Source organism: Setaria viridis, chromosome 6, assembly GCF_005286985.2.
Source record: "Setaria viridis chromosome 6, Setaria_viridis_v4.0, whole genome shotgun sequence".
NCBI classification, from domain to species: Eukaryota; Viridiplantae; Streptophyta; class Magnoliopsida; order Poales; family Poaceae; genus Setaria; species Setaria viridis.
Genome location: NC_048268.2, coordinates 1950821 through 2021130, shown reverse-complemented (window position 1 = coordinate 2021130; position 70310 = coordinate 1950821). Strand labels below are relative to the sequence as shown.

Genomic DNA, 70310 nt, shown 5'->3' with positions numbered 1-70310 from the left:
CTCTACATGTAAATTTTGGCGTGCGTCACCGTACTAACTTCATCTTCCATTTCATGTAGGATGCTAATTCAGACATGCCGCCGAGAGGCGTACCTACATGTAGGCTTCATGGATCCATCTGTAGTTAACCAACAACAGATACAATTAGCGCCGGAAAAAACCTTTGCGGAAATATACAATTTCCTACACAAACAAACATTCAAGGATTTCATACTACTTCCATACAACTTCAAGTAAGTGTGTGTATACCGTCTACTTTCGATGTCTTTTTCCTTATCTCTACATGTTAGTTAGCTCTAATATGCATGAACATTTTACGCACGCAGCTTCCACTGGATCCTTATTATAATTGAGCCTGAAAGAAGCCACGTCACTGTCTTTGATTCGTTAAGGAAAGATCCGGTGGACTACCAAGAATTGCAAGACATGCTAGGCTTGTAATAATTCTGGACCTTTATCTCTATGCAAAAATTTATTTCCTAAATTTTATCCCTGTTACACTATGTCATTCATTATTCTAATCCGCAGCGCATGGAAACAATTCATAAGGACACACAAAGGTCCATTCAAAGAAAATCTTACATGGAACACAGACTTCCCGGTACGTATGCAGTCTGCACATTTATTACATTGTATAACACGAATATTTCATAACTTATTTTTTTCCGCACTGAAGTGCTTAAGACAGGAACCCGGGAGTAATCTATGTGGCTACTACATCTGTGAGCACATGCACAGTTTTTTGGGACCCAAGGGACCGAAGATGACGCCGCACAACTTTAAAGTACGTAAAATAAATATATTACTAGTTAATTATTTTCTAGCTCCTTATATGTATTTGTTCATGTAACATTCACAAATTTCCAAATTATAGATGTTAAATATTCAACAAGGACTCTTGAAGGAAGAAAGAGTAGCGGCAATATGTAAAGGTCTCATTGGATTCATAATGGACGAGGTGGTAAATCCAAGAGGAGAATTTTATTACGATGGACGACAATTAGACACTCCGATCAGCAACACCACGACGGGAAGATCGTAGGAAGATACTTTGATTTATTTGTATATATAATACGCGCTAATTATGATCGATTTGTACTAAGCTAGTTGAATTGTGTATATGAATTGTATATAAGGATTGTGTATATATATAGTAATTGTATAATTACAAATCCCATTCGTTTAAATACTAGTTGATTTCGTTCTAAAAAAATCTCAACTACAAGGTTAACAAATTAAAAGGGCCGCGGTACTACTATACGTATACGTGATGCATGCATGAAAAATTCAGGCGTCACGGCAGTGCCATGCAAGCGCCATTTAGTCCCGGTTGGAATCGAGCCGGGACTAAAGGGGACCCCTTTAGTCCCGGTTGGGAAATCCAACCGGGACTAAAGCCGGGACTAAAGGGGACCCCTTTAGTCCCGGTTGGGAAATCCAACCGGGACTAAAGGGGGTCCTTTACTCCCGGTTAAAGGACCCGGGACTAAAGACCGCCCCCTTTTGTCCCGGTTGGTTTATCCCGGATGGATATCCGAGAGATATGCACCCTACCAACCGGGACTAAAGGCCAATTCTCTACTATTGTATTTTGCCGAGTGTTTTTCGTGAAGCACTCGGCAAAAAGTTCTTTGCCGAGTGCCCGAGGGCCGAGGGAATACACTCAGCGGAAAAAAAAACACTCTAATTGTTTCCGGTAGTGGTTCTATCAGACCTTGCGGACGTTACACCACCCCGGTCACCTCCAGTACCTGCCCTAACATATCTCCACCGCGCTACCACTGTTTTATTTTTTCACGTTTTGTGACCTGACCACTGTTTTATTTTTTCATAGTCCCTTAGCTCACCACACATCACTGACGGAACGACGTGAAGTGCACTACGCCATTACCACCTCCACAACAGGGACATGCTCCATCCACAACACCCACCATCGACCACCATCGGTGGTCTAGTCTCTTATAAAGGTAGATGATGACTCCGACCCAAAAGCTGCTAGGAGAATTGCCAAAGGGATTGCAGTGCTGGATAGGTGCATGTGCATCCTTTGATTGCCCGGTTTGCCTGTAGTGCATTGGTTATCCTTTTTTAAAGATCATGCAAGCTCAAATGACATTTCAAGTTATTATCTTGTCTTCCATTCTACTAGCTCCGTCAAATACAAATGATATTTCTAGCTAACAGCTAGTTTTGTTCTTTTGCTGGAGGAAATATCATCCTAAAATGAGACGATGTTGTAATTAAGAAAAATATATATCCATTGAAGTAGCACACGCATGTAATCAAGATGCAATTGATCTTTTACATGTAGTTTTGGTGCACAGTCCAAGACATAAAATTCAGCTTTTATTACAAAATCAATCAAATGACAGCACTTCAGGAACAGGCAATATGTTTATACTAGGGAATCAAAAAATAAGGAGCAATAATGAAATGCAGTCAAGACATGCCCGAAACGACAAGTCACCGCAGTTTACGCATGACTCCTGTCTGCCGTACGTTCCTGCACTAGATCGATCGTAGCCCTTAGCTGCAGGATGGGCTCACGGCAAAGGTGCTGGTTGGAAATGTTTGCGTGAACTGCTGCACCTGGAGCGTCAGCTGGTCACCAGCACGATCGACTTGTCTTAACCCAAGCCACCCAAACTTGATCTGCACCCTCACGCCATACACCTCATGGATGGATCCAGCTTGGATGACGCCGCCGACTGTGCTTGCAAAACGAAACTTGAAATCTTGGCCACCGAAGGTGACGGGGAAGTCGCACTCGCCAGGAAGGGTTACCTCAAATTTACCATCTGGGCTGAGATTGTATGACTGCACGCCCTTTGGGAGAAGGCCACGCGGTAAGTTGTTCTTCTCTAGAATGTCGTACGCCGTCGCGGCCGCATCTGCTGTCAAGTTCGCCGAAGTTGTTGCTGCTGTAGCATATGCCACATGAAGGATGGAAGCCACGAGGACAATAAGGAGAAAGTGACTGGACATTGTTACTGCCTGTGAATGGGTTTGTTTCTTGCACAAGTATATGATCAAGCTCAGCCTGATGGGATAATCGAGTGTTAATCTGGTTCCTGTGGCTTTGTGTGCGTCAGTGTTATATAGACCAATTACCAGGCATCCATGCAAGTCACAATTAATCAGAATTCAATTGCATTTATTTTTGTGGCAATGGCATTCCATCAAAACGTCCACGATGTAAAGGAATTATGCTACATTTTAATTCCTTCTATTTGTTGTCAATAAAGTTCCTATTGCAACGTCCATAATGCTGCCTGATTTTCCGTTTGTTTTGCAATGCTACTCTATTTTAACTTGAATTATTGAGTCCCGATTTTGTGGATATGACATAATGGATTTTTCATGTACAAGTCTATTTGACATTTTCAACATTAGTAACCATGAAATTCTCAAGATATGGTTCTGGAATTTGCGATTTCAAATTAAATATTAATTTTCAAGTTACAGCTACACGTTCTTGGCTTCTTGGAAATAATATTATGTTTAATTAGTTACATTTTGTATTATACAAGCTTGGATTCCATTGCATGAAAGTAAGCATATACTTGCAAAAATACGTTTTTTATAAAGAAAAATTTGCGGCACAAGTTTCTGATGCCCCCTTGGTGTGCTGCAAAAGTTGGAATATCTGTGCTCGATTTTTGTGGCAAGGCGATAAACAAAGAAAAATTGGAGAATTCAGGAAATAGTGCTTGATTCTGGCAGTGTTCGGAAACAGCATCAGTAACTTGCGTATTCTTGAAACATCTAAAGCACCCATACATATGTCCTTATTATTCCCCCATTTTAATATATCTTTCCACTAGGGATGAAAGTAGTATGGATATTATCCATTCGTTCGTTCGATTGAAGATTTCAGACACTCGAATGGATAGTTTGTATTTTAATTCAGATGTTCAATATCCGAACCATTGTTGACAATGGATTTTGACAAATAAAATTTCATGAGATTTGGAGTAACCGGTTGGCTGCTAGTGTGCATCTGCAGGAGTCACATGCAACGATGATAAGCTGTTTCCATCAGTTACGAAAATTTTATCTTAGCACCGTGACGTGAACAAGTTACAAGAACTTATATATGCTCAGACTTGAAGAGAAAGAAAGAATTATTTCGCCGGGTATGCATGCAATTATTTTAATTGATTAGTGCGGCTGAGTGTTCTCGATATATATTGTGTTATTATGTTGTCTTCCATTCTACTAGCTCCGTCAAATTCAAATGATATTTCTAGCTAACAGCTAGTTTTGTTCTTTTGCTGGAGGAATGTCATACTAAAATGAGACGATGTCGTAATTAAGAAAAATATATGTCCATTGAAGTAGCACACGCATGTAATCAAGAGGCAATTGATCTTTTACATGTAGTTTTGGTACACAGTCCAAGACATAAAATTCAGCTTTTATTACAAAATCAATCAAATTACAACACTTCAGGAACAGGCAATATGTTTATACTAGGGCATCAAAAATTAAGGAGCAATAATGAAATGCAGTCAAGACATGCCCGAAACGACAAGTCACCGCAGTTTACGCATGACTCCTGTCTGCCGTACGTTCCTGCACTAGATCGATCGTAGCCCTTAGCTGCAGGATGGGCTCACGGCAAAGGTGCTGGTTGGAAATGTTTGCGTGAACTGCTGCACCTGGAGCGTCAGCTGGTCACCAGCACGATCGACTTGTCTTAACCCAAGCCACCCAAACTTGATCTGCACCCTCACGCCATACACCTCATGGATGGATCCAGCTTGGATAACGCCGCCGACTGTGCTTGCAAAACGAAACTTGAAATCTTGGCCACCGAAGGTGACGGGGAAGTCGCACTCGCCAGGAAGGGTTACCTCAAATTTACCGTCTGGGCTGAGATTGTATGACTGCACGCCCTTTGGGAGAAGGCCACGCGGTAAGTTGTTCTTCTCTAGAATGTCGTACGCCGTCGCGGCCGCATCTGCTGTCAAGTTCGCCGAAGTTGTTGCTGCTGTAGCATATGCCACATGAAGGATGGAAGCCACGAGGACAATAAGGAGAAAGTGACTGGACATTGTTACTGCCTGTGAATGGGTTTGTTTCTTGCACAAGTATATGATCAAGCTCAGCCTGATGGGATAATCGAGTGTTAATCTGGTTCCTGTGGCTTTGTGTGCGTCAGTGTTATATAGACCAATTACCAGGCATCCATGCAAGTCACAATTAATCAGAATTCAATTGCATTTATTTTTGTGGCAATGGCATTCCATCAAAACGTCCAGAATGTAAAGGAATTATGCTACATTTTAATTCCTTCTATTTGTAGTCAATAAAGTTCCTATTGCAACGTCCATAATGCTGCCTGATTTTCCGTTTGTTTTGCAATGCTACTCTATTTTAACTTGAATTATTGAGTCCCGATTTTGTGGATATGACATAATGGAGAAAGAGAAAGAAAGAATTATTTGGCCGGGTGTGCATGCATTTATTTTAATTGATTATTAGTGCGGCTGATTGTTCTCGATACATGCGCATGTGTGGGGAGTAATTGTGCCATATGAGGACTGTGTATGGTTTTTGGAAGATGGAGTCGATGGTGTTGCAGTGCGTATCGGATAAGGAAGTTGGCATCAGCCGGGAATTTTCATGGAACGTGACTCGTTAAGAAAAGAATTTAAGAGAGGAAATTAGAGTCTATGTATCCGTATAATTTGTTTAGATATTTATTATTAAGTAAGTTTCTGTACGGTTCAACTAGAAGCCATTAGTCCATGATGTAAATATGTACCGTGGCAATTGTACAAATCTATCTCTCTCGATCATATCAATACAATTTATCTTTTCAGCTTCACGACAACCTCAGGAGTAGGAGTAATGCAATTTTTTGATGAAGTTTCTTCTAAGGCACAGTGCTACATCTGCTTCAATTTCAAGCGAGGTTGTAAGTACCGTCACCCAGTCGTTACGTCGTTTGTATTAGAACTTTCTAGACTTTGTCCAATATTCTAATATTTTAGCATAAGGCTAGTCATCGAGTTGCTTAGATCCAAATAGAATTTTTTTTAGCTTTATCCAGTATTCTGTTTGTCTTGGAGGTGTTCAAAGTTATCAAGTTGCTTAGATTCGATTAGATTGTTTTTTCAGTTTCCTAGTCCATTTTAAGTGTTCACCAGTTATCTGATCGTATCGGCTAGTTCGACCTTGCATGCGTTTATCGCTTTATTAATACTAGGTCTGATAGATCTTTACCTTTGCCCCTCGTATTGCTAGCCCTCCGATCTTTAATGTCAAAAGGCTACTGCTGAGAGCCGATGCCTCAATTGGATTTTATCCATATCTCTCAGGAATATGATGACGTCATCGAGCCGATGGCAGTGTATTCGAGGCCTTGCTGCCGGATACTAGTTCTGTAAGTTACTAGGTCGAAGTTAATACCCTCTCAGTTGTACTGTCTTGGTCAAGTACAATCTACGTCTCATGACATTAATCTGATCCGTTCGGTTTGTAGGTGGTAGGTAAGTTGTCTTTGCTGCCATGTTCTAAGCTTCTAGATTAATAGATTAAAGTTAATGCCCTCTACCCCTGTCAGCCGTAATCTACATCTCATGACATTAATTAGATCTGTTAGTTAATCTGACATATACATGGTGAGTAAGGAATCCTTTTAATGGCTGCTATTTTATCTTGCATCTATCCTAGCCCACCGGCTTGTGTTTGCGCTAAAAGTCAGCCAATGACCTTCAGCGTCGGACACACGACCCGGAAGAATCTGCTTAACTCTTGTTCGGGTGATCGCCCTAGTGCAGTTCGTGCGGCGTGCCAGTCAATCTGACCTGTTGATTGACAAGGAAAGAAACGTATTAAATTCCAGGGGTTTCGATCGGCTAAAATTCCGATCTGTCTCAAAAGGCGTATCAGCGAACCAACCGATTTGCTATAGAGATGGCCGGCTATGGAACAGCTGATAATCACATAGCGATTATGAAGAAACTACCAAAGTAGGCTAAACAACGCTACAAATGCAACACATGAAATAGATCTAATCGGCTGTATAATGATAAATAAGAATAACAGTAATAAAGCTGACAGTTCAAATCTCAAGCTGGATAACTGGTGATAAAACTAGAACAATAGATAAAGCCTATAATTCTAGTAGATATCGATAACTTGTGAATAAATTTAAACGAAACGACAGCGACGCGCCTAAAGTTAAATCTTAGATATTACTCGATAAACGGAACTTACAGAATCGGCCGGAGATCGTGTCGATGCAGCCCCGCCAACCCGTACAAACTCGTGAAAGAAAAGATGTATTGGCGAAGTCGCCGACTTGAAAGTAAAGTACGATGCAAAAGTAAGTTGTTTGTATTGATTGATGTGTTGTTTTACAAATCTCCAAAGATGGCTATTTATAGCCTGTTACAACTGATTTCCTAACCGACTAGGATCTATCTCTAATTTTAAACGAAAATGAATATTTACAAACACAACTCGTATTGGAGTTGGTTATCATACTCCCACGGACCAATCTTTCTCTATCTGCTTTTTCTGGCCCACCTTAAGCCCATATTGGCCCAAATGCTCCAGCCTTCCAATCGGCCGACCTCCACCAACTCCGTCTGCCAATCGCTCGAAACACTGTAGCGTCAATCGGCTGATTCCCAACTGTAGCACCAATCGGCCGATTCCCAATCGTAACCTTTTAACCCGCCGCATCGGCCAATCCTTTCCTCTCTTGACGCCGATCCAAAATGTGTCAAAATCTAGCGTCAACACATGCCCCCAGTTTCGGAGTAAAACATGACTTTTACTTTGAAATTCTTTTTTAACCTCTTCTCCAAAACAAACGCAGCAAAAATCTCCTTCTATTTCGCAGTCTTCTACCTGATGATTGCAATGTTTTCGAACTGGGTGCCTGAGACAACCGCTCCCCCGAAATTTGTGTATACGGCGCGATAAAAATCTCGCCTTTACCCCTTCTCTCGGACCGTCTTTCAATACTGGCGTTCCCTGCCACTTCTTCTCTACGAGCTCAGTAACTTCCTCCCCAGCGAATCACTTTCCATCTTCTCCCAGCGCCCTTTTGGCTTCCAATCGCATTCTCCGGTGATCCTTCTTTCGTCTGCATCCCGCTTCATCCCCTCAATGGCGACACCATCAGCAACTCCACCAGCAACGGAGGCTCCGCCGGCAGCTCCATCAGCAACGGCAGCTCCATCGGCGACCCCATCAGCAACGATGAGCTTCATTCCAGAGGTAAACATCCAAAACTTTTCCCTTTTACTTTTTACCACCCATGCATCTTTTAGATCTATTCTTAGTTCTTCCCTTCTTACCTTCTTTAGGCGGTCAAACAACAAATCACCATCTGCCTTTCCGAAGCTCCTGGTCTCATCCGCCTAGGCCCTATGGGGAACCCAGACCCAACTGATCTGATTAATTTAGAAACCCATAAAATCCCTTTTAAGCAATCACCTATGGATCTGAGCCAGTGGTCAGGCACTTTTAGATCTTGGCCGAATGAAACTCCCGGCTGGAAAGAGTGGTACCAAAGAATGGCCAACTCCAAGAGAGTTCAATGGGATGAATTAAAAATTGGCCAGTGCATCAATCTATCTTTGTCCCAGATGGAGAAGAATGAACCCTTGGTCATAGCAGCCTCCTACTTCTGGTCTGACGCGCTTAATGCGTTTCTCTTTGGGCACGGACCCATGACCCCAACTCTAGCCGATGTTCTGATGCTGACCGGCATCGATATTTCCTCCCCCGATACACCCTTTAATTATCTGATCAAGCCGATCCATTGGCTGGAAACGAAAGGAATCGGCGGGTGGAAAGGTTATATCAACAAATACATGAGGACCGGGACGATTTTAGAAAGAGAATACGCAGCCTTCTTGATGATGTGGCTAGAGAAGCACCTTTTCTGCGGTAGACCAGTCGGCCCTTCTTCCAACACATAAGCTCTGGCTGAAGCCTTGTCAAGAGGAGCCGCCATCCCTCTCAGGAAGCATCTGCTAGGATCGGCCTACCACATGATGCACCAGATTGGTGTCAAACTGTCAAAGGGAGAGCCGATTGGTAATCCTAGTGGTTCATCACCCTCTAGCTCAACTTGTACATGAGCAAGGTCTTCTAGCAGAAGATAGAGACCAAGACATTCCGCAACATTGAGTCAGAGGAAAACCCCACAGTACGATGACGGTGCACCTCTTTTGGCGAAGCGGCATCAGCTTTCCCTGGTTGCCAGTTCACCGCCACCCAGACAGCCGAGTATTTCAGATGCTTCTATAACGGCTTTAGTGAAGAGACCACAAGTTGGTATCCATACCAGAGAACAGAGCCACTCTTTGAGCTTCCCTTCTGTTATGACTCGACGTCCAACTCTTTTGACAACGATCTTACGGACGCCTTGATCAAACCAGGGATCTTAATAGCAAACTACTTCTCTGGGAAGGATTCCCCAACTTATGAGTTTTACAACCCATCAGTTGCAGCACGGCAGTTCGGCCTTGGTCAGTTGCCGATTCAGGTTTACTTTGCCGGCCGTGCAAAATTCCGGGATGAGCTCACCAAGGGCCTTGATTACAATCGGCTGTGCAATCTAGTGCCAGACTCTAGTACCATTGACCTGAACAATTGGGTGGTAGCTCCTTTTGCTGTCCAGCAATTTAAATTATGCCGGGGAGAATGAAAGCATCATCTCTTCTGTGTATCTCCCGCGGCATACTGTAATGACCTGGACCCTAACAACATCGACCCGACCCCAGTGGTACTACTCTCTTCTCAGCCGATTTCAATGTCATTCCTATTATCTTATGAACTTATTGCTAACTTTTATTTCCCTTTACAGTCCAGAAGTCAACTTCCTCCAACACGCAGCCGAAGTGGCAGGCCGATAGAAAATCGCTACCCATATACATCATTTCCGCTTATCGTCTATCATGCCCCAACGTCGAAGACATCACCACCGGCCGATCGAAGCAGAAGCCAAATACAACCTCTTTGAAGAAGACAAACCGTCGGGTGCACGCCCATGTAGAATCAGCCGATCCACCGGCGGCGGCCTCAGTTGAATCCTTGGCTGCACCGACCCTGCCGATTATCGAGGAAGTCAATCTTCAGGCTGCTACAGAAGCTGGAGCAGCTGCTGCATCATTGTTGGTAGAAGCTATTCAGGTAACTTCATATACCCCACATCCTTCTAAATAGCCTGTAGATATTAATTTCTCCCTCCTGTTAGGCCGCGCAAATCGCTCCAGCACAATCTCCGTAGCAATCGGCCACATTCCAAGAAGAGACCGAGGCGCCAACGATTCCTTCCTCTGAGGTAGAGAATATCTGTTTAACCCCAATTTCTTAATGCTTAACTAAAATCTAACCGATTTTTGATGCAGACACCTCTGGACACATCAATTGTACCCTCCTATCGGGCATCGGCCGGACGATCCACGGAGGTATAGCAGTCATTACTTGTCATCAGGCTTAATTACTTGCCTCATACTCATAGAGATCTTTCTCTTAATCCTTTCCAGGAAGCTGGCCCAAGCACAACGCCAATAATCGTCGAATCCTCTTCCTCTGATGAACCAGTCGTGCCAGTTTTCGAGATGAGGGTAGCACTCCCACCGGCGCAAGCAGAAGAAATCCGCTTTAAGGAGGTAAGATACTTGACACCCAAATCGGCCAATTTCCAATTACCGTCGGCTAATCCGTATTTACTTATTTATTCTTTCTGAGGAGCAAGATACCCCCAACAACAGCCTTTTCTCTTTCGCGGTTGTACTTTCTGATGATGAAGAGGTTGCTTCACGTCAAATCGCACTGAGCTCAATCCCTGATGATGTTCGTGCCAAGCTTGAGAGAATACGGACCCTCCTCCAAGATGATATCGGCCGACTAGTGGAAGACAACTCACCGATTCGGCAGCTTTTCAGCGACATCATAGGCCAAGTTCCCAAAGAGGCAGAAGAGGCTCTGGCACCCGCCGCATACATCGAGTCAATGCGGGTCCTGGTGTTCAGGGCTCTACGCCACATGGCCGATCGTGCCAAGTTAGCAAAAGCTTGCGAAGAGGAGGACTCCTATAAGCATCGAGCTCAAGAAGTGCACCAAAGAATCAGCTTCCTTGAAAGCTCTCGCCCAGATATCGTCAGTGACATAGACCGCCTTAAACGGCGAAGGGCAGAGCTCGCCAAAGAGATGGAGCAGGTGACCAAGGCCATAGCCGCCGAACAAAAGAAACTTCAAGACCTCCCATCCGTCATCGCTGATTTGAAGCAAGAGAGGCAGAACTTGGCCCACGAAGCAATCAAACTTCATCGTCACATGCCAGAAGTCCCGGGATCAGCTGACGATGACCAGAAGACTTTAGATTCGGCCGATCAAGTTAGGCAGTGTGCGATTGCAGCTATTAATGCCCTCCTTGGGTGAATTGTAAAAGCACTGAATGCTCTGTAAAAAAATTAATGTCCTTTTCCCGTTGATGTGCAGATTCAAACTTAGACCGTCCTCTATGGCAGCCTTTTCATTTAATGACCCCTTATTCCGATGGGACGCGTCTTACCAACCCCTCGTCCTTGAGGTGTGGCGGTCGGTTGGGGCCAGTACTGAAGGTTCCTTCTGTTGTTGATCCTGTACTTGGTGCTTCTCATCCTGCTATTGAGGAAGCGATGATGAAGGAGTACCTGGTGTTCTTGTCAGGGTGAGGGGCTGGGGTACAACTACCTATTGTACAGCTTTCTTGCGTGCGAGTCCCTCCTTTTGACCCTACTTCCACCGTGGTAGTAAAGTAGTCACCAGGCTCATGTGTATCCCTTGTGATGGACTTGAAGCCTGGCACTTCTGTTGTAACTGCCATTAGGTGGCTGCTTACAGTCGTTGTTGAGTTTTATTGTACTTTGTATGCCCCAATTGTGTTGGGTGAGTAAATGTAATCCTGTAAACTTTTGTCAATGTAAAAGATTGTATGGACTTGAGTTTGAACATGAGTACTCTCATATTGAATGAAGTCTTGTGGCTGTTTGAAGCCATTGTCAAATTGCGGATAAGCTTGTAGCATCCTTGGTGACTTGTTAGGAGAGTAGAGCTCTAGGGCTCGGTGTTCAAATACGCGTGGGCTTTCAAATTATGATAACTCATTGGAGAAAACGGAGCGCTAGGGCTCAAAACTCAATAACGCAAGTGGCCGTGGGCTGGCTAGTTGCGATAACTCATTGGAGAACTGAGCGCTAGGGCTCAGAGCTTAAGAGCACAAGTGGCCATGGGCCGGCGAGTTGCGAGAACTCGTTGGAGAAACGGAGCGCTAGGGCTCAGAGCTGAAGAGCTCAAGTGGCCGTGGGCCGGCGAGTTACGAGAACTAGTTGGAGAAACGGAGCGCTAAGGCTCAGAGCTGAAGAGCTCAAGTGGCCGTGGGCCGGCGAGTTGTGATAACTCGTTGGAGAAAACAGAGCGCTAGGGCTCGGAGCTGAAGAGCTCAAGTGGCCGTGGGCTAGCGAGTTGCGATAACTCATTGGAGAACAGAGCGCTAGGGCTTAGAGATGAAGAGCTTAAGTGGCTGTGGGCCAGTGAGTTGGGAGAACTCGTTGGAGAAATGGAGCGCTAGGGCTCAGAGCTGAAGAGCTCAAGTGGCCGTGGGCCGACAAGTTGCGATAACTCGTTGGAGAAACGAAGTGCTAGGGCTCAGAGCTGAAGAGCTCAAGTGGTCGTGGGCCGGCGAGTTGCGATAACTCGTTGGAGAAATGGAGCGCTAGGGCTCACAGCTGAAGAGCTCAAGTGGCTGTGGGCCGACGAGTTGCGATAACTCGTTGGAGAAATGGAGTGCTAGGGCTCAGAGCTGAAGAGCTCAAGTGGAGGCGAAGATCTTCTTATTGCTTTGATCTGGGCAAAAATTTGGGTACATGTCTTGTTTGCTTCGGGTAGTAACGACATAAATGCTCTATATTCCAAGAGTTTGATATTTCTTTGTCTGAGGGTTTTTGTAGTCTGTAAGATCCTGGCCCTGTGACCTTGGATATTATGTAAGGGCCTTCCCATGGCGAGTTGAGTTTGTGCAGTCCTGATGTATCCTGGATGCGCTTAAGGACCAAGTCACCTATGTTGAAGGAGCGTTCCTTAATATTGCGATCGGGGTAACGTCGTGGTCCATCTAGATATCTGGCTAATTGGACTAATGCTGCACATCTTGTTTCTTCAAGACTGTCTAGGTCTTATTGTCTTGTTTCTTCTGCTATTCCTTCTTCATATTGCTCAACTGCGGGGGATTGCCACATGACATCTGGAGGGAGGATGGCTTCTGATCTGTACACAAGGAAATAGGGAGTTTGTCCTGTGGATTTGCATGGTTGAGTGCGTAGTCTCCAGAGGACATTTGGTAGTTCTTTGAACCATTTGCCTCCTTTGGTATTACCAATGTCATGTAGTCTTTTCTTTAGTGCGTCAAGTATCATGCCGTTGGCGCGTTCGACTTGGCCGTTGGCCCTTAGGTGAGCAACAGAGACGTATCGTACGTCGATTCCGCTGTTCTCACAGTACTCCCAAAAGTTGTGGTTATTGAAGTTGGATCCCAAATCAGTGATGATTCTATTGGGGAAACCGAAGCAATGCACAATCTCATCCAGAAAGTCGAGGACTCGATCAGCCTTAGGACAAGTGATGGGTTTAACTTCAATCCATTTTGTGAACTTGTTGATGGTGATGAGTACTCGGTTGAACCCTCCTGGCGCCGTTGGGAGTGGACCAATTATATCAAGCCCCCAGCATGCAAAAGGCAATGTTGGAGGTATTGTGATGAGTTTGCAGGCAGGAACATGTTGTTGTTTGGTGAAGTATTGGCAGCCTTGGCATCTTTTGACTAGTTGTTTTGCATCTGCCAATGCCATGGGCCAGTAAAAACCTGCTCTGAAAACTTTACCAACAACTGTTCACGAAGAGGCATGATTCCCGCAGATTCATTTGTGTACTTCTTCTAGGATATCTTGTCCTTCTTCATGAGTAACACATTTCATGAGTACTCTTGAGAATGCGCTTCGTCTGTATAGTTTGTCTCCGACTAGAACGTAGCTTTTGCCTCGTCTGGAGATTTATTCAGCCTGGTTTTTGTCAGAGGATAACTTTTGTTCTTTGATGTAGTCAATGAATGGTGCCCTTTAGTCGACTTCGATCATTATGATCTCCCGACTTGGTTCTGGAGCTTGAGTATTTGCTGGTGTAGATGTAGCTTGTTCTAGTATTGAGGGTTTGCGTAACTCGTGTACGAAAATTCCTGCTGGAATCTCTGCATGAGTTAGTCCCATTTTCGATAGCACATCAACTGCCACATTGTTGTCGCGGACAACATGGTGAAATTCAAGTCCGGAGAATTTGTTTTCCAACTTGCGAACTTCTTTGCAGTATGCGTCCATGTTTTCTTTGTTGCGGTCCCACTCGTCATTGACTTGATTGATAACGACTAAGGAGTCACCATATACTAATAATCATTTGATGAAGAGTGAGATCGTGAGGCGGAGGCCGTGTAGAAGTGCTTTATACTCGGCTTCATTGTTTGAGACTTCCCAAAAGATTTGGAGAACGTACTTGAGTTGCTCGCCTTTTAGGGAAATTAAAATTACTCCTGCGCCGGCACCTTCGAGTTTGAGAGAGCCATCGAAGTACATGACCCTGTGTTCAGGTCGTTCAACTGGTGTTGGAACTTGATTTTCTCGCCACTCTGCCATAAAGTCGACTAGAGCTTAAGATTTGATGGTTGTTCGGGGCTTGAAGTCGAGAGATAAGGCTCCAAGTTCAACTGCCCATTTGGAGATTCGTCCTGTGGCATCCTTGTTGTGAAGGATGTCGCCAAGCGGGAAGTCGGTGATGACCAAAATGTTGTGGTCTTGAAAGTAATGTCGTAACTTTCGTGAAGTGAGTAATATTGCATCAAGCAATTTTTGAATTGGCGGGTATCGAGCTTTGGAGTTTGAGAGTACTTCGCTGACGAAGTATATGGGTCTCTGAACTTTGTAGACATGTCCTGGTCAAGATCTCTCGACTACTATTGCTGTGATGACTACATGAGTAGTGGCAGCAATGTATAAGAGTAGGTCTTCATTTGGTGATGGTGCTGTTAGGATTGGTGGTTTGGATAGAAAATCCTTGAGTTGAGCTAGAGCTTTGTCTACTTCTTCTATCCATTAAAATTTGTCTTGTCGTTTGAGAAGTTTGAAGAAAGGTAATCCTCGTTCTCCTAGCCTGAAGATGAATCTGTTCAGGGCTGCCATGTAGCCTGTAAGCTTTTGAACGTCTTTTATACCAGATGGAGCTTGCACATTAATGATTGCCGAGATTTTTTCTGGGTTAGCCTCGATGCCACAATGGCTAATGATGAAGCCGAGTAGTTTTCCTGAAGGTACGCCAAAAACACATTTGGTTGGGTTTAGTTTCCATCTGAAGGCTCGCAGGCTTGTGAAGGTTTCTTCCAAGTCTGTGATTGGATTTTTGGTTTTGACGACTACGTTGTCGACGTAGGCTTTGACGTTACGCTGTAACTGTTTTTCAAAACACATTTGGATGGCACGTTGGTAAGTGGCACCTGCATTTTTGAGACCAAAAGACATTGTCTTGAAGCAGAATGCACCGAAAGGAGTGATGAATGTTGTCTTAGCTTGATCTTCTTTTTTGAGGGCTATTTGGTGGTAGCCTGAGTAGCAATCGAGGAAACAGAGTAGTGCGCAGCCAGCAGTGGAGTCTACGACTTGATCTATCCTTGGTAGTCCGAAAGGGTCTTTTGGACAATGTTTGTTGAGATCGGTGTAATCAATGCACATTTTCCATTCATTGTTGTTTTTCTTGCGGACAAGCACCAGGTTAGCTAGCCAGTCAGGGTGAAAAACTTCTTTGATAAATCCTGTTGCGAGTAGCTTGGCTAATTCTTTTTTGATTGCTTCTCATCTGTCTTGAGCAAACCTTCATAGTCGTTGTCTTTTTGGGGTAGCTTTTGGATCAACATTAAGTGAATGCTCAATCAGTTCCTTAGGCACACCTGGCATGTCTACTGGTTTCCAAGCGAAGATATCATGGTTGGCCCGAAGGAAACTGACGAGCGCGTTTTCCTATTTGGAGTCTAACCCAGTTCCGATTAGGGCTGTCTTGGATGAGTCACCAGTATGGAGATCAATAGTCTTGAAGTCTTGTTTGCTTGTTGGCTTGACTTTGTTCGTGCCTGTTTTATTTTCTGGGATCTCGAGTTTTGTAGGTTTAGTTTCTTGGATGCTGTGAAGACTTGTTTCATTGGACTTGGTTCATGAGATGTTGCTGCAATCTGGACAGCTTCTGTGTCACATTCATATGATCTTCTTAAGTCTCCTCGCAAAGATAGCTCGCCTTTTGGACCTAGCATCTTGAGTACCAAATAAACATAATGTGGAATGACCATGAATTTAGCCAGGGCTGGTCATCCGAGTATAGCATGATAGGAAGTTTCGAAGTCGGCGATCTAAAATCTAATATACTCGGTTCGGTAATGTTCCTTGGTACCAAAAGTGACAGGTAGAACGACTTGTCCTAGTGGGATGGCGGCGTTGCCTGGGACAATTTCATAGAAGGGCAAGTCTGTTGGAGTGAGCATGTATGTGACATCAAGACACATTTTCCTTAATGTTTGGGCAAAGATGACATTGAGTCCGCTTCCACCATCAATGAGTACTTTAGTGAGCCTTGAGCCTGCTACGACGGGGTCGAGTACTAGAGGAAATCAGCCGGGTTCTGAGAAACTTGTCCATTGATCTTTTCTGCTGAAAGTTATGGGTATCTCGGACCATTTGAGTGGTGCGGGAGCTGCTGGCTCAATGGCCATGATTTCTCTGAGTACTAGTGTGTTGGAACGCTAGGATATGGTACCCGGGATTCCACCGAAAATTACGTTGACTGTTTTGGAGGCCATTTGAAATTTTTCTTCATTTTTATTGCTTTCATCAACTTTGGCTTTGCCTTTGTCTTTTCTTTGATTGATTTCTTCAGGTGGTGGAGGTGCGGGTAATTCTTGCATTACTCGACGCATGCTGTAACAATCGATAGCCGTGTGTCTGTTGAATGGATGCTATGGGCATTGTTTCTTGAGTAACTCGGTGAAGGAGGGCCCATCAGTGCGCTTGTTGAGTCCTTTTTGCTCGAGTTGGTCATAGTTGCAACAGTATTGTCAGGTTTGCATTTGCGATTTTGGTTACCTTGGTAGTTATTTTGAGTATTGATGTTGCGAGGTCTGTCTTGGTCGTGGTGGTTGTTGTCGCGTCCTCGATTGCGATGTAAACCAAACCTTTCTCATTTTTTGTCTTCTTCGTCTGCCCATTGTTGCACCATGGTTTTGAGTTCTTTGGAAGTTTTTGGTTGTCATCTTCCAAAGTCTTCGTATGTTCGGCGATCATGGAGTCCATTTTGAAAACATTCAATTACGTCATCCTCTGAAATATCTACTATGGTAGCCTTCTTCTCAAAGAAACGACGTAAGTAGTCACAAAGTGTTTTGCTGTCTTTTTGCTTAACTTGGCTTAGATCAATTTTGTTTCCTGGTCAAGACATGGAACCCGCATAATTCTTTGTGAAAGCTTTGGTTAAGTCATCCCAAGAATCAATGGACTTGGGTTTGAGTGACTCAAGCCATGTCAATGGGGCGGGTTCCATGCATATGGGAAAATGAATGACTTTTGTGTCATCATTGCCCCCGGCTGCTTGAACTACTAGAGAGTAGCACCATAGCCATTGTACTGGATCTTGTTTGCCATCATACTTGGTGATTCCTGTTGGTTTGAACTTCTCGGGTAGTCGGGTTCTCATTATCCGTGAAGTAAAAGTAGGGGAAGTGTTGTAGTCGTTGGTCTCACGTTTGTGTTCGCGATCTCGCTACCGGCGGCAATTGTTGTTGAGTACGTTGCGTAAGTCACTAATGAGTGATTGTTCCCGATCAGTGTTGTGACATCGAGAACTCTTTGCAGAGTTTGTGCAGTTTGCTTCGCCTACATCTTTGTGTTGTCTTGGAGCTTCGCGTTCTTCTTTACTTGGTCTTGGTGGTTCATGATGACCACTGTGTTGTTTTAGTTGGTTAACTTCATTGGTTGTTGGTGGGGGATCGTTGTTACCATTGAGGATGACAACATCTCTGCTCCCATCTTGTCTTCCTGATGGACTGGGGACTTCTTTGTGTAGTAATCTGTAGGCTTGTTCGGCTAGTTCTGCAATCAATACATTGCCCCTTTCTGCGAGTTGAGCGGTTAACTCGTTATCTTTATTATTAGGTATGAGAGTTGAAATAAGATTGATGGAGGCGATTGCTGCAAGCGGAGTAGTGTATTCTTGAGCTTCGACTGCATCAAATGCGCGCTCAAGATTGAGTATAGGGATGTTTGTGTCTAGTAGTCGTCGACGATCTGCTCGTCCGGCATTGCGTGTGCGTCGTAGATTTCTTTGTTCAGGCATTTCATCCTGTGGGGCATTTTCTGACAATTCCTCTTGGGAGACTTTGTTGTTTTGTGCATGCTGTCATGGAGTGTTGTTATTGTTACTAGTAGTCGCAAGGATGTTTGGTGTGATGACGAATATTTCACTATCGGCCTAATAGCTGCTGGAACTTGATGATGTGATTTCTGTAATACTTGCTTCTTCGCGGGTTGGAGTGAGTGGAACGCCTTCTTGGTATGGGAGAGTATCTAGGTGAGCAACAAGGTGTGACTCTGGGTTTTTAGTGAGGAATGATGGCTTCATCCCTGGCCAATAGACAAATCTTCCTTGTGGGATTGTTGAAATTACCGAGCCTTGGGCGGGTCCTGATAAAGGTATTTATTGAATGGAATCCGAGTCGTGGTCACAGTCGTTTATTGACTTGGGTTCGGATTTGAGTTGTGATCAGACTGAAACCGCATGATGGAGTCTGACTGAGGAACGAGTTCGTGTTGGAGTCGATCTTGATGACTTGTGCTGAGACTTGTGGAGAGTAGTCTGAATCGGATCAGAATCCGAAGTGTAGTCGAATCTTGAAATGTTGACTTTGAAATTTTTGATTTTCTTGACGAGTTTTTCTAGTTCAGAGTTCTTGTTGAAATGTTTCTTTTACTGGTTATTGATGATGCAACGTTGGAAAGATCTTGCGCCATCAGCAATGCATAGCCAAGAGCCGAAGACAAAAGTGGCGCCAGCTTCGAAGGTGAAGACCGGCTTGAAGATGACTGATTCCATCGTACTCACGCAGAGAAACTCGACGACTTCCCCTACCTAGCGCACCAGCTGTTGGTGTTTTAGACCGGCAACCCGCCTAGGGAGTACCCAAGGTGATCTTTTATGCAGTAGATGTTGTCGAGAATCAAGAAGTCGATGGTGACGCAAGGAACACGATTTAGACAGATTCGGGCCGCTAAGTCGCGTAATACCCTATGTCATGTGTATGTTGTATTGAGTTGGGTCGAGTTGTGTTCTCTGAGTTATCTGGAGGGGGTCCCTGCCCGCCCTTATATAATTGGGGGAGTAGGCTTACAGGGTAGAGTCCTAGTCGAGTACAGTTACAGAATTCTATTCCGACAAGGCAGAGTAGTTTCCTTGTGTACCACAACTAGTCTTGAGGAATTCGAGTAGGCTACGTTACCCTGCGTCGTAGACTCCAAGTCCTAATTATGTCCGAGTACGACCCTGGGTGGGCCGTGCAAGGCCTATTCGTGGGTCCGGGGATGTGCGCCCGACAACCCCTAACACTACAACTAGGATAACTACCTACGTAGGGGTAATTTGGTACAAGTTTTTATCCGTGCATCGGACAGACATGCCACCTTCACGACTTTGCTTCGCCTCGATGCAAACTTCGCGATGACGCCACATGCCCTTCTTCTCAAAGCTCTGGCCGCACCGGGCTCGCACCCGGTTTTGTGAGCCAAACCAGAAAACCTGCCTGCATGGTGGTTTTGAGGCCCAAACCACCCAAACCGTCCATCTTCGCTTGGCCGCCACGTGACCTCCTCGATGTCAATGTGTGTCCGGCTTCCACCGAGCCTCCCGCTCGACTCGACCGACACCGTCTACATCCCGTCATGTTCTCTCGTCGTTTCGTGCACCATGTGGACCGTCCATGACTCCGTCCGAACTCCTCGGGTCCATCGGTCAAGCCTACTCGCGTTCATCCTTCACCACCTTTGGTTCATCAACATGAAGTTTTCGCTTGACCTTCACTGCACGATGTCGGCCACCATGCCGCATTCTACACCTGCACATTATAAGCTAAGAGCAATATCAAACCAACACAACATTGTCAATCACTTATCATCCAAGGGTGATCACCATTGGTCCTCACCCTGTTTATAAGGATGTCCACGTGGTATTGGATTACGGTCTGAACATGCGTCTGGCAGTGCATGTCCTTGACGAGTTTCTTGGCGGCTTTATTGTCAGCCACATCACGAGGAGTTTAACTAAACCCTCCGGGTAATTAACCAAGTACCTGTGCTCCGAATCATGCTCAGAGAAAAGGGCTAGCTCCTGCCCTGTTACGACTCTCCAATGGAAAAGAGTTAATGGACACCCCCATTTTTTTTGTTTTGCAAAAATTTAATTTCGCAAGTTTTATTAGGAGAAGAAAACAAAGACAAGAATTGGTCTTTTTTTTTTTTTTTGGAAAAACCGGGCCTAAAACCTACAACCAGGGTGCGTCGCCATTCCCCAAAGCAAACTCCGGTACGTGACCAAACCAACTACCTCGCTTAGGCAGCTACATTGAGCCAACTTTGTTGTCGGACATGAACGCAGCGCACGAAACCCAACCGGCTACTAGCAGGACAACTCGCTCTTGTTAAGGGGATGTCTGGTACCATCTGCTAAACATCTACTAATTAGAAGTATTAAACATAGACTAATTACAAAACTAATTACACAATGTTTAGATACTAATTACAAGTATTAAATATAGACTAATTACAAAACTAATTACACAGATGAAGTCTAATTCGCGAGACGAATTTATTAAGCCTAATTAGTTCATGATTTGACAATGTGGTGCTACAGTAACTATTTGCTAATGATGGATTAATTATGTTTAATAGATTCGTCTCGTGAATTAGCCTAAGGGTTCTGCAATTAGTTTTATAATTAGCTCATGTTTAGTCCTCCTAATTAGCATCCGAACATCCGATGTGATACCGTTAAAGTTTAGCACCTAGTATACAAGCACCCCTAAATTGTTATCAACAGTTCAACACCCAGTAAAGTACTCCATCCGTATCAGGAAGAGTACAATTCTAATTTTTTTCAGACAGATTTGTTTAGTTGTGGTGTGAAAAGACTCTTATGCTGTCGTTTGTTGATTTGTTGGCCAGATGAAGTTAATCCTGACATGCAAATAAAATTTGATAATTTAATTAGGCAGGTAAATAAATCTAATTGCTGGAATTACACTTTTTTGGAATTTTTTCAAACACCGGAACTGCACTTTTAATGGAACAGAGGTAATAGGCTACAACTGGAACATCGGAGACATCCCAACTGTGACCAACAGCTGCACATCCGAACTTGCTTTTTGAGCGTAGAGCCACTTGGTTGCCAGCACTGCCTTTTTAACATTTGATGTGTACTCGGATTCTCGGAGGCTGATTATTAGCTAAGGCTTAGGTTTGCTGAAGATCCCATCATGTAGTATAGGGATGAAAATGGATCGGATATGAAAGAATATGTATGGGTACCTATTTTTTCGGATTGAATACGGATACGAATAGTGTTAAGATGCGTCGAATAATGATATTTGTCCTATTCGCATATTAAATATCCAACATTGAGTATCCGGATTCAAATATGGTATGAATATTGAACGTCCGGATTTGTCTGAACCTCTTCAATCGGACGAACGGATCCGTACCACTTACATCCCTAACTAAATGTACAGTACACGGCATCTACTCCGGCCCACCTTGGATGGGCCTCTTTTCTTCTTATTCTTCTGAGGTGGCCCATGCTCCACCAATGCCCCTTGTTAATGACCTCCATATTCGTCTTTGATTGCGGCCTCCCGAAGTGTGTCGTCGTGCAAACAAGTTTAAAAGATGAGCCTCTTGGTAATCTCAGTGGATGGTGAGAGACTCCCTAGCTTCTTAACTGACTATAAGATGTTCAGTGCCAATTCAAGAATGTATTTTTTTTTTGTTCTTTGCGTTTTTCGCTAGCCTTATTGCTTTTTCTTTGACGACTTTGTGTGCTCCCGGCCGGCTTTTGTGTGAGATAAGTCGGAATCTTGCAAATCAGTATCATCAGTCAGACGGTTGTGCTGCTATGAGAGGTGGTGCCAAAGGAGACGTAATAACGGTCGCAATGCAATGAACTGGTCAATGACTTGTAACTCAGTTAAATAAACTGGCTAGATGCATGTCGACTGCATGGGCCTAATCTTGCTGTTGTGACGCACTGGCAGCACAGCATCTTCATGATCGGTCACTGTTCAGCCTCCTCCCTTGCTGCCATACTGTTCGGCTTGCATTGGTGAGGTTGCAGGAAAGAGGTGACCCTCTCGAAGAAGTCCCGCCGATGCTGTGTCCTCTCGTGACTTGGTGAGCCACGGAGCCTGCTGTGTCCTCTCGTGACTTGGTGAGCCACGGAGCCCGGAGTCAGGTCGCGATCCATGCCAACAACAACGTGATCCTGCGACGAAGATACGGCCAGGTCGGTAGGGCCGACGGCCGGCCATGCTGGTGCCTAGCTACCACCGCTGCCGTGCGTCAACCCCATGCTGCATTGCTGCTGCTATCGTCAGATCGAGTGGTGTGATATGATTGGTCTGCAACTGCGTCGATCCTCTCCAGGGTCTACTCTGTTTAATCACGAGGGGAAGGTGTTACATATGCATTATTATAGGTGACTGGATACTGCTATTTTCTCATGCGACACCATTATTTTCTCCCAACATCGGCGGCGCTGCTCGGCAGCACCTCGCCGCACACTCGAGCGGAATACTTTTTGTTACCTGAACGGAACATTCACGTATTCGACTGATGGATGAGTTCCACCAGAAGTAAATTGCAATCCATGGAATTCTTTCCTCACGAGCATGCCCATTATTTTCCGTGATTGGATTTACTATTTTTTTTTTGCCGGTTTAGCTCTCTTGGAAGTGTGCTAAAATTGCAGCATATCCCGGCCCATCTGCTCAGTATATCCATTAATTCCACGAAAGAGAATGGAGAGAATTGAGCACTACTGTTCATATATCCTTCATCTGGATGTTCTTGAGATTAGTTGTGAGATTGAGAGATGACTTCAGTTTCACAATGCTATGCATGCGCCTGAAGTCGCCGAACGTTACGGTGCGGTAGGATGGAGGGTTGTCCTCGCTAAGGAACTCGTCCGCAGGGCCGACGAGACAGTCCTCCTTAGGCTGTATGAACACCGCCCTCGACGTCCGTGCCAGCATCGAGTTGGTCATCACACGGTGCTCTACGCTCTTCAAGATCCCATTGGTCACAACCTGCATCCAATCCAAATGAAAAAGGAAAAGAAAAAAGAAACTAAGCCTGCTGTGATGAACAATTTCATGAGGCGACCAAATTGAAGGTTATTGATGATTTGATATTCACCTCGAGTTGGAGGCCGAAGTTGACGACGAAGGCGTTGGGCATGGGCTCGACCTTGATCCAGTCGCCATTGTAGAGAACCTCAAGGCCATGTACGGGACCAGTGTGGACTAGGGTGATGAGGTTCCGATCACAGTGCGGAGGCAGACCAAGAGTCATGCTTGGGTTCGGGCATTGTGGGTAGTGGTTGACACTTAGGATCGCATCGCCGCTGCTGAGGCCACCGTCGAAGTGGTCAGGCCGGAGCCCCATGGCCTCGCACAGCAGCTGCAGCAACTCCATCCCCACACCCCTTGTCAGAACGCCAAACTTCTCGAAAATCTCCCTGTTGCATAGGGTGCATGTGAAAGCCATTGCCAAATCAGAATGGACAAGTTAATAAGATCACGCCTTCCGTCACCGTTTAAGTAGCTTAGCTAGGTTGGAAAGGGATGATTTGCCTACACTTCCTCCCTTCCAATAAGTCGCTTTAGTTTAGTACTAAATCAAACTTCTCTAACTTTAACCAAGGTAAAAAAAATAAACTAATATCTACACACGTCAAACCAGTTTTGTTTTAACACACCATGATCAAAACAGAAAATCTATACCTATCTACTAAAAGGTCCTGGGATTGGTGCAATCTCAGGCATGGTGTTACTGTTCGCATGAGCTCCACAATATTAATCAAAAAAAATTTACACAAGCCCCTCTAGGCCTTGACCACTTGGCCCAACTGCCCAAGCTCTCTCTACTAGCCATGTGTCCCTGCACCGTGCCCGGCCGTTGCAGAGCAAAAGGCCTGCGTAGTGCTAGCAACGTGCACTAGTAGGGATGAGCAGGACAATGCGTGTATCAAGAGACGTTCAGAAGGATGTGGATGTGCACTCTGTATTGAAATCGCTGGATTCAGCGAGCGCCCAGGACCTCAGGGTCCTGTAGTTTTCTCATCAATCGCTGGCAAGTAGGTCCATGGCAGAACCGTTCCCTGCCTTCAACTATCACTGGTGCTCGAAGCATCCAGTGAATTTTCTGTATTACCGGGCGAGAGCCGTCTAGAAACGCCATTACAATGACCCACTCACCCCACACGCGCACTCATGCCACCGTTTCTTTCCCTTTAAAACTGCACGTTCTTCTCTCGATCTCACCGTCGCCTAGGTTATTCATTTGGTGCACATTCTTCTGACTATTGGTTGTATTAAAGGAAGGAAATACGATTGCCCCTCAAGTATACGGAGTACTATACATCTATTCTAATATTCGATATCCTCCTCACCATTTTATAAAAGTTAATGGTTAATGGTTAGGATAAACCTAAAACGACCGGCATTTTTAAAAACAGAGAGAGCATATATTAAACCTGCGATTCCTTACCGAAGCCTTTCAGGATTTTCAGGCCATTCGCTCGTGCTGTCGCCGACGGGGAAGGTGAAGGCAAGGCGGAGACAGTCCATCCAATACTTCTGGCCGCCTGTCTCGTAGGTGGTGCCGGAGAAGAGCCGGTTGGGTTTCTGCCTGTCCTCCGAGTACAGATGCGCCTTATCTTCCGCCGGCAACTCGAAGAACTCATCGCACACCGCCTCCATGTCCCGCATCACCTGCTCGGACACTCCGTGGTTCACCACCTACAGTACTCATCGTCATCACCAACTTAATCCTTGCGATGCAAATGGGATTGATATCAAGAGACTAGAGATGCTTGGTTTCGAGTTTGGAATTGCCTGGAAGAAGCCGAACTCCTTGCCAGCGTCGAGAATGGCTCGGCAAACCTCGTCGTGGCTGCCAGATAGGTCGACGACGGGCAGGGACACAGCGGCGACGGAGGCGGCCGGCGGGAGCTGCTCGGGCGGGACGATGAAGCAGTCCGGGACCGATGCGCGGCACGGTGCTAGGTGGAGCATGTTCTCCATGGATTGATTGAAGAAGAGGGAGGAGAGGAGTGTGTTCTTTAGTGTGCCATTTTATAGGCGACCGGAGAGAGATTTCGGAGGGCAATAAGAAATCATGGATCTAGCAATAGAAGGCGCGGTCACATGCATTGAGTTGCGTCGTCATCACAAGACTCTAATGAAGAGGATCGGACAAGGGACTCACAGCGCCTCACGGACCTGCAGACCTGCTAGGATACACACATCGACCATTTTCTTTCTTCCGACAGCTCCTGAAGAACAGACACATATGTCACGCAAAAGTCAGCCGTGACAAAGTCACAGATTCACAGCAGCTGCGGCTGGACAAAGTCTGCCGGCATGCCAAGTCGCTCGTGATTGTTGCAATGCACGTAACTACCAATAATACTGACAGAAGAAGCACTTTATATAAAGTCGCAGAAGCACCTGTAGATGATCGTACGTGCCATATATTGACGGCTGACCGTGAAACAGGTGTGGTTGTATGCAGCAGCAGCAGCAGCAACTGCGTCCAAACGTTTGTTCCTACCACACGATCGAGATAAAAAAAAATGGCTTCAGACTTCAGACATAGAAAAATATGAGAACTGCTAGCATCGGAAACGATAAGCTACGTCAGTCCCAACTCAAGACACTAGCTAAGTTTTCATAAGCTTCACGTCATCAAGAAACCAATACTAGACACTACTCTCTTCAATGCAAACACCTCTCTTCAATGCAAACACCACTATTCCATACTTGAATTTAATACTACTCATCTCTCATTATGTCTTGGATGCTGTATAGAAACTAGGTATCATATAAGACTCGGTTTCCTTCTCTTTCTTCATTCATTTTCTTGCCACATCATCTTTTATCCTAGGTGGCAGTCCATTTAATTTTATGGACATCATCCTATTCGTTAGGTTGCGACTAACTCAAGAAGCCAAAAAATAACAATTAAAGGTGCGTTGTGATAGTCCCATAATGGTACCGTGGGGGCATCATGTCTAACTTGAATAGTGGGGGAGACTTTGTTTACCTTCTTGTCCTAGCTAGATTTTTTCCGGGTGTCCCTCCCTATGTTTAGGGCTGATAGATTTTACAGGAACTTCTAGGTGCTAATCTAGCGGGTCTACTACTTGATTTAGATAAACAACATGATGTACTAGATCTACACGGTGACATCCTAGAGAGAGAGAGACATTAACCGTCGGTCTTGAGTGAAGTGGTCGTCGAGGACGCTATTGGGCGTTGTCGGGGTAGGAGAGGTGCGTAGTGAAGCGCAGTCCGTCGGTGAGGAGAGTGGCGGCAGTGGCAGTGAGCTTCCCGTCGCTCTCAGCGCCTCCCTCTAGATCGGTCTAGGGTTTGGGTGTCGATGGCTTGGTGGCACGGCGAACGTTGGTTCGCATGCCCCGGCTGCCATCTCTTTATATGGCGCTGCGCGACGGGGGCCCACCAACCATATATGGTTGGGACGCCCCCGATCAGGGCGCTTATTGGGGATCCTTCTCGGATTTGTCCGTTGGACTAAATCCGGAAAGAGATCAATCCTAACAAGGGCAACTGTGCAGTGTATCAAAACCTGGTCCACACAATCTAGCTTGGCCCTGCTGCGTGCACTTGGATGGTTAGCGTGGGAGATTAGCCAATTAATTTCCACAACTGCATGTCCTTAATTAGTCTTACAAATTGAAGCAACGTACACTTTTCGAAACAGATAGATATGCAGCATGAAAGCTGGATGGCCTTAGAATACGCTACTACCTTTGTTCTAAATTGTACGTTATTTCAGTATTTTTCTAAATTTGCAGCTTTTGCTAGTATCTAGATATGTTGTATATCTAGATGCATAATAAAAATTATGATCTTAAAAATGTCAAAACGACTTATCATTTGGGGATGGAGGGAGTACCTCCACCCTTTAGTTCATTTTTGAACTAGTTTATGAATTGTCCTAAACGACATATAGTAAAGAACAGAGGTAGTATATTTGATTGTTTCCTCTAGCAATGATAATGATCAACCGTACAGTGATCTATGGGCTTACATGGCAGTGAAGAATAAACGTCGTTGGCCCAGAGTGATGTGTAAAGCAGCGGAGAAAGTTTTCTGCCAAGTGGGATGAGCGAAGGGCGATTGATTGTGTGTGCATCTTGGCTTCTTCCCTCACGAACCAAAGATCTTTCTAGTGAAGCCAACTGTTCATCAATTGTGTCCCTCGACCTGCAAATCTGTAAGATTTTGTTTTGTTCTTTTGTAGGATACCTGTTTTAGGATACCTGTTTGCTACTCCCTCGGTCCCAACTCCCAAACCCAAATCGTTGATCGCTTTGGCTTTTCTGTATACATAGATTTTGCTACGCACCTAGATATACATTATGTCTAGATATATAAAAAATAAATATCCATTTTACTCCCCTCACCTATTTACTTTGTCCCCTTAATCTCCTGAACAAAATTTAGGCTCACTTTACTCCCCCGAACTATTAGTTCAATCTACCCCTAATTAGATTTCTCTTTTTTATTTCTTCACGTACAAGTTAAGTTTTAATTTCAAATTTTGTTAGTTGACTTATAACATAATGCTCTACATTAGAAAAAAATATATTAAAATTTTTTCATGATTACGTACTTCTAATAATATATTAAAATTTTTTCATGATTACGTACAGTTTTACATATCTAAGATCAATTTCATATTAAATATTCCTAATCTATGAAAATAATCATGAAAAATTCTTAGTATAATTTTTTAACATAAGCATCATGGTTTGTATATGCTCACAAAAATTAAACTCAAAATTCAAATCATACAGAGAGCAAAAAAAAAAAGAGAAATCTAATTAGAGGGTAGATTGGACCAGATGAAATAGTTCAGGGGAGTAAATAGTTCAGGGGAGTAAAGTGAGCTAAAATTTAGCTCAGACCTTAAGCGGACAAAGTGGATAGGTGAACGGAGTAAAATGAACTTTTTCCATCTAGAAAAGATAAAACAATCTTACAATTTGGAACTAAGGTAGTATTTGAAAGAAATTGTCAATCACCAGGAAGCTGCAATGGGAAACAAGAGAGCACGTGAACTAGAAGGTAGATCACGGTGCCAACTGCCAAGGGCTGGGCACCAATAAGAATGGTCGATTTATCAAGGAGATTTGATGATCAGGATTTGGGAACGCTGAGGATTTGCTTGTTACATCCTGCTAATTAAAAATGTCACTCGCAGTTTCTCTTTTATCTCAGGCCGATGCAAACAGTGAACACACACCTCTCCGGCATAGCTATTAAAAGGAAAAGAGTAAAATGCACCGGGTCCATGGGTCCATCAATTTGTAAGGAGGTGTCACTTAGGTCCACGAACTCCAAAACTGCATTTCTGAATCTATGAAATTACCTCCAAAACTGCATTCCTGGATCTATGAAATTTTTAAGTTGTGTCATCTAAATCCATACGCGTCCATGTGTACAGTTAGCACTGACATGACATGGTGACTGTACATCTCCTCTCTCATCTCTTCCTCCATCAGCATTTTGCATTTTATCAAACAGGTTGTGGGCGACGTCGAGCGTGAATGCCATGGCGAACATCAAGTGGAGGATGAGAGTGCTCGTGCTGCGCGCAAGCTCGAGGAAGCGCTGCAGCTCTTGATGTACTGGCCGGCGGTGTGCTGCTAGGCTAAGAAGGAGTTCAGCAAGTCGCCGCGCGTCCAGGTCCAACTCGCCGGCCGGCACAAACAGCTGCTCGTCGGCAGTGCCACCGCCCCGAGCTGCATGCGAGAAGCCGAGGAACGAACGACGCCACAGCGCTGCTGATACTCAACGCCATCACCACCACCCCGCGGTTCCTGCACTTCACCCTCAACGAGAGGATGCTCCTCACGTTCACGTCATTGACATCAAGTAGGGGCTCCAGTGGGCCAGTGGCCAGCCTGCTCCAGGGCCTCACCACGCGCGCGATTCCCCGGCTCACGTCCACCGGCATCGGAGACCGGCGCGTAGCTGGGATCGCGCAAGGGCTGACGTTCGAGTTCCGCTCCACGACGGACCAGCTCGAGGACGTCCGCCTGGGGATGCTCCACGTCAAGAAGGGCGAGTACGTCGCCATGTACTGCATCATCCTCACCACACGCCACCAGCTCCGCGACGACACCAGCGCCACGCTTGCCGACTTCCTCGGGCCCGTGCGCAGCATTTGCACCGCCATCCACCTCCTGGGCGAGCACGGGGATGCTCCCGATTCCAGGCGATGGGAGGCGTGGTTCACGCGCACGCACAGAAGTCGCTGTGGACGCGCGGCCTGGCTGTCGAACGCGAGCCGCAAGAGGTCCAAGGCGTTCATCGCGGCGTTCAAGTTCGACATCGCTCGATAAAATGTGAAGGGCTGAGGGAGAGGGGGAAATGAGAGTAGATGCCTAGTCAGTGTCAGTGAACCACACCAGCACTAGTTGTACACGTGGATTAGTATGGATCTAGATGATACAGCTAAAAAAGTTTATGAATCTAAAAATGCATTTTCGAAGTTAATGGACTTAAGTAACACCTCCTTTTAAGTTGATAGATCTCATGTGCATTTTACTCAAAGAAAAACCTCCTAAGCGCACTCGGAAAGAAAAATACAAAGATAACGGAGCAGTCCACACATTATTAATTTTGTGTAATGGTTTTGTTGGGAGAAACGGGCCCTCACCGTGACCTTGGGCCGAGATGCCTAGAAGAGCTAGCGTAGTGAGTTTCAGGATCAGAAACCTTCCAATCCCAAAAGGCCTGAAGCTAGGACTCCCCGAACTGATTTCGCAGTTGTGTTTGCTTCTTTGGTTGGGAGTTGAAGTGAGATGGGATGAGGTCGTTCCTCTTTTTAGGGGGTGTTTGGATACGATGTCCTAAACTTTAGGAGGGTCACATCAGATGTTCGGACGCTAATTAGGAGGACTAAACATGAGCTAATTATAAAACTAACTGCAGAACCCCTATACTAATTCACAAGACGAATCTATTAAGCCTAATTAATCCATCATTAGCAAATGGTTACTGTAGCACCACATTGTCAAATCATGGACTAATTAGGCTTAATAGATTCGTCTCGCGAATTAGACTCTATCTATGCAATTAGTTTTGTAATTAAACTATATTTAATACTTCTAATTAGTATATAAACATCCGATGTGACAGGTACTAAAGTTTAGGAGTCGGTTGCCAAACAGAGCCTTAAAGATAAGATGATCCACTAAACTTGTAGTTTGGTTCGAGGAATAAACTTGGTCCCAATTTATTGTTTGGTCAGACGATAGCATGGATAAAAAAAATTAATGTGTTTTTTTTTCGAGCAGAGGCTGGAGATTACGGGGCTGCTCGGTTCCTAGCCACGATTCGCCACAGCTACAGTCGTGGCTGCCACAGCACAGTGCACCACATGCATTTGCAGTAGATTTTTGAGGCGCCGAATTCCTGCGTCAGTAGATTTAGGGGATGTTTGGATTCTTAACTAGACACTACGGGAATTGTAAATTTGCCGAGTGTTTTTTCCTTTGCCGAGTGTTTTTTCTTTACCGAGTATTTTTTTTCGAACACTCGGCAAACAAGCTCTTTGCCGAGTGCCGAGCTAAAAACACTCGGCAAAGAATGGCTTTACCGAGTATAAAAAAACACTCCGCAAAGAGGAGCTTTGCCGAGTGTTTTATCTTCACACTTGGCAAAAAAAATTAAAAAAATCCTTTACGAGTGTCCCAGATCGGGACACTCGGAATGTCAAAAATATCTATTTCATCTCCCGTCCCCGCCCCCCCGACCCCAGCACCCCACCCGCCCGACGCGCTCCTCCTTCCTCCGCGCAACACCGCCCACGCACCTGCCCGACGCCCCCCCTCCTCTTCCTCCGTGCAACACCGGGCCCCCCACCTGCCTCTTCCCGCCGCCGGCTAGCCGGCACCACCGCCCCTTCCCTCCCTCCCTCCCTCCCTCTCCCTCTCCTACTGGCGCCCCTCCCCCTCCTCTCCCCTCCTCCCTCCCTCGCGCGGCTAGCCCCTCTCTCCGACAGCGTCTTCGACCGCCACCCCGCCCCTCCCCGAATCCGGCCGCCGCACCGCCCCTCCTCCCCGGATCCGGCGGGGACTCGCGTCGGGGGCCCCGGGAGCAGCGGCGTGGAGATGTGGTGGTGGTGGTGGCCGGCGGGAGGCAGCTCGTGGTGGCCGGCGGGAGGCAGCTCGTGGTGGTCGGCGGGCTGTGGTGGTGGTGGTGGTGGTGGCCGGCTGTGGTGGTGACAGCGGGCGTGGATGGTGGCCGGCTGTGGTGGTGGCAGCGGGCGTGGATGGTGGCCGGCTGTGGTGGTGGCGGCGGGCGTGGATGGTGGCCGGCTACGGCGGTGGCGGCATGGATGGTGGCGACATGCTGGTGGTGCGGCCGACGGTGTCGGCGTGTCCTTTTTTTATTTTTTTCAAAAAATGGTTTGCCGAGTGTTTTCTGGACACTCGGCGAAAGCTTTGCCGAGTGCCCGACTGAAAACACTCGGCGAAGGTTACTTTGCCGACTGAAATTTTGCCGAGTGCCAGATGCCGAGTGTAACACTCGGCGAACTTATTGCCGAGAGTATTTTGGGTTTCGCCGAGTGCCCCTGACACTCGGCATAAAACCTGTATCCTGTAGTGAGAGTTTAGCCCGGGTCACATTGGATGTTTGGATGCTAATTAATTAGGAGTATTAAACATAGGCTAATAATAAAAATAATTGCATATATGAGGGCTAATTCGCAACAAGAATCTATGAAGCCTAATTAATCCATAATTAGCACATGTTTACTGTAGCATCACATGTGCTAATCATAAACTAATTAAGCTTAATGGATTTGTCTTGCGAATTAGCCCTCATTTATGTAATTATTTTTGTCATTAGCCTATATTTAATACTCCTAATTAGCATCCAAACATTCAATGTGACCTGAGCTAAACTTTAGTCTAAGGATCCAAACAACCCTTAGTGACCACCAACGAAGCAGCCCCTACCTGCATCATATCAAACCCTATTGCCAATCAAAAGTAAGGCGCGAAGCAAGGGGACGGCCCTAACCTTTAGTCCTGGTTGGTGCTTTCAACTGGAAGTAATATTTTAGTTCCGATTGGAAACACCAACCGGGATTTGGTGTTTCCAACCGGGAGAAAAGGCCCATCAGGACCACTGGCCTTTAGAACCGGGACTAAAGAGGCTCTTTAGTCCCGGTTAGTGAGCCCTCTACCGGTAACTAAATTTTAATCCCGGTTGATGAATCTTTAGTCATTAATCGGGACAAAAGTGGGTGGATGGAAGGTTAGTTTTCGACCATATTTGTTTCTCCAACTATTCCAAAAAGGTACTCCTAATAACTGGTTTTGCGGTCATCCCTGGAACAAAAACAATACCCCTCAGCATGAGCAGTTCCAAAAAATATTAAATTACACCGCGCCAGCCATAAATAGGTCCAAAATATATTTGCTGGCGTGCCTTTTGGGAATTTGTTTGAGACGTGCAAGATGGATTTTGATGTGAAAACGGTCAGAATTAGGGGATTGAGCTAGCATAGACCTTCCTCGTCTCTTGCTAGGTTGGCTACTGGTTTTGAGTTGGCCAAAATGATAGACATGCACTTTGGAAACTGTTGCAGCGCGTTGTTTGCTCTCCACACCCAAAATTTTTATTTTAGGGAAGATATATTGGGAATTGCTAAGCTACCTGTGTTGTTGCCATGGTCTCGTATTGGAAAGTCCTCTCTTCACAAATCTTCCACCAGAAATAAACTTCCATTTTAATTCGTCTCGTGTGCTTATCCACTTTCCATGTTGATTAAATGTTTTGCCTGTTTAATTACTGTGTTAACACTACGCTACCTCAAACCTTAGTATAAATGTTGGAATATTGAAGTGTGCTAAAATTACAGGATAACTCAAACTAACCCATCTACTCACTAACCCATGCATTTCCGAAAGAAAATGGAGGTATTAGCAGAGCTAACAAGAATTCAATCGATGTTTATACAAAAGTAAATAATGTTGAATTACATGGAACAGAGACTGCAGGAACATGGGCATCATAAAAAGAATGCCTCCACATAAACTCCTCACTGTACAACCACAGGAAGGAACCAAATGACTAACAAGCCTATCGATATGGGTAACACAACATAGCACACCACGGCGGGTCGGCGGCTACGAGCATCCAACTCCATGGCATGCAATCCCCCGGTCATGGCGATCGAGCAGGTGGACCCGTCGTCCTCCTTCTCAGAAGCACATGTCGAGGACGCAGCAGCAGCAGATGGCGGCGCAGCTGAGAGGACACGCAACAGCAACAGGAGCATAGAGTTATTAGCAAAGACCCAAGCACACATCTCAGCCATCCCCTGAACCAACACACTATACGCTAGAGCATCAGCAAGAAAGCTCACCATCCTTTCCAGAAGCCGTCGCCGCCGCGGCTGGTGGTCTCATGCTGCTGCTGCTGCTGCTGCTGGCCGTACGCGCCGGCGTCCTGGGTCGGCGGGTACGCCGGCGGCGGCGCGACGTAGGCTGGCGGCGGGGGCGCGCCGTAAGCCTGCTGGCCCGGGGGCGGGTAGCCTGCTTCTGCTTGGTAGCTCATGATCAGCTGCAAAGAGCTAGCACTGTGTTCGTCGTCTCTCTGGTTCGATGGGACTGCGTGTATTAAAGGAACGAAGATGATCGTGCTCCCTGCATATATGTGTATATATAGCGGCCGGCAACGCGCAACCGCAGCTTGCTTGGACGCGTCGTCCTACTCCTGCTGATGACCAGATGGCAAAAGAAACCAAAACAGCTTTGTTTTCAGCAAGAGCTGAAGGCGAAAGGTCGTCATCTTCACGCGCTTCTTTTACTTCTCTCGTTTCTCGCTCACTCGGTGTGCCATGAACGTTCCTTGCGGTCGTCGTCCTTGGCCTCTCGATCGGAGCCAGCTGGGGCGCCTGAGGTGCGGCCACGTGGCACTGGACGGCGACATGACGTCGGTGTCGCGCCACGTGGACATGACCTTGCTGGTTGCCAAGCTGGGTGGGCGTTGCCAGGACGGCACGCCTCTGCAGGCCTGATCGCTTGGCCGCCTTTTCTTTTCTCTAATTTGGTCGGCGTGAAAGATCAGTCTGCCAGGCTAGCATCAGGTCCCAACCAGGCCGGGCATCTGTTCTCCCAGCTGTAACTAATAATCATGCACAGAGAAAGAGCTCCATGCTGAACTATTTTGGCTGTAACCAGGGAGATTTTCTATTGAAGTACTTGGGTATTCCAATACATTATAGGAAACTGTCAGATGCGGATTGAAAAACAAAAGACTCAGTAGTTGGAAAGGTAAGCATCTTTCAAGGGGGATGACTAACATTAATTAACTCAATGCTTAGTAGTTTGCCTATGTATATGATATCTTTCTTTGCGATCCCTCGAGGGGTACTCAAGAAACTGGACTACTTTCGCTCAAAATTCTTTTTAGCAAAGTGATGACCAGAAACGAAAGTACCGCCTAGCCCAATGGAGTATCTTGTGCCAGCTGAAAGATCAAGGGGTTCTACGGATTCAAAATTTAGATTTTAAAAACACTGCTTTCCTTAGTAAGTGGCTTTTCAAGCTACTCACAAGTAAAAAATCTTGGTTCTAAACCACTCTCACAAGTTCAATGGAGAAATGGGGACTCGCATTTTTTGGCTAGCCTTATGAAGGGCAAAATAGGATTTTCTACATTTTGGAACCTTCATAATTAAAGATGGAACACAACACTAGTAGAGAAATGGGCTTTAATCCCGGTTGGTAGGGTGCAAATATCTCGAAAACGCATCCGGGATAAACCAACCGGGACAAAAGGGGGGGGTCTTTTATCCCGGGTCACTCAACCGGGATAAAAGACCCCCTTTTATCCCGGTTGGTAACACCAACCGGGATAAAATGGTCGAGAGCGCCGACGCTGCAAAAAAAAAGTTCCCGAGCTCCCAGGCAGGCCCCCCACACGCGCACGTCGCAAGTTACAAGTCACGCGATTTTTCACGCGAAATATGCGCGTGCGCGGTTCGTGGGATTCGAACCCACAACCTCCAGCCTCACGCGTAGCTTCCTTGCCATCCCACCTACACACCACATCTAACTATGTAGGGGATACTATCCTTTTGTATTAACTCGTGGGGGACCCTTTTATCCCGGTTGGAAACACCAACCGGGATAAAAGACCCCCTTTTATCCCGGTTGGTGTTTCCAACCAGGATAAAAGGGTCCCCCACGATTTAATCCCCTTCCAGTCACCTTCCAGTCACCTCGTTGGGGGCCCTTTTATCCCGGTTTGAAAGACCAACCGGGATAAATGACCCCCTTTTATCCCGGTTGGTATTACAAACCGGGATAAAAGGCTCTTGACCCTTTTATCTCGGTTGGTGTTACCAACCGGGATAAAAGACCCCCCCCTTTTATCCCGGTTGGTGTTTCAAACCGGGATAAAAGGCCTCTCAGAGTCTTTTTTTCCCATTAGCCTTTGCAACCGGGATAAAAGGTTCCGGTTGGTGAGGCCCCCACCAGTGACCGAGTTTTAGTCCCGGTTGGTGAACCTTTTGTCCCGGGCCAACTTTAAACCGGGACAAAAGGGGGCGTATGGAAAGCCAATTCTCTACTAGTGCAAGTTAGGTTTTGGGAGAATGAATGGTTGGGAAATTCAACGTTGCGGGAACAATATCCCTGTTTGTACAACATAGTTCGTCACAAACATGCACTGTTGCAGAAATGTTCGGGACCTCACCATTAAACATAATTTGGCGAAGAGATCTTATTGCACACAAGCTAACAGCTTGGAACAATTTATTTCCACATATTGCTAACATTGTGCTAAGCCAGGAACCAAATGAATTTCACTGGAATCTACACCCAAGTGGTCAATTCTCAGTGAAGTCTTGCTACCTGGAAATGATCCATAGCAATGTCCTCAATTTAAATAAGTGTATGTGGAAACTAAAAGCTCTGTTAAAAATTAAGATCTTTATGTGGTACTTACGAAGGGCTTCGTAAGAGGTTTTGACAAAAAAAACTTAGCAAAACACAATTGGCGAGGGAGCAAAAGATGTTGCTTCTGTCGTAAGGATGAAACAATTAAACACATTTTCTTTGAATGTCGCTTTGCACTTGCGGTGTGGTCCACTATATATGCGGTACTAGGACTTTATCAACCTCATAGTGTGTCTAATATATTTGGGAATTGTCTATGAAGCATTGAAAAGGAGCTGAAACCGTTAGTTCTTCTAGAAGCGGCTGCTACATGTTGGTCACTATGGCTATGCAGAAACGATATAGTAGTTGGTAAAAAAAAAACTCATCCCCATTTCAGGTTATCTTCCAAATTATGCATTGACTCCATATGGGCTATCTTATAGAAGCCAGCTTCACAGGATATGGTTACTGCAGCGTTACTACGATTGGTATAGGTAGTCAAGGAGTTTTTTACCCAAACACATGGGTGGCGAACTAGTCTGCAGATTGATTATCATTAGATTGTTTGGGTATTTCTATTTCATATATAGGCCGTGTGTATCCAGCTATGCAGAGGTTGAGAATGTTTTTCAAGATTTTATATCATCTCGATGTAATGCCCTTCAAATTTAATAAAGCTTCCATATCGGAAAAAAAATGAATGGATCTTTCTTCGTCTGTGCTGCCTCCTGATCCCATCCCTATTGCGTCCCCCACAAATGGAAAGGCATGAACCACAAATTAGAGTTCACGGAGTAGTGCATCGGAACCGTGCCTCCCAGATCTATTAGCAACGGTGCGTCTCAAATCAGAGAGTTCATGCTTTGGTCATTCAAAAGAGAGTTCATGCTTTTATTTTTCCTTTTTGTTCCTGATTCACCAGCCTTTTTCATGGATAACTAATGCAACCGCCATGCTCCCAGAGTTTAACTGCTAGTAGCTATTTTCCCTGTGAGGAGATGTGAGCTGACGGACGCTGCTCGCTGTTGAACCGCTGTGTGTGTTTGTTTTGGCTTTTCTAGAAAAAATCCTTTGGAAAAAAACAATTCACTGACTTTCTGAATGGCAATGCAAGCTGGTAAAGCAGCATCAAATCCACTCGGTTATAGCCTTTGCCTTTTGCATTTACTCAGTTTATTATGCAGATCAGACTTATATGCGATTCTCATCAGTAGATATGAAATGCAACGAGGTGACCATAACAGCCACACTATGCCAAAACTGATTTCTAGAACACAGTAATGCTGATACCAGAGTCATTATCACCTACCCAAATAGGTGGGCTTCCCAGATGTGAATCACCAAGGGAGGGAAATCAAGGCGTACAGTAAATTGTAGGTACAGCCAAAGTAGGATTTCCAAACACAGTACAGGAAGGTCTGCCTACAACATGGGAACCCATACACGCTCCTCCTGCTTTTAGGTGAATCGAACCTATTCTTTTTTCTGCCAAACAACTCACAATGGAGAGGGGATTGCCAAACACACTTCCTTTGCCAAGTGTTCTACCATAAAATTATCTGCACATCAGATAATCAGCAACACAGTTATTTCGTAGTTATAGTGTAGTTATTTTACCTAAAATAGTCTTGATATAATATAGTTATTTTCCCTAAAATATAACACAGCTAATTTTGTAGCTAACGTAACGCAGGAACAAGGCGTATGCCTAAATAGTTTATCATCGCAGAATTTATTATCAGTATTGGCCAAGAGGACAACCATTAAGAAATTTGTAATTCCCCATGCCTAAATCTGTTCAAATCAAATATCTCACTGGAATCTACATTAACATGAAACACCATTTTGACACTCACTCCCACTTTCTTAGTTTAGCTTCGTGGATCTACAGCCTATTGTGTAACATTTCACTTCTAAACCTTAGACTCGGGTGTAGCCTCCCAAGAAAATATTGTAACTACGCACTGTAGTAAAAGCTATAGTAGCTCACATGAGCAAAGCTTCAGCCAGAATTATCTGAGGCACAGACTGTGTGGCTGAACTAACACTCAACAGTGGAGGACTGTGCAGCCTAAATCCTGAAACAACATTAGGTCAATAGTGTGATGGTAAATACAAGCGGAATGGAACCAGTAACACAGAAAATGAAGTGATGCAGGTGGCTGATGGTGGGCACTTATTTACTTGCCAACAAAATGATTGGACTCTGTGTGTGAGTATTAACATCCACATGACAGTACTGTCAATCCAAGGGAATAATCATAATCAGAGGATCCAACAAGGCAATATTCTGAATGGTAAGTTTCAAAGGTCAAATAATGCATTTGATTATTCTAGAAGAAAAGTAGTGCCAAATTGCTAATTATAACTCAACTCCTGATGCTGTCCTGTTCCATGAATTGAATTTAACATGGGAATTCAAAGAAAACATAAAAGAAGATCTATATTTTAAAAAATGTCCAAATTACCAGACAAAATTGAGGTCTGATAACATGTTTAAAATTGCAAACTAATTAGATCATTCCAAAGAACCTCCACATAAGCAAATTGCTAACTGAACAATGTGTAAGATATTAAATCAAATGATAGAGCACAACAAATTGTATGCTAGCTTCAGAAATGTTATTAAAGATGTGAACATAGCAAATCCCAGGGCATTAAAACAAACTGCAGGTAAATATTGAAGAAAACAGAGTGTTGTACCAAGCTCTTACCCATTAAAATAAGCAGCAAGCAGATCAGTATTGCTTAAATCGTTCTAATGGACCATGCCAGAAGTGCCCTCATCAGGCATGGCATCCTCTTCCTTCCTCAGCTTCCCACAGAGATTGCATTCAAACACATGGGACAGCTCACCTTTCGGTGATGGTGGCAATGGCGCAAGCATGCCCCAGCAGCCCTCGCTGTCACAAAGATACCTCACAAAGAAGTAGGCATGCGGGAAATCATCATCGCCATCAGGACCACCTTCCCCATCCTCCATTCCATCATCACCATCGTCATCTCCACCATCCTCACCCTCTTCCTCTTCCATGGTGTCATCCTCATCCCCCTCATCTCCATTGTTATCATCATCGTCCTTCCACCGGCTCTCCACCTGACAGCGATCACACTCACACCGGAATCCATAATCCTCCAGCAGCCTGCGCTGCCTGTCAGCATACCTCCAATTGGCCGCGAAGTAGCTGATACAGACCTCCCTCCCCTCTGAAATATCATGGAGCGCACGCACCACAATGTCGGTGTTCCCCGGCCCCGGCCTGTCGGGGTAATCGAAATGGCACGCATTGGGCAGGCAGTCATGGTTGAACAGCGACGCCTGCGAGTACACCGCGTAGGCGCGCGCCTTGAGGAGCTCGAGCGACATCCCGGGGCGGTACGGCTCCATGATGGCGAAGCTGTTGCCCCGGTCCTTGGCGAGGAGCGCCGCCGTGAGGTCCGGCGAGAAGCCCTGAGGAAGCATCTGCGGCGGCGCCAGCGCCGCCACCGCGGCGTGGAGGCCCGCTGCATCCTGCGCTCCCGGGGGTGGGGGCGGCGCCGAGGAGAGGGAGAGGATTGTGTGAATGGAGGGATCTGGAAGGGAATAGGCGGAGAGGAGGAAGAGGAGTGGCTCCTGGACCGCCTCGGTTGGGGCGGCGGCGGCGAGGCCGGCGCCGCCGCCGTGGGAGAGCGCGGCGCAGAGAAGGCGCGGGTGCGAGGCGGCGGCGCAGGCCGGGGAGCAGAAGGCGGCGGCGCGGCAGGAGGCGCAGGGTACCACGGCAGAGGCGGGGAGGGAGCGGAAGCAGGCGGCGCAGTAGGAGCGGAGGGAGGCGAGGGTGGACGGGTAGAGGAGGAGCGCCGGCTCGGAAAGAAGCACCTCGCCCTCACGGACGTTGCGGGCGGCCACGAGACCGCGGCCGCGGCCCGGGAGGTCGGCCACGCGAAGGGCGTCGCTGGTGGCTGCCGTGGTGGGGTTTTGCGGCGCACTCGCCATGGCGGCGGCGGCGGCGGCGAGGGAGGAGGTTTTGCTGAGCGTTTAGGTGCGTGTGTGCGACAAAACAGTTTGCTTTAAATGACAAAATGGGCTAAGAAATCGTGGGCCGATCTTGGGCTTTGGGTGAGGAACCAGCAGCCCAAGGTTTACAAGCTAAGCATCGTATTCTTGGTCTAGGTCTGAGCATTTCGTGAGCTCGGCCAGATTTAGGCCAGTCCAACAAAAAACCCGGTCGGTTTCAAGCCTAAAAATTCTGCCGAAGCCTACCCATGGGCCAGCATTGGGCCTGCATTTCGGGCATGACTTGGGCCCAGCTCAGGCTAAATCGGATTTCGTTTTTAGTTGAAAAATAATTAAACAACTGATGGGTCCCCATTTTGTGGGCGAGGCCAACTTTTATAAGGCTTGGGTACCCTAGGCCCATTGCAGCCGTGGACCAGGCCAGATTTTAATTGTCTTTCGGAAAAATCGGTATAACTTCCGCAAGTTTCTTCTTGTATGCCTTCCAATGTTTGAGCTATGTGCTATCTTAGTATAGAGATGGTTTAGATGGTATGTGGGAGGGTGGGGAAGCAGTAGCTAGCATGACTGTGTGGGGAGCAGCAACCAAAAGGAGTATCAATCCCTGGAGCAGGAGTTCAACATTTTCAGATACTCTAATTCCACATTTTATTTATACTACTTCAACAACGCATTTGAATCTACTTGCTTGTGAATATGCTACTCTTGCTCCCAGAAAACACATTGAATTAGCCTACTTGAGATGTTGAAATAGGGTTCATATTAGACCTAAGCATTTTAGGCTCGAGCCGGACTAGATTTTGGCCTGCCCACGCTAATTGTAAGGCTAGGCTTGGTCAGTGAAAACCATTCCTGAAAAATTGGATCTGAAAATATTTGAGTCAGCTGAACCCACCAGAAGTTGATTTTATTTATTTTTCTACTAAAAATAACAGGAAGTTCGAGTCTGGCTCGAAAACTCAGCCAGGCAACGCACATCGGATGATCATGGGTACAAATTTTTTACCCGAAATTAATCGAGCTTTTTCGACACGAACCATCCCGACCCAACCCAAGCCCGATCCGACCCGCAAAATGATCGCGTCTAGTTCATATACTGTTGAATTAAGTGTAATGAAATGTTGAAACACGTTCGAGGTGGGAGGTCAGTAGACTGGATTAGTTAGCTAAATGGGTTTAATAGATTTTAAGTTATAGTGCTTACGAGCTTCAACAAGCCATACAGCAGCTCCCTACCGGCGCATAAACCATACTAGAACCTAGATATTTATCCATGGTTTCAACATTACTCTATCATCCATGATACAGTAAATAACTTAATGATTAGTCATCATCAGCCTTCGTGGAAGCTTCACCACTGTTCTTGGGTCTCATATAAGTCCTGCACCTCTTCCGCTTCCTGTCCCAATTTTTTCCCAAACACAGAGTACCTGTTTTAGAGTCATGTAAGAGTGAAAGACAATCAAGAGAGTGCTATAAACTTATCATAATAAAAGTTCCTTGAAAAACAATTCTCCAAAATTAATTAAACAAACCTAAGTAGTGATCCATCCATAATAAGCATCTGTTTGATAGACAACTAGCCATTCTACCCTTGTTCTTGTTTGAAACACGAACAAAAAAAGTGGAGTTGAATACAAGGTCATACTTAGGTGTCTCCTCCCCTATTAGATCTCTGCTTTACAACGGATTAGAGTAAGCACCTATTACGAAGTTAATTTACACGGTAAACTATAATATGGTAGACTTCAACTACCTGAAAGGTACCTTCTCGGTACTAAGCATTTGGAGAATGGAAGAAGGGCACTACACAAGATTTGAAAGACTACCAGCATCAGAGATTAAGCTAGCACCAACAACTTCGCCAATCAACGATGCAATGTTGGGTGCCAAAACATTCATCTTTGTCATAGATATTAATAAACCTTTTAATGAGATTGCAATGTACTCAAAACCCTTATTACACAGATTAAAATTCATGTTAGTTCTGCTGTAGATGCGCGCCAAGCGGAGATGTGTCTTCTTCAACTATGCCTCCTATAATCAACTACGTAAAACCAAATTACGCACAACCACTTTGCCGGCTTTACCACAATTTAGGCCATTGATACACTATACAGAAGTTCAACATTTAAAGCTTCACCAACACATTGATGCAACTTAACGACATTAAGAACTTACAATACATGTGTGAATATAGGATGGGGAAAAAGGTGTTACCTCTAACTCAACAAACATGTTAAAGTAGAGGCGGCCCTAGACGAAATTGTTGCCTTGGCATATCCACTAGGAGACACGACCCATAATTGTAAACAATAATGTTGTTTGAGTGACTGCGTTCTCATGGTTAATTACCACTGCCAAAAACTTATGCATATCCTTATATTAGCTAGCTTCTGCCAATTGTACTTTTTCCTTCAAAATGAGCGGCAGCATGAATTGGAGGCAGGTTAATGCTTGTAGGCATGACTAGATCTGAGAACATTGAGGCCGCAGCGAATTGTGATGCTAGTGCTACCAATTTTGTACTTCTGTAGGATCTATGTGTTCCAACTACACTGCAAACAATGGCTTGCATGCAAGAAATTGCTCTATGCACTTCATTTAGTAGTTAGTTATCTGAAACTTCAAATCTAGTTTTCGCACTGATCTTGCCACATGAATTTTGTATCATTGTATTCTCAAATATGACCACACCTTGAATACTTAATGGATTGTGTTAAAACAAAAGCCCTAAAACTCATTTGGATTAGACATGTGACCTATAACATCATTACTTTTCCACAGGCAGCAAAGATTAATCAACGGAACACGGCTTTAAAGCGAGTGGTTGAGTCTCTTGCTAATGGTGATTCCCATGTTCCATTTAGCTAGAGACAGCAAACTCACGTATGGAGAGCCTATATAAATTTTTGTATTAATGGTGTATCATTTTTTTATTTAGGCAGCTGACGGTCCCTTTGTTGTGCATGTGAACCAAGGTTCTCCATGAGTTTTCTTGTGGGTGCCGTCTTATAAGTAGTTAAGTTCTCGCGAGAGTGGGTTCTTAAAAAAACAAAAAAAAATATCATACATATTTTACAAGTATTTTTTTCATACCCAGTGCTCATATTTTTCGAGGTACTAATAATAGAGCCTACTAGGAGACACGACCCATAATTGTACACAATAGTGCTGGTTGCGTGACTGTGTTCCCATGGATAATTACAAAAGGTTAAGCTGCAGCAAAAATTGGGTGGTACGATTATTCCATGGGTTATGACTCATGGATGGAGACGTGACTAGGTGCTCGAAATTTCCATCTCACGGTTGCTACCTCTTCTGGTATATCTCATAAAATTCCTCCACTAAGCAAGCTATTCTGTCGTAAAATTCCATTTTATTTCCGTGTAACAGTTATGATACCTGCCTTTCCATGCCCATCAGCTTATCTCACGATTTTACTTTGGTACGTCGTTCATGTGGTTCTCACTGTTGAAGCAAATGGATCCAACCCCAACACACACCCGAGTTTTTGAATGGATCGCGTGGAGCAGAGCCAGGTTCGCTCCACGGACCACCCACACCTATCTTTAATTATCGCTTTTCTTATTTAGTCCAGTCTCTTCCTCCCAGACTTTGTTGTAGTTGATTTTGGGGATTCTAGGTTCTATATCTGCTAGAGAAAAAAAAAAGGTTAGCTACTAAGGAGTTGTAGGATCTAGGATACTGACCAGAGGGGAGTTGAATAAGCAATTTCAACTAAAATCACAACACTAAATAAATTTAATTAGGAAATTCTATTTCTACTTTTTCTAGAACTAGGTGAGGGTTTGCAACCTAGGGTGACAAGATACAATTCAATCTCTAGTAATGTAATTACTCAAAGTAAATTGCAATAAATGAAATTGAGTAAAGAAATAATTGAAGACAAGAGACGAATTTTTCCCGTGGTGTCGATGACTTGCCGGTCACCCCTAATCCCTGTTGAGGTGGATTCGATGTTCCAACCACTCCTCTACAAGACTCCGCTTGATTTTGAGCTCGCTTGAACCAAAGAACCTCTCCAAACCTCGATTTCACTAGAGTTGCTCTTCACCACTTCGGCGAGGTGAGCACAAAAATCTCTCACAAGAATAGCCGGGGCTCCTTCACAATCTTTTTGAAGGGCTCAACAACTCCACGGCCTCCAAGCCGTCTAGGAGGCGGCAACCTCCAAGAGTAACAAGCCAATGACGCTTACTTGAAGACTTCCTAGTGCCACAAAGCTCAAACTCTTGATGCAATGCACTAGGATGCTCTCAATCTCACAAGAATGCAACCTCTAAGCAAAGTGAGTGAGAGAGAGAGGAGGAAGAAGGCTCAAGTATGTCAAGAAAGCTTTCCAAAGTGCTAAGAGACCTCACCCACGGTAGGGTATGAGATATTTATAGAGCCATCAAGTACCAAAAGAAGGAAAACTAGTCATCTTGAGGAGGAGGAGGATAATATGGCTGATGTGGGTAAAACTGAGGAGGTGGCACAGGAGCTGGGTAAACTGAGTAGAAGTGATTGGTGAAGCCTGAGAAAGCGGAAGAGAAGGTGCCCAAATCATTCTCAATCCTCCATTGCCTGTCCACAAGCTGCTGGTGCTACTCAGAAGTAGTCAAGTCCCTGAATCTAGCATCCAAAGCGTGTGAAGACCTTCCTACATACTTTTCAATCTTTCCATCACAGGCTCATACATAGTAGAATGAATGTGCTGCCCAAAGCCTGAAAACTAGCATCCAGCTATCCCTGAAAGCTCTGCTGCATGGTCTGAAAACCAGTGGCCATTTGCTGTCCAAATACTTCAAACTGAATTGAACCCTTGCTGCATTTGCTGCCCAAAATTATGAAGATTTTCATTCATAGACTAAGGATCAAAGAAATCAGCTGGAGGTACCCATTGTGGTTCCACATGTGGTAGTGGAGGAGGCATAGCCAGTGCATCATTACTACCTACATTTGCATTACCGGGCACCCTGTTGATTATTTCCTCCATCATCGGGGAAGGGTGTCAAGTCCCTTCCAAGAAAGGCGGTGTCATTCAAGAATGGCCGAAAAATGGTATGCTTGCTATGACATGCACCTCTGAATCTCGTCTTCTCATGTATAAGTGACATAACATAGGGTGCAAATTGAATATTTGTCTCAATGTTGACCTTTTTGTCTGCCATTTGATCTATCATTAATGCTACCACATTGACCTTGTGACCAAACATGACATGATTGATGAAATTCCAATACTTGAATCTAACCCTGTCTTTGTTTCCACTCTTAGGCATAACAGTAGCTCTAGCAATTTTGTTGATAACTGCAGGATGATGCCTCCGTCCCGTTGTTTTTCCAAAAACACGAGTTATACCAATTCTAGCAGGTTCATAAAGTTGAATCGATTGATCATCACTTAAATTATCCTCCAACACAATATTGTAACTTTGCTCATTAGAAAGAAATGCATAATCTAACTTATTTGCAGCAGCAAATTCAGCAAAGGTAGCCTTATTCTTGCATTGACCAGTCATCCACTCAATGGTTTCTTCTTCCATTTTAATTTCAACAGTGGCATATAATTGTCTAACTATTGTGTCATTCCAATCACATCTATGCTCGAGAAAAGGACGAAGACCCATAGCCTAAAATCTTGCCACTAAGTCACACATGACAGGTTCATCACCCAAATATTCAAAATCTAAGGTTTGATGCTTATGGATTGTCTTAGTGAGCAAATGATCAAAGAATGCATCCTCTTGTAACTGAATATGAAAGAAGAGGTTATTTGTGTCATGAGCAAGATCATAAGCATATGGATTCCTTTCTCTTGAGTAGGCATCAACATTCCAATTTCTCCTAGGAGCGGTGTAGTTCACAATATCAATTTCCTCATCAGCTCCACCACTTTTTTCCATCTCCTCGTCACTATTCACCAGACAAAGCCATCAGTACCTTAGGAGTTAATTAACTACATGAGTAACTATTCATCAAACATCTTCACATCCGGGAGGAGGAGGAGCGGAGAAGTACAAAGCAACATCTTCATGCAAAATAAGACAGGTCAGTTGACAAGTACATTCAAAAGAAGTACTCATGGGGCTAGGGTCACGGGTACTTACAGGCTTTGGCGGGTGTGATGCGCTAAATTCCTGCACAATAGTGGGGATCCCGCCCATGTTCTTGAACATTTGCTTGAGTCTAACCATGATTTCATCCGTGCTAATTTCATTAGGAGAGAATCTGGATGGATCATTAAGGCCGGTGTACTCATAGCCTAAATGACAGCGCTGCTGCAACGGACGAATCCGTCGCTTCATAAAGCTGAATGCGACGCCAAGACCAGTCAGACCTTGCTCCTTCAGATATGCTATCTACTTCACTAGCTCGGGTACTCACAGGCAATCGCCATGCTTTGGCTCATCAAGCCACCGATTGTTCCAAGAGGGACGGTGTCCTGTCAGCTTGGGGAGTTTCGAATAATGGTTGCTAATGTAGCACCATTTTTCTTTCCATCAGGCATTGGAGTCTATCAATTCATAGCACAAATATTGGCTGCTCACTGTCTCTCGCATCTGGATCCCGGCACCTCCAACCAAGAGGGTATGATCTTTTGAGGGTTGTGGCTTCACACAGAAAGACTTCCGGAATAATTGAAAGTGAGGCCTGATCCCAAGAAAAGCTTTGGAAAAATGGATGAAAATAGTAGTATGGAGGATCCCATTGGGGTTCAGATGAACCAACTCCAATTTATAGAAACCTAGCAAGCCCCGAAAGAAATCTGAAGTTGGCAATGCGAGACCCTGCTCAATGAAGTGGGCAAATATTACCGTCTTATTGGGATAAGTCTCCAACGGGCGGCTCCCAGCCGGCCCCAGGCGGGCCACAACAGGCCTCTCCCGCCCCTCATGGGGCCACGGGCGGCTTCCTGGCAGACCTACGCGAGATTCATCACACCTACTCGCGTCGGGGCCCGCTGCCACTGTTGCGGGACGTGCAGCCGCACCCATGGCTTGTGGTGTTGTGCCGGTTCCTCCTATGGTCAACCAACACTAGATGACCACACGTGTGAAGCGTGAGTTCCGTCTTCCAGCTCTCAACCATGCCGCGCCCCTGTCACCTGTCCCCAAGACCTTCCATAGTGCTCTCGCCGATCTAAATTGGCGGGCTGCTATGGAGGAGAAACATGCTGCTCTCTTGCAGAACCACACGTGGGATCTGGTCCCACTCCCGCCTTGAGCCAACGTGGTCTCTGACAAATGGATCTATAAGCACAAGTTCCTATCAGATGGTTCGCTGGAGTTTTACAAGGCTCGATGGGTCCTTCGTGGCTTCACATAGCGTCCTGGTGTTGATTTTGATGAAACATTCAGTCCTGTGGTCAAGCCCGCAACCGTTCGCACTGTGCTATCCTTGGCCCTTTCTCGTGGATGGTCCATTCATCAGCTCGATGTGAAGAATGTCTTTCTTCATGGGACCTTGTCTGAGACGGTTTACTGCGCCCAGCTTGCTGCTTTTGAGGATCCTGCTCATCTGGACTTCATCTGTCACCTGAACAAATCCCTATATGGTCTGAAGCAGGCTTCCCGTGCTTGGTACAGTCGGTTTGCTACTTATTTACTCACTCTGGGGTTTGTTGAAGCCAAGTCGGACACCTCTCTGTGTTGTCTATCGATGTGACTCCGACATCATCTACTTGCTGCTATATGTTGATGACATTATGCTCACAGCCTCCTCACCAAATCTTCTTAGGCGCACCATTCAGGCTTTATAACAAGAATTCTCCATGAAGGATCTTGGCGAGCTGCATCACTTCCTGGGGATGCACGTGTAGCGCTGTGGCTCTGGCTTGTTTCTCTCACAGCGGCAGTACATGTTGGATATCCTGGATCGTGCTGCTATGGCTGACTGCAAGCCGTGCTCCACCCTGGTCGACACCAACCCCAAACTTGCAGCAGATGGTCCGCTGGTCAAGGATGCTTCGTATTTTTGCAGTCTTGCTGGCGCTTTTCAGTATCTGACGTTCACCAGGCCGAACATCGCCTACACAGTTCAGCAGGTTTGCCTACACATGCATGACTCGCACGAGCCACATCTCATTACTTTGAAGAGGATCCTTCTCTACATCAGGGGTACCTTGCACTTGGGATTGGTCCTACGCCCGTCTACACAGAGTGAATACTGATTGGACTGGTTGCTGTGATACATGCAAGTCCACCTCAGGCTACACGGTGTTCCTCGGTGACAACTTGATCTCCTGGTCGTCAAAGCGGCAGAACACGGTCTCCAGGTCCAGTGCTAAAGCCGAGTACCGTGCCGTGGCCAACGGCATCGCTAAAGCTACCTGGCTGCGCCAGCTCCTTATGAAACTTCACGCACCTCCTCGGCGCGCCTCATTGGTCTACTGCGACAACATCAGCGCCATCTATATGTTGTCCAACCCTGTCCAGCATCAGCGCACCAAAGCATATCGAGATTGATCTCCATTTTGTTCAGGAGCGCGTCACTGTTGGTGATGTTCGTGTTATGCACGTTCCGACATCTTCGCAATATGCTGCTATCTTCATCAAGGGGGCCCCCTCTACTCTCTTCACAGAGTTCAGGTCCAAGCCTGAACGTCTGCAGCACTGACAATCAAACTGCAGGGGGTGTTAGACTACGTGTTTAGGGTGTGTTAAGGCCGACCCTATGGGCTGTTAGGCAGGGCGCTGCATGGGCCTCCCAGCCATGCGCCTCCCTCCCTGGATAGACTGATATGCCTAGGTATTTATTTAGATTAGGTAAGGATCTCCGTTGATTGGGTGCTTCTATAAATCCTAGGACTACCCTTGCCTATATAATCTGTACATATGCTTTGCACTATTATCCCAAGCCAACATTGAGCCAAAATGAATAGTAATTTGAGACAAAGGGAGTATTCATTGACAACACTAATATACATATACAAGTATTCTAGCTGTATAGACAGGTTGATTCTAAATTACTGAGGCTGCAAGTAGGGTTCTGTATTTGCTAATTCCGATCCCGACAACACTAGACACAAGCTTCTAAACAGTGCAGTACGTTTTCAGAATCTGCCTAGCAAGATCTGTCGCACCGCTTTTCTTGTAGATTAGATGCAAGTTGAAGGCAGCCTCTCTTCGTACGTCACAGTACCCTGGCCTCAGATCCTCCTGTGCGCATGAACCAGCCTCGTATGGAAGCTTGGGAATAGGATGATCTTCCTCCTCAACCGCTAAAGCCTTCTCGTAGTAAACAGCTGCCAAGGTATTCAGGCCAATGTGGTGGTATGCCCGAGCGATGTTGTACAAGGCTTCCTGCAAGGCCAAAACATATCCTGGCTGTGTAACTCAACAGGTTGCTGGCATGCCGCAATGAAACCAGAAATGTTTGAAGTCGATACATTATATCATATGAAAGCAATAAATCCTAATCCGGCCAGGGACTCAAGTTAAGAGCATTACACCACAAGCATGAAAATATAAAAAAAAACTAGTACCAAACCTGACTTTCCCCACAAAGGCGCAGGTATCTATATAGGAATGCAAAAGCTTGGACGATGCACTGGTTCTTATTCTGAAGCCTGAAGCCAAGAGCTAAACTAATCAGGGCAGTGCCTGCAAAGGTTGGACAACAACATGATTGATATCTCATGTACTGAAGCAAATCGATACTATATATCATGACTATGGTGACTGGTGACATACCTACACAGAGATTAATAAGAGGGTTTTCTGGGTCCAACTTATAAGCTTCCAGGTAATCCCGGGCAGCTGACTGATGCTGACTTATAGCAGTGAATCGATGCCCGGATATGATTATAGGGGGAACACAGTCAGGCTTTTCTTCTCTTGTCCGAAGAATATATTTGAAATGATGTGGAAACCTGTCCTCTATTCTGCAAAGCAAAATAAAATATAAATTTCAAACATCTGATAATTTTTATTCAGTTTTCAGTCCCAGAGCTAGAAATATATGAAAATGTACAACATGATTGATATCTCAGAAAGACTGGGATAGCAGTGACAGGTCCATTATCAGCACTCTAAAAAGACTATCCAAAACAGTTGAAAGTAATCTCCTGGCACATTAGGATCCTGCAGAATTAGTGAGCAAGCTTTATACCGAACATGTACATTGCTATAAGAGTGAAAATATTATTACATCAGCTAAGCTGTTTTTAACATATAGCCATAAATGCGTCATCACTAGTATAAAACACAAAAAAAGAATAATGTGTTGAAAGTTAATCATAGCCATGTGATAAACAGAAAAATGAAACTAACTACATTATATGGAATTCTAACTACTCACCTTGATATCACTTTGTAGTAGGAATTCCAAGCAGAGAGAGAATATGGGTGCTGCTGAACAACATATCGAACATACTTGAAGCCATGACTGGGATCTGGAGCCCTATAAGCTATTTCTGCAAAATTAAAAGATTGGTTATTTTCAAATTAAAAATACTGGTTGTGTTTACTCCCTTTTTCTATTTAACGATTTTTTTAGTTTCAGTCTTTAAGATGTAAACAATATTGCTATAACCTCGATAACAGAGTGAGCAAGTCTAAAGATCCTTTCCTAGAAATTGTAGAATATCTGGTCTAAGTTGAAAGCACAAGATGATATTCCTTAGTGACCCAATTTATGATGGTGCATGCTATAGTATGCTGAATAGATCTTACGAGCACCCAAGGATCTGAGCTCCTCTTTGTTGTCATTGGTGAGCACATCATTTCCAAGTTTCAGAGTGCGGTTGATAATCTGCAGTGCATCCCAATATCGCTGAAGCAAAGCTAATGTTCGACAAAGCTACAAAAAGCCAGAAAAGGTGAACTTAATAGTCAGTATAAGATTAAAAAGGAGCAGCAAAAGAAGAAAAGTGACTTTACCCAAATATTATCAAAGTAGATGTCACAAAAAAGGTGAACAGAATAAAAACAAGGGACTAAGACAAAAGTATATGCACCTAATCCATATGTAACCATTCAGTATCAATATTATCAGTATCAATCATGTATATGTATGGTTATTGATCAATTTTTTATGAGTATGGAAAACAATATGCAGCAGCCAAATAACACATGTTCTGCCCATTGCTAATTAAGATTAGCATTGTAACATCCCAGCCTTCTAGACAACCAGGACGATGCTTACATGGTAAAGTTCAAATCCCATGAGTTGCAATTAATACCCACATGAAATAATGCTAGAGAGTGAATTCTAAGGTTCTTAACAAAGCTAGAAAAAGATTGTACATATTTTTTTTTCTCAGAGACACAGGAGAGCTGCATGTCATTATATTAAGAAAAGCCTGTACATATTTCTATCTTGGAAAAACTAATGACAAACTGTTAAGTAAAAGATATATTTTTGTTTAATTAAAAAATCCAATACAAGGCTACTTTAAAATGTTACAACAATTAAGAATCAACTATACTTACAAATGAAAAGGTAATAAAAAAAAGTGTACTTCAAACTGTTCTTTTCCTTTCTTTTGTGATTACAAGGATCGCACACATGTAAGCCACACTCACACAAACACAAGTACGCTTCCTATCACATGATTACAAATAAATCGTTGAAAGCACTCCATGTGTGTAAACGTAGGCAACATGATTTGAAGGTTTGAACCTTGGTGGGTGGAGTCGTACCGTCACACCTCCACCACACTAAGAGTTGGTTCCTTGTTCTTCAGCTATTCTCAACTTCATGTGCTAATAAGGATTTATTAGCTTACTGTTGACAACTTTATGCACTAAAATTATTCTTGCATACTATTCTCTTTCTTCACACGAGAACCCTTCGCGTATGAAATTGTCAACAATAAGCAAATACATACTTATTAGCATATGAAGATGCAGGAGATGTTGATTTGTTAATAAGATTGTTTTAAGTCATGAAGAAACATTCCTACACCACCACTCCAGACCTCTATTTATGGGCATTCAGGTAACCCATAGATGAATGTTTCTGGACATAAAATATGCAAAGGTTTAAGGGCAGTAAACAAACTACCAAACTTGTTTAGTAACCTCTGGTGCAAGTTACTCAAAATTTTATGTTTATTGACAAATGTACTGTACTAGAGGCAATTGTAAAGATGAAACCTGAAGGGAGAAAAGAGAAAAATAAGAGAATTGGGTAGATACAAACATTTAACACAAGTTGATGATGCTCCATATTTGTCAACAGATCAGGAACAGGAGGAACTTGCTTTGTTCTTCGCTACAAACATCGAACAAGAAAGGAATTTAGTTCTTTATGAAGGAGGAAACTACTTAAAATTAGAAACACTAGCAAAAACTAATACCAAATCATTAGGTTTTAATTCCTCATTTGAAGCTGCTCTTTTCTCTATAAGTTTCTTCGCTCTGTTTGCCTTTTGTCTATTGAAATTAAATAACATATCAGTATCTTCAAAGAAAAAAGTGAAACAAATAATCAAGAAAGTTAATAATCAGAGATAGAATGGAGTCAACTATAAATTATAATATTGAAAGAAAATAGGACTGTCAAATATAGCACATAAACTATGCAATGACAGAATAAGGAACAAGTGCAACACATCTGATCACATGCATGGAAGAAAACAGAAATATCATCACATGTAGCTGTTAGAGCCAGATATAAAGAACATTACATGCATCAATAGATATTTAATAGCAGAAGGCTGCTTGTGCTTGATTATCATTAAATAATGTCCCTGGGAACATATAATCAATTGCCGCGCTATGCACAGGTGCATTATGCTACAAGAGTCCATGTCAAGTGAAATTCAAATATACATGGCCCCAATTTTGTGTTTTCCATGCATGCTTAGTGCAAGGATATACCCCAGTCCTGCTTTTATCTTGTCAGGTTAGAAATTTGAATTGATTATAGGAGTATAAAAATCAAAATTATAAATTCAAATTTTAATTTGGCATTTTGGATTTGAAACTCCTAGTTTTTTATGCTATCATTCCTAGTTCATATTCTTCCTGCAAATTTGAGACAAGCGCATGACACATGGTTCTTGTATATCAGACGAAAATCATGATGTACCATTAACTAATGTAAAATCTCATGATCCACTCTCATACCATGGAGAGCCAAAAGATCAGCAAAGTGTGGATAGAATAGTTGATGATGAAGTGCTCATCTTTTCCTGGTAGTTTGTACTCTATAATACACATACATTTTTCTTATATTCATCATTTACGCAAACATGTCATTATTGTTTTTGAAAGTTATGGAAACAGCGAATCATGCACTTCTCACAAATTTCACAACAGCAGATTAGATAGCTAGGTGAAAACCTGAAGTACACAAGTCTGGGCAAAGCCAGGCAAACAAATGCAATTTGTCAGGTCCTAGGAACCATGCTACAAATAATCAGTATTACATATGCTTGCAGAAAATTAGTGTTATCACTAAAAATTGGAAATGGCCATGAACAAATGGTGTACTTACAACTCCCCAGGTGACGCTATTGGCCTTAATCCTTGAAATATACTATCTGGACGTGGTTCCCCCAATACTTTAACTCTTTCATGCAGAACAGTATTTGGAAGCTTTCTCATTGGCTTGATCTGATTGGACACAGTTAAAATTAGCTATATGTTATGGAAAGCGCATAGTAAATTTCCAACTCAACAGCAATACATATTTTCAAGAGTCTGTGTCACATATCTATATATATTGTATGGTGCTAGTGTTTCAGTAACAAATATATATTGTATAATATCTATTATACAAAGTTCCCATGCTCACTTCAGTTGTGTGGCATTCAACAAACACAGTTTAAGAGCTTCAAACTTCACAACGATATGTGCAGACACTAAAGCAGTTCGATCAATTCATTCATGGCCTTCGATATGATAGTGATTTTTGTTAAGAATATCGAGATCATGATGAGCTGATGTCTGCAACCGTTTGAAGAAAAATGTTGCTGCAGCATTTATTAGCATAGAACACAATCATGGCATGGAGGAAAATGATATGGAAAGCAAATCTCCATTTAAATGGAAGATAGTTAAAAGGGGAGGTATAAAAACAGTAGACATGAAACAAATAGCAGACATCATATGCACAGCTTTATCAAGCAACACATGAACATCACATACAGAAAAGATCAATGTACCTTTCGATTAGCATACTCAACATTCAATGTTTCTAGAATAGGATGAAAAATTGTATCCACAAAGTCTTCCAGGTTCCCTTTATTGTAATAAATGTTTGCTAGCTTCATCTTTACTTTTCCATCACACCACCAAGGTTTATGTTGGTCTGGAGTATTAGCAGAATGCAACTCTGCAAAATTCATATAAAAACACTGAAAAAGGCGGCAATTAGTTGCATAAAATTGCTCAGTAAGTACTATACCTTGATTTTTGGGAGGAGAAAGCAAAGTGACAGCTTCATCAGTCTTGCCCTCATCAATAAGAAGGGAGGATAAGGTCAATCGTATATCGATATTGTCCTTCATGCTTTGTAAGGCTAAGAGGACAAAAAAAAGGAGGAAGACAATTTGTCAATAATGACAGTAGAGAAGAACTCAAGCACAGAACCAGGCTATTTTTGGTCTTGAGGTATCCACTTCAAAAGAAACTATTGCATGTCAGAACCAGGCATTGAATATATAAAGCGCAAAAGCAAGGACTCTTTAGAAAGGTTCGTCAATGATGAAATTAAAGGTAGTCTAGACTGACCTTAAACATCTAAATTCTAATAATAAGTACATAAGAAGCACAATCAATTATCATAGAATAAAATAAATTAAGGGCCAGGACATAAGCTCCTCATCATTTTAGGTAACCACAAAAGTAAAGACCCTTTCTTAAAGTTATCTAAAATTAAGGGAACCCAGTAGTAGACCAGTACTCAGAGGAATTATGGTGCAATTTGCACTTACAATAAACCTTATCGAGTCTACATGTAAGTGTCAAGCAGAGAAGTGCTTCCTGAAGGTAATGAATACCTTTATAAAAATAAGGAATTGCATTTCTTTTGTCCCCTAAGACCATGTAGCACTGAGCGACTTTGACATATGAATTACCCATTTCTTTGTGATCCACATATAAACTACCCTGAAACAAGGAGTATATCAGAAAAAAAACCGCAGAGAAGATTAAGAAAGTGAAACTAACAAGTAGCTGTACCATAAAAAAATCAAGAGACCAACTTAGAAACTTGAATCACATTACCAAACAATTATTCCAGAAATCCTATAAACTTCTAAGCTCTTCAGGAGTCAACAAATTTGGCCACATGTCTTGCATAGCCAAGATCCATTAAAAGGTGATCTACAGACCTCAATCCATGTATTAATATGCACGAAAAAAAATGCATGTTGCTCAGTCTTTGGCTCTCTGGAAATGCTCCAACCAGTAAGGTTATAAAGTACAAGAGTAAAATGCACCGCCGGTCCTTCAACTTGGCAGCGAGTGCCATCTAGGTCCCCAAACTTCTAAAATGCACATATGGATCCCTGAACTTGCTAATGGGCTCACGTGGGGTCCAAATCACTCTACACGAGTTAAATCACTTACGTGGCATGCTGATTGTACCATTGACGTGGACCGACATATGGGCCCCGCATGTCAACTCCATCTTCTCCCCACTTTCTCTCCCAGGTCATCCCCTTCGTCGGTCACCGTCCTTCTCAATCCCATCCCCCGTCGCCACCCCCGTCCCCTCCCCTCCCCTTCCTCTTCGCTCCGCTCTCCCAAACCCTAGCCGCCCAATCCCGGCCCCCCAAGCCGCTGCATAGGACCAGGGGGCAGTGGTGCTGGTTGCCGGAGATGCTGTTGGTGAGAGAGGGGAGAAAGGTGAGGCATAGAGGGGGAGAAGATGGAGCTGATACGTGGGGTCCATATGTCAGTCCACGTCAGCGCACAATCAGCATGCCACGAAAGCAGTTTAACTCGGTTAGTGGTGGTCCTCACGTGAACCGATTAGCATGTTCAAGGATCCAGATGTGTATTTTAGGAGTTCAGGGACCTAGATGACACTCATTGCCAAGTTCAAGGACCGGCGGTGCATTTTACTCGAAGTACAACGCTGTCGTGCAATGAGTAGCATATGCCTGAGCAAACAAAGCCACATGTTTGGACTCCGGATCATGTGTATCTATTGAGGCTTCTATGGGGCATGTACATTCCAATCAAATTTGGGACACTTATCTTGCCAATTAGAATTAGGATATCTAGATGATGCTATAAAGGCAAGCTCTCAAACACAGTAATTTATATTTCATGGCATTTGTGTTCAGAATCTAGCAAATTTTTCTGTATCAACTATAAAGGACTAAAAGACTTTAAGTTTACAATCTCCGCCTATGATTTGTTCATGCCAAAGCAATTCATAGGTGACTCAAATTTTACTCTCCATCTCCCTCTTTCAAGAAAATTCTGAATAAAACACCAATTGTCCACTGCACTTGTCTTCAACTATCTTTCCAATGATTCAGGATCTATTGCTCTCTCAAGGATTTACTAGCATTAAAAGGTCTAGTTCAAAACGCATTGTGCTAGGTCTTCAGTAAAAGAAAGACATGATACTTGAATTGGAAAATAAAGATATTGCAGCCAAGATCTTAGTCCCAAAATCAACTTTTCAATACATATTGGGGAGATGAAAAGAAGCAAATCAACTACTCACCGCATTATGATTAGCAACATCTCCAATCATCAGGTAAAACTTTACTGCATACTCATATAGTCCCATGGTTTCTAAATTGGTTGCGAGCTCCTTGATCACATCAGTGTTATCTTTTGATGGCTCCAAATGCACATCACGAAGGAAAATCTGCACAGAGATAATGCCACATGAGGAACTAAGTAATAAGATTAGTGCTATTTTGAAGTGAGTGTTGAAAAGCAGTGACTTAATGCAAGCCAAGTTAATCCTACAGAATCATATTTACAACTCTTTATTCAGTACATATTTGGGAATTCTAACTTTACTAGAGAGCAGATGAAGGAATTCGATCAGACAAGGATGGATTGTGTCAAGTGATATACAACAGAACCATTCTGGAACAAACCTCAGCATGTTTCATGTCTCCAAGATAGGCATGGCAGATTACTTCCTTCGCCAGCAATTGTATTGGTAATTTCTGTTGAGATCGCAACTGTAGGCGTGCCTTCTCAATCTGCTTTAATGCTTCACTAAGAGCATTATTTCTCAGATAAAGGGATATCAACAAATCTAGAACACTCCAGTCAATGTTGGTAGTTTGAGTACTAACATAGTCTTCCAACAAATTAATAGCTTTGTCAATTTGACCACACTCTCTGTACATCTGAAAGAAAGGCAAGAATCAACAAGTGGCCCAAAATTAACTTGGTAGGATGACACAAAATACTACACAGGAAACAAAAAGTGCACGAGTCCAGGGTTTGCAAAACAAAGCCACACTTAATTTGGATCCAGGTCAGTTCATGTTTTCAGCGAGATTATGTTCAAAAGAAAAGTAGCAGTTTTCTTGATGCATTTTGAACTTCAAAGTTATCAGAATCAAGAGAAAAGAAGAATGCGAATCAAGCAGTGAGCTATAACACACGCATTCCATGGAAATTTAGGGACAAACTGGTCTGTGGTTGGAATATCAAAGGAAAATTCTGGCTTACAGACAACTCCCCAGTAGTGTTCTCAATCCTACAGGAATTCATGCATTAAAAAAATTGGAATTGCCGTGCTCAAGAGCTACGGCAGATAAGAGAACTTGAGCAAAGGTGAATGAATTAGCAAATTGGCAATGAAAAAATTGTAATGCACCTTTTAAGAAAACTTGGACCAAGAATCAATAAGCTAGTACTTCTTTTAACATGTTACTCTTGCAACATATGCCTAGATTGGTACAATGTGCTGGCTACCGATGTGTGCTACATTAAACAAGGTGCGCTGTTTGGATGTTTAGTAACTTTTTACCCTGGAAAAGCAAGACTACCTATGCCTTATTTGGGTTAGTGGTTTCCATTCCACTACCAAGAAAAATAGTAAAAGTAAAAAAAAAAACTTCAACTGAAACTCAGGGCCGAGCATGCTTGCGGCCCAGAAACCTGACGCTCGGCCTACATGATGCATGGCCCCCGTCGCCATGATGGGACATGGAGGACACAGCACATCAAATTAGGAGTAGCAACAACGGGCTTCCAATATAATCGAAGTTTTCACATTTCAAATTTCACAGAGAAGTAATGATCAAAACTAATCTACGCATCGAACCAAGATCCCCAACAAATCAACTCGGATTCAGCACAATTGCATCATGCACAGAAATATCAGAGCAGAGCATCGAATCGGAGCTCAAAACTGAAGAATTTCATACCAGAGCTCAAACTGGAGTCCGAAATCAGATCAAAGCATCCGACTTAAATCAGAGCAAAAGACTGGAGCTCAGAAGTAAAGAAATTCAGGTGGAGGGGGAGGGGGGTTGCGCAGGAGGCGCCAGTGTGTTCTTGCTCGCCGGTTGTGGTCTTCTGGAGGAGGCGCGAGGGCAGTGGTGTGTGACAGGTAGCTGCTATGGAAAATAGATAAGGAGAGGCAGGTGCGCTGGCAGCACCGGTGGACTTTCCATGGAACAAGGCGACACAACTAAGTGAGGGGTCAAGCGGCTGAGCATGACATTCATTAGAGAAAAAGAATTGTTGCCCCAAACCACTCTTCTACGTGGGCCCTAACATTACAGTTAGTCTCAAGTAATAGTCACAACAAACAGTTAATTGCAACATACCTGCGCAGCTACTTTACGAACAGCAACATTGGCAGGATAAATTCTAACTATCTGCTCATATATCTCTGCAGCTTTCTGATAGTCACGAAGGTTGCGATACATATCACCGCAAAGATACTTCAGATCTACATCTTCTGGATCTGCTCTCATTGCTTTTAAAATGCAGTGTCTTGCCAGAGAGGCATCTTCTTTTTTCCTGTATCAAAGTAGTCTGTGAGATCACTATCTTTATTTATTTTAACTTATTTTATTTTTAACTATCTCCAGGGAAAACGAACTAACCATGTCAAACTATCAGCACTCTGTGAAATTTACATCACTTGCAAATATGACAATATACATCTAATGCAGAAGTAGAATGCATGTTGCACTATATCAAAGAAAAACCTGAGGGTGTGAAAGCATATTATTCTGTTAAACATCGACAATCAAATCTGAAAATGAAATTTAAAAACAATAAATGCCTGAAGACTAGTACAATATATACTACTATAGATTGATCACAAGAAAACCAAAAAGCTATGTGTCTTCCCATCACTACAAATCTAGGGATAGGGATAGGGATACTGATGCTTGTTGCTTACTTAACAAGCATCATGCTGATAAGGAAAGGTCATATTGCAATAAAAATCTAAACATAAGCAAATATTTATAAAATCATAGTTTCGATGCATTCAACAAATATATAAAGAATGATCAAATATCATCTCAATTAAGCTATACAAGATTTTTTGCTCAGAAAATTATGACGTAAAATTCAATAACAAAATGAATATTTTGTTTTATATTCACAGAAAAAAGGTCAAAAGAAAAAACAGTATGAAGTAAACTCACTTGGCCAAGGGAATGAGTTTCTTCCACAGCGATGCATCCTTTGGGGAGACATATGCAGCAAGCATCAAGAAGTTTATGGCTTTATCTAGTTCACCAGTCTCACTATAAATGCTACCAAGTAGATAATATGAATCTGGCAAATTTGGTGCAATTCGCACAATCTCATGCAGTATAGGAATTGCCTGCAATAAAGGACACCAACACAAGACAATGCGATTGTCAGACAAATTCAAACATCACAGATAGACTGCTCAAAGACTTTAGTTTCATGGAACCTCAAGCAAACAACTACTATAACTGATAACTGAAATTTGTAATTTTTAAATACAAGTTGACTTATTCAATAATCCAAAACTCTGTGGTAGCCATTTTGTACGGCTCAATTGGCATGCTAGTGAGGTGATTAAAAAAAGATTTACCTTCCTGTAGAACAACAGACAAGTCACTGCTTTTAATTAACCCCACAGGCTAAATTGTAAAGACACCATACCAGATGAGAATCCACTGGTAATCATCCTTTCTTAAAGAATCAAAATTAATACAACTCCTAGATGTGAGCTATGAGAAAAACTAGCTCGTGGTGAATATAACATAATATAATATATGACATAAAAAAATTTGGAAGTTGCTGTGCAGCTGGATGTACATAACAGGTTAAGGCAGTGTCAAATATCTGCTTTACTTAACTGAGATTAAACTGATGCATATCAACTTCCAGTTCATCAAAACTCGTTAAACTGAAAGTAGCCATGTTAGAAATCATAGACCTCGTTAAATTTTTCTTCAGCAAAAAGTAGAGTAGCATCACCCAACTTTTTAATAACTTCAGGGCTGCCCTTATTCTTTGTTCCTTTCTTTCTTCCCCTTTTCTTGCCCTGATGAAATGACAGAGAACAAGAAAAATTACCGATTTGTTAATGCTAACAAATATGATAGCTAAAAAACAAATCGTCTGCATTGGACACAACATATGATACATCAATTGCTGTTAATCCACATAATAACTGTTTTCCAGTGAAACAGCTAATATATCCTCAAATGAAGCTAGCAATGAAAGGGAATACACTTGATTCAACAGCATTCAGTTCTCAGAAATTTTCGAAGTATCGAAATGCTAATCTGGTGCGAGCCATGGGGGAAAACCCAAAAACGGAAGCACCAGTCACAAACCATAAATAATGCTTGTTTTCTCCATTGAACTCCCAACAGAACTTTGATCTAATAGCATGTACTTCATTTCTGTAAGATCTCTGAAAACTATACTTGTTTTCTCCATGCAGTCAGTACCACGAGGGGATATTTTAAGCAGAATTTGTGCAAAGAACTTTAGGAAAGGAGTGCCATACATCTTTGGACCTTCTTTTGCGCCGAAGACCAAAGCCTTCCATGAGTTGATCGAACATGGTTGCTGCTTCCGCTTCTGAAAGGTCATCCGGCCTTGGCCTCTTGGAACCCTCCCTGAAAGATGACCAAGGGTTCTCAAACATATCAAGTGCAAACACAGCTCCTTGTAACAGATTACATGATGGGTTTCACAGTGCAAGCAACAGAAAACAGTAAACAATTCACCGGAACCAAAAATAGCACTTATAAGTTCCAATGGCACCACAGGGTCAGAGCTCCACATATGAACTAACAGTTAGCAATCTACTACTCCACGAAACTAGTAAAGCATTGAGTGGTGTGGTGCGCACTACTCTGAATTCACCGTACACCGTGTGCATCTCTCGAAGCAAATTGCAGCAGATGCACATGAGCTGGAATCTAGATGGGACATGAGCAACTAGTTTGTGTTTACCAGCAGATTTAATTAACTAGACTGTCTCCCAATTCCCAATCGAAGCAACAAGGTGAGGAAATCTCGCACCTCTGGGGCTGTTCCTCGGCGAGAGCCTTGCGCTTGCGCTCCGCGAGCGCCTCGTAGTCGTGTGCTTGGGCACGCATCGCTCCGGCGCCGGTGCTGCGCCCCGCCATCTCCACGCACTGCATCGCCTCCTCGGCGTCATCGAACTCGAACCCGTCCTCCTCATCCTCCTCGAAATCCTCATCACCGTCGCGCCCGCCATCGCCCACCTCCGCGGCGGAGGCTCGCTGGACGCCGTCCTCCGTCACAGCCGACATCGCCGGTGGTGGCGGCGAAGCACGAGCAGGTGGGAGTATCAGCCGCAGGGGACAGTAACGGGGCGCCGCTGCTCCACGCAAAGCCCCGGCGCCCTCCTCCTCCTCCGCGCCCCCAGAGTAGAGGAAAAGAATGGGGCCGGCGCGCGCTGGGTCGGGATCGGCGCCGCGAGTGGGGGAGGGGAGGGGGGTGACGGCGGCCGGCGCGCGCGGGGGCAGCAAGGGGCTACGCGCGGGGAAGACGGCGCCGGCGCTCGTAGGGAGCCGGCCCACCCAGTTTGTTGGGTCTTTTTACGCAAATTAGTAAGGAAAAAAAAAGCCCGAAGGCCAGGGTAGTACTGGGCCTGCCTGCCGGATTACCCTATGGGCCCGCCCAAGGCGCCCATGGTCCATGGACGCTTGGTGGCCCGTATTGGCGCTTTTTCCTTCTTCCCTTTTTCCGTTTGGCGCTGGACTATGTCACCTACTCGCATGATTATATCCACACATGTTGCATAAGTGGAATGAATTTTCCTAGTATATGAATTCATGTTGGCTGTTTAACTTGTACTACTAGCTAGCTGGTACCATCTATCTATATGTTTGTTTGTTTTTTGACCAAAAAAGAAAATGTTAGGGAAGTTCAAGTTCCGTACGGTGCTATCTCCATGTCTTCCTAATGGTATCTAACTTTTCACAAGTTGGCACTTTCTTAAGAATGAGATGTTATGGAGATTAAAATTTAAGCTTGCATTGAGTTATTAGGTTTTCCTAGAATTTCCTCCTCGACTATTCACTGAAGTAGCTACTATTAACCTTGTAAGTTGTTAGTAGCTAGCAACTCAGTGAGAACATAGTATGTATTTACTCTTTCATGCAACGCCATCATGGCATGCATGTTTCCATTCGCCATTTGCCATATCCCATTTGTATCTACTACTTTCTTTATAGTAGTTATTATGTCATATCCAACACAACTGCCCTAAATCATCCTAAGCTGCTCATAAAACCAACCAGAAGTTTTTGGTTTGCACTGGGTTTTCACTTTCCACACATTGATGAAACTTTGACTCTGGAAAGAGTAATTCAGAAATGAAATGCAAATTTTAATTTTCTCTTATTTATACGCGTGCAAATACAGAAATACTGTACATAATATCATTATAAGTGTAACGGAGCACTTTCAGAATTCAGATAAAAGGACGGCCAGTTATTACATCATTCAAGCGCGTGATATCTGATAGAAATTGAAGTGGTAAAACATAATAAAACACATGACTACGGCATCAAAATAAAGCACTAATTGTACAAAGCACAGTCATACTGAACTTTGAGATTATAATCTCAGTCCAATTTCGCGCTGCTGGATCCGTCATTGCCTCCTTTCTCCGTATTGCTGCTTGTTGCCAGCTTCGCTTTCATCTGCGCAGATGAAAGATACGTACGTAGGAGTAGCTAGAATTTAGATCAATCACGTGAGCCATGCATGCCTGACAATTTGTGTTGGTTGCACTAACAGGTATACAATAATTTTTTTCAGAATTTCATAATAAATATAAAAGTTTCGCAAATCTTATACTTGTCTATATATGTATGCATTAGTATCAAAGAAGATGAGAAATTAAAAGCCTAAAGCTACCTTTGCTACGTTTGCCTTGTGGTGGTATTTGTAGCCCTGAAATAACGATAATAATAAACAAATACAAGTGAGAGGAATTATACCATATGTATGTCCATATTTGTTATCAGAAATTAAGCATAAACTTACTTTATCTGTCCCGTATATATAATCGCATGCAGTATGTGAAAATAGAACTAAAGTTGCTCCTGCTTTGCCTTCCTACACAGTGATGATAGTCATGGGGCATGTTCGCTTCAGCTTATTCAGCCGGCTTATCAGCCATCAAACAGTGTTTTCCTCTCACAACAAATCAGCCGTTTCAGCTTTTCAGCCGACTTATAAGCTGAAGCGAACAGACCCATAAAATTATGCTCCTCTGTAGAATGGGATCAACTTGGTCGGTTCAAATGGGAACAAAAGACGGATCGAAAACCAGAGCCAATACGTTGTGACGTGGCACGGTGTGATTGCGGGGCCGATGAAGGCAGGGATGGAAAAGACAGCTACCTCGGCCCAGTGAGCATACGATGTGTGGCAAAACCCGTGGGTGCTGTGACCTCGTGGTGAATCTTCTTGTAGCCCCAGTCGGTGTGCAGCAAGCGGTGTATCCAGTATGAGAGATAGTCCTCCACCAACGTGTACACTAGCAGCTGCACTGCGATCTCCCCTGCAGATGGCAAAGGAAGCCCCATCAGGATACCCGCCATCTATATAAATGCCCCATGCGATACAAAAAGGTTAGTACATAGGATTATTAACCTTGTATTTGTGTGCGTATTATCAAAGAACTTAGCATGGGTTTTCCAAGCCACGTAATTAAATTGATGCAAATAAAAACAAACTGATCATTGACCTTTACGACGGGGTAGGACAGGAGTTGAAAGGAAACGACGACGAGCGAGAAGACGCCGGCTCTGTCCCTGAACTAGCGGCCGACGGCGGCCTGCTGGGATAGCCGCCGTTCCTGCGGCTGCAGCTTTTGTACTGCATGGCAAAGGAAGGCGCGAGACGCTCAAGGAGCACCAAAGGCAGCGGCGCGAGGGTTTGGAGTAGAAATATGATGAGAGTGTTGTGCCACAGGAGCCAGCAGTCCGGCATGCCTGCCGAGTAGCGGAACCAGGCGGCTTCCGCCGACGACAGGGCGCGCCCCAGCGCCGCCTCCGCTTCCGCTGCCGTGTCGTACGGGATCATCCCGGCGAACTGACGGTTGCTTTTCTCCCTCTGCGAGCTATGCTACACACTTCGTAATGGAGTATCTGTGTGTTCAGGCTGTTATATATATATGCTCGCATATGCACCGTCACCTTTATTTACAGTGAACTACTCGCTCTGATCCAAATTGTCACTCTGTTTTGACTATTTTAGTTAAATAGATTTTGCTATACATCTAGACATAACTTATATCTAAGTGCATAGGAAAAAGCATACATCTAGAAAAGGTAAAACAACCTTTAGAATGGAGTGAGTATTTGCTACGTGTTAGTAGATAAAGAAGTGACCTGCTCTACTTCATATGTGACACGTGTTTCATGGGTTGCCTGATCATACTTTGGCTAATCGAAAGGTGTTGGACACAGGAACATGTCTCTTATCTTTTGACTTATAATGTCTAGGTGTATATATGAATGCGGCATGGCAGCTACAAGCTGAATAGTGAAGACCAAGCTAAAAGCATGGGTGTGATGTGCCAAAGGGCAAATTGGGATTTGGCGTTGAAGGACCGTTTCGTGTAAAACTGTAAAACTGTGTAATCACCATTTCATGTACACCATTTAAACCGTGTAGGATCGTTTTTTACCATATAAACTGTTGAACTGTGTAATCACCGTTTAGACCCTAAACTGCATGGTAGGCCATCGAGTAACATTTACACAGCGTGTAAACGGCCTACACGGCCGTGTAGGCAAACGCTGATTATATATCGAAACTCTTATATGCTCCAACCTTTACATTGGCAACTACAGATCCACCGGAAGATTCGAGCTAAACAACTATAATACGCTTATGTTCCATCAAGAGGTGGCTAAACACTAGCCCAACTCAAGTAGGGTGCGGCAAAGGCCGCACTAGAGTTTCTAGTGTAGAAAGGTAAATTAGAGGTGGAGTAGCTGAACAACGGATCAACCAAACATTTCCAATCGATTGTTGATTCTATCTACTGTCTATAATTAACCTAGTGTGTACTTTAATTCTATTTCTTGAGAATTTTTCGTGCAAGTTTATATACCTACTAATCAGTAAACAAACAATGCACTCATAGACAGTGGATCCACAAATTCTATTTTGCAGGATAGAAATACTTCCAGTACATAAGTCCGATGAGGCGATGACTGGCAATCTACTTACCCAAGCTGGTAAATGTGTTAATATTTCTGTCGGTTCGAATCCGAGAAATTAAAGTACTTTTCTACATAATCCATTCATTTTTTTTTGAAAATATCTCCATTTTTCCTGAATTTTATGACTTTGAACTAGAACAACCACAAGTGTACTGTCCATGGAATCGATGCTTAGGCTATCAAGTACAAATACATATCTCAAAAGATATCTTTTCCATACAGCATGTTAAATTGCATAAATATTACATCCGAGAGAGGTTGAAAGCCAACTGAAGGACATAGAAGGGCCCAATGATATATAATCCACATGCATGCATTTTGAGCGGGAGCGTAACCTTGGTTTTCAATCACCATCTTGAAGCCCTAGCTCATCTTAACTCTGAAAGCAACAAATGTAGTATGAGTATGCCAACATGTACTCACAGTGCCTAGCTACCTATGAGCATTAGTGCCAAAGGTGTATGCAAGTATGTCAAGGTAAGGCTATGTGTGACCTGCTAGTACAAAATTAGTGTGACCATTCTAGTGCCACGAGTTCGTCAGACCCAGGAACCGCTTTTAACTTGGCTTCGCCCCAGGTCACATCACTCATCTTCGCCTTGCTTGAAGGTTGGATGCAATACTGAAGGTTGCACAAGCTGTTGTCGTTTTTCTTTTCTTTCCCCCAAGGTTGCAGAGATTACCGTGGAAGAAATTGCAGAACTTCATGTGCGTAAGTCTAACATCACCAAGAATACTATTCTACCCTCTCAGAAGTAGGAAGGAAGAAGCAGTAAGGCGTTCAATACATTAAAGATTGTGCAGGTTGTATTTTGTATATATCCCACTTCAAATGTCGGCTCCGACTTGCAGTAAAAGAAGTCCATACCTCAGTTCACTCCAGCATCTCACATTAAGAAATATCAATAGAGGACATACTGCTAGAACTAGAAGCATGGCTGTGTGGTTGCAGAAACGTTGCCAATTCGTCGCCTGACATCTTGCTAGATGCATATTTATTGGTAGGATGCATGTTCCTGGGACTGGGGGTCCTGAAAGTAAGAAGAGTTTCTCATGATTGTACTGCAATTGATCATGAGAATGGTGCAGCGAGATCTGATGTTAGCGTTTATATATGATTCATCAGTTTTGCTATAGATAGTCTCTGCAATACTATACTTTGTTTATATATGATTCATCAGTTTTGCTATAGGGTAGTCTCTGCAATACTATACTTTGTGAAACGACGATCCTGCTAATTATTTTATTGCTTTTTGCACGTTATTCTCATAAGTCACGGAAGTGATTAGCCCATTGGATCCAACAGCATTTCTTTGTTCCTTCTGCGAATCTCGTAAAGATTTGGTACCTGATAGCAAGTAAAATAGCTGGTGAACACACACAAGGTGTATGACTGTATAAGCGATCAAAGATATGCACTTTCGTAGCTGGAAATTTTAGTAGTAGAAGATGTGTGAATCGCGCAATTTCATGTGTAGGGAAGGTAAATTAAAGGTAGAGTAACTGTACACCTGATCAACCGAACATTTTCAATTGATTACAAGAAATGGCTTCATCTGCGGTCAGCCAATGCTTCGCAGTTCACACATGCAAAATTCAATTCTTCATCCAGATACAGACATAGAGAGCTGACTGAAGCACATTTGCACCTCAATAGAGTTGACTAAGGGTCTGTTTGGTTGGGTTGTGGCTGTTAAAAAAAGCTACGGTAGGCTGTGAGCTGTGAAAAAAGCTGTTGTGAGTTGTGAGCTGTGAGAAAACTAAAAGCTGTTTGGTTGGAATAGCCGTGAAACCGTAGGTTTGCTGGGAAATGTATGTAATGCCCCTGAAGTGCTGAGAGACTGACATATTCAAATTGATTGTAAAACATTCGTTTGTTCACTAATTCGCATGCAAATTACCATTTTAGGAAGGGAATCTTAATTTTTTTTAAGTTTTGCATTCACCATTAACATATGGTCACATAAATACAATGATAGAATTTTACAAAAGACATATGGTTCATATAACGATATCCATCCTGAACATAACTATCTCCCTCTCGCACTATATAAAGCATCAGCTATCCTACTGCGAATGGTATTCATGGTATCCTTGTTTTCTCCATCTGGATTGTTATCGGAGGAAATATCATCAGGACATGATACACTAGCCCCGCTAACATGTGTCTTATCAAACAATATATGCAGATCTTTAAGATGCTTCGGTCCTTGTTTCCTGAACGTCACGTGATTGCATTTGATACTTTTATCAGGATTGTTGCATCTCCGAAATTAAATGATAAATGTTAGCAAGTCACCCCATAGAAGCATGAATAATGAATAATGAACAGTTCTTACAGCAAGATGTTTAGCCCACTATTCCTTAGAGCATTCAACAGTTTGCGTTGTCTCGTTCCATCCAAACCCAGTGGCGCAATTTTTAACTCCATAAAAAAAGTATATTCCTTTTTTATATTGTCCAACTTATTCTTCAATTATTTCTTTGTTTGCTTCAGATTGGTTTTTTCTTCATACTTAGTTGTTAGATTTTTCCAACCAGTCATGTTGAAAATTCCCAATGGCCTATTTCCAACTTCTATCTCTCCTTTGCAGATATCAATGATATACTTCACATTGGTATCACACCAATCTGCCTTATCAGCCATTCTTCAATCAAGCATAAAAAAATATTTCATTCAATTAAGTACAAATCATGCAACAAGTAATTTGTCATTCATTTCTTTTACTAATCAAGCATGCTAATCATCTGTGCACCAATCTGACTTCATCCATTACTGATGTTCAACATGCAGAGCCACTCGGGCACAAGAACCACTAGTTGCTACACAGATGGAACAAGTGCTACACAAAGCAAACGATTCCTAAACGAATCCAATGATCACTACTCAAATCCAATCGGTTTTGGTCACTAATAGAAAGGGAGGGATTGATTTGGCTCACTTACAGATCTCCTGGGAGGAGGGCGGAGAGAGGATGACAAGGGCGCTGGTGTGGGGGTGTGCATGCTGCCGGAATCCGCGACGGGGATGACTGGGAGCCGCCGGCAAGGGGCGCCGCCAAGCAGAAGCCTCATCGCCGGCCGCACCTGGTCCTGCGCCAGGAAGGAGGAGGGCGGAAGGAGGTGGACAGGAGCGATGGCGGGGGGGGGGGGAGGGTCGCTAGGGCCTGGGAGGAGGATTCCGGAGTGGGCAGCGGCCGCTGCTGGCCAAACCCTAGCGGCGCGTCGGACCTGAGCGTCCCGACGCGGACAGAAACAAGAGACCGAAAGGGTGGAACGACGGGGGAGAGGTGACGATAGAAGAAAAATCGAAGGGGTGCGCTCATAATCGATGGCATGTGGGTAATTTCGTGGAAAAGTTACCCTCACATCCAGAAAAAGCAAGGGAGGAAGTGCTTTGAGATTTCTATAGAGGAAAAACTGCTTTTCTTGATGTCACTTGTATAGGGTTACCCCTTTGATTAGCTTTTAGCTTTTTTTGGAAGCCAAAGCACTTAAAAAGCCAAACCAAAGGGACCCTAAAGCATATAAATGGTATTACTTTTCTCGAAAGCAAAAGAAAGTCGTTGAGTCTACTCCTCTACCACAAGCTATGGCAAGATAAAAGGGAAATGGAACCATTCCAACTACCTGAGACGATCCAGTAGCTACAATTGTGGATGTCTCAGATTGTGGATCTTTAAATACTCTTACATATATACTGCCCCTCATAGATAGACTAAAAGGAAAACCACCTCGCCTTTTTTTCTCCTTGTGCTTCATATAAGCCATCGATCCATTGTCAAGGATTGTTCAGCGCATATTTTTTAGGTTGTGGGTCCATCAATCACTTAAATATTGGCCCAAACTACCAAGATGTTGGCAAAATGTTACCCCTCTGTTTGAGGTCGCCTTGAATTTTTTAAATACATAGATTTTACTATGTATCTAAACATAATAAATCATGTATCTAGAAAAGACAAAACGATCCACAATTTGAAATGGGGGGTGTAATAACAAAGCTAATGAGCTAGCTCTTTTTATTCAAAATAAACTAAGACTTGTGCTATAAAAATTATTACACCTTTTTTATGTCTCATTTACAAACGTTTCTTTTATCGTAGTATAACCGACTTATCAGAAACATCAGCCAAAGCTTTATTTTGTTCGATTTCTGAGGGAGGAACCTTTTTGCTAAAATATATTTCATTCACCATTTTAGCTATGGTCCTGTGCATATATAAGTACAGCTATAGCACTGAATCGTACGGCATATAGAAACATATTTAATTAAGTTTCTTACTAATCCTGAGATGGAATCCTGGCATGCACGACTAAAGGTGCAGTGGATTACCAGATCGGATCTAGCAGCATTGTCAGCGA

At 43.8% G+C, this 70310-nt stretch overlaps 7 protein-coding genes and 1 pseudogene across 9 annotated transcripts; all 8 read right to left on the bottom strand.

Annotated features, from left to right (window-relative positions):
* Positions 1-2526: 2526 nt before the first annotated feature.
* Positions 2527-2985, bottom strand: LOC117860735 (uncharacterized). The gene has a single exon (XM_034744109.1). The coding sequence runs from the start codon at positions 2983-2985 to the stop codon at positions 2527-2529; it is 459 nt and encodes a 152-aa protein (XP_034600000.1).
* Positions 2986-4598: 1613 nt separating this feature from the next.
* Positions 4599-5057, bottom strand: LOC117860734 (uncharacterized). Its single transcript, XM_034744108.1, has one exon. The coding sequence runs from the start codon at positions 5055-5057 to the stop codon at positions 4599-4601; it is 459 nt and encodes a 152-aa protein (XP_034599999.1).
* Positions 5058-23107: 18050 nt separating this feature from the next.
* Positions 23108-25667, bottom strand: LOC117859550 (2'-deoxymugineic-acid 2'-dioxygenase). Its single transcript, XM_034742671.2, has 4 exons — positions 25250-25667; positions 24903-25153; positions 23550-23871; positions 23108-23440 (listed from the first exon to the last, which is right to left on the bottom strand). The coding sequence occupies exons 1-4, from the start codon at positions 25436-25438 to the stop codon at positions 23177-23179; spliced, it is 1026 nt and encodes a 341-aa protein (XP_034598562.1). The 5' UTR covers positions 25439-25667; the 3' UTR covers positions 23108-23176.
* Positions 25668-33391: 7724 nt separating this feature from the next.
* On the bottom strand, positions 33392-34121 carry LOC117859551 (uncharacterized). The gene is made up of 2 exons (XM_034742673.2): positions 33828-34121; positions 33392-33709 (listed from the first exon to the last, which is right to left on the bottom strand). Exons 1-2 carry the CDS (start codon positions 34016-34018, stop codon positions 33664-33666), a joined length of 237 nt encoding a protein of 78 aa, XP_034598564.1. The 5' UTR covers positions 34019-34121; the 3' UTR covers positions 33392-33663.
* A 3444-nt stretch (positions 34122-37565) lies between these two features.
* Positions 37566-40369, bottom strand: LOC117862188 (histone-lysine N-methyltransferase ASHR2). Of its 2 annotated transcripts, XR_004641910.2 has the most exons (3): positions 39063-40369; positions 38339-38426; positions 37566-37907 (listed from the first exon to the last, which is right to left on the bottom strand). XR_004641910.2 is itself a non-coding variant. In XM_034745718.2 (2 exons), the coding sequence occupies exon 1, from the start codon at positions 40319-40321 to the stop codon at positions 39107-39109; it is 1215 nt and encodes a 404-aa protein (XP_034601609.1). In that variant the 5' UTR covers positions 40322-40368; the 3' UTR covers positions 37566-37907; positions 39063-39106. The 2 variants fall into 2 exon arrangements, 1 of the variants encoding a protein (XP_034601609.1); XM_034745718.2 differs by lacking the exon at positions 38339-38426 and having other exon boundaries at positions 39063-40368.
* Positions 40370-45312: 4943 nt separating this feature from the next.
* On the bottom strand, positions 45313-45975 carry LOC140223092 (uncharacterized). Its single transcript, XM_072294535.1, has one exon. The coding sequence runs from the start codon at positions 45973-45975 to the stop codon at positions 45313-45315; it is 663 nt and encodes a 220-aa protein (XP_072150636.1).
* Positions 45976-49211: 3236 nt separating this feature from the next.
* Positions 49212-62245, bottom strand: LOC117860653 (uncharacterized). Of its 2 annotated transcripts, XM_034744021.2 has the most exons (18): positions 61759-62245; positions 61238-61349; positions 60659-60766; positions 59892-60073; positions 59058-59253; positions 57366-57623; positions 56981-57127; positions 55299-55407; positions 54704-54817; positions 54462-54631; positions 53792-53910; positions 52650-52725; positions 52493-52564; positions 51022-51148; positions 50648-50762; positions 50041-50231; positions 49838-49950; positions 49212-49650 (listed from the first exon to the last, which is right to left on the bottom strand). In XM_034744021.2, the coding sequence occupies exons 1-18, from the start codon at positions 62010-62012 to the stop codon at positions 49381-49383; spliced, it is 2733 nt and encodes a 910-aa protein (XP_034599912.1). In that variant the 5' UTR covers positions 62013-62245; the 3' UTR covers positions 49212-49380. The 2 variants fall into 2 exon arrangements, with proteins under 2 accessions (XP_034599912.1, XP_034599913.1); XM_034744022.2 differs by lacking the exons at positions 61238-61349; positions 61759-62245 and having other exon boundaries at positions 60579-60718.
* A 1364-nt stretch (positions 62246-63609) lies between these two features.
* On the bottom strand, positions 63610-64800 carry LOC117860732 (very-long-chain aldehyde decarbonylase GL1-10-like; annotated as a pseudogene).
* Between the last annotated feature and the right edge of the window lie 5510 nt (positions 64801-70310).

What these genes read in the sequence shown, in the direction of transcription:
- LOC117860735 (XM_034744109.1), bottom strand. Translation starts at nt 2,985, where the DNA reads ATGTCCAGTCACTTTCTCCTTATTGTCCTCGTGGCTTCCATCCTTCAT.
- LOC117860734 (XM_034744108.1), bottom strand. Translation starts at nt 5,057, where the DNA reads ATGTCCAGTCACTTTCTCCTTATTGTCCTCGTGGCTTCCATCCTTCAT.
- LOC117859550 (XM_034742671.2), bottom strand. Translation starts at nt 25,438, where the DNA reads ATGGAGAACATGCTCCACCTAGCACCGTGCCGCGCATCGGTCCCGGAC. An exon ending in GAAAATCCTGAAAGGCTTCG is followed by an intron (nt 23,872 to 24,902) that starts GTAAGGAATCGC and finishes CCTATGCAACAG; the next exon opens with GGAGATTTTCGAGAAGTTTG. An exon ending in ACTTCGGCCTCCAACTCGAG is followed by an intron (nt 23,441 to 23,549) that starts GTGAATATCAAA and finishes GATTGGATGCAG; the next exon opens with GTTGTGACCAATGGGATCTT.
- LOC117859551 (XM_034742673.2), bottom strand. Translation starts at nt 34,018, where the DNA reads ATGAGCTACCAAGCAGAAGCAGGCTACCCGCCCCCGGGCCAGCAGGCT. An exon ending in GACGGCTTCTGGAAAGGATG is followed by an intron (nt 33,710 to 33,827) that starts GTGAGCTTTCTT and finishes GTGTCCTCTCAG; the next exon opens with CTGCGCCGCCATCTGCTGCT.
- LOC117862188 (XM_034745718.2), bottom strand. Translation starts at nt 40,321, where the DNA reads ATGGCGAGTGCGCCGCAAAACCCCACCACGGCAGCCACCAGCGACGCC.
- LOC140223092 (XM_072294535.1), bottom strand. Translation starts at nt 45,975, where the DNA reads ATGGGTCTTCGTCCTTTTCTCGAGCATAGATGTGATTGGAATGACACA.
- LOC117860653 (XM_034744021.2), bottom strand. Translation starts at nt 62,012, where the DNA reads ATGTCGGCTGTGACGGAGGACGGCGTCCAGCGAGCCTCCGCCGCGGAG. An exon ending in TTCTCCTCCCAAAAATCAAG is followed by an intron (nt 54,632 to 54,703) that starts GTATAGTACTTA and finishes TGAATTTTGCAG; the next exon opens with AGTTGCATTCTGCTAATACT. An exon ending in TCTTATTAATCTCTGTGTAG is followed by an intron (nt 49,951 to 50,040) that starts GTATGTCACCAG and finishes CAACCTTTGCAG; the next exon opens with GCACTGCCCTGATTAGTTTA.